At 45.2% G+C, this 72,089-nt stretch overlaps 1 protein-coding gene and 1 long non-coding RNA gene across 2 annotated transcripts; one reads left to right on the top strand and one right to left on the bottom strand.

Moving 5' to 3' along the window:
• Positions 1-22,758: 22,758 nt before the first annotated feature.
• Positions 22,759-28,499, top strand: LOC129711427 (uncharacterized). Its single transcript, XR_008725840.1, has 2 exons — positions 22,759-22,973; positions 28,177-28,499. It is a non-coding gene; the product is annotated as an uncharacterized LOC129711427 (long non-coding RNA).
• Positions 28,500-60,292: 31,793 nt separating this feature from the next.
• c30h1orf159 (chromosome 30 C1orf159 homolog) lies at positions 60,293-70,407 on the bottom strand. Its single transcript, XM_055659581.1, has 9 exons — positions 70,239-70,407; positions 70,009-70,092; positions 66,818-66,902; positions 65,308-65,409; positions 64,426-64,491; positions 64,200-64,334; positions 63,189-63,214; positions 61,733-61,763; positions 60,293-61,096 (listed from the first exon to the last, which is right to left on the bottom strand). Exons 1-9 carry the CDS (start codon positions 70,266-70,268, stop codon positions 61,014-61,016), a joined length of 642 nt encoding a protein of 213 aa, XP_055515556.1. The 5' UTR covers positions 70,269-70,407; the 3' UTR covers positions 60,293-61,013.
• Between the last annotated feature and the right edge of the window lie 1,682 nt (positions 70,408-72,089).

The following is a 72,089-nucleotide window of genomic DNA, read 5'->3' as shown; positions in this document are numbered from 1 at the left end:
CCCAGGTTCATATCTTTTACCCCTTCAGCAACCCTGTGATCCCACCACCAGTCACATCTTCCTAACTCCACCTGCTTCCACCTTCTGCGGAGACCACCACCTTTCGCATCTTCTTGGTTTATTCATCCATTGTTATCCAAACCACCCCCTTCCCAGGTACCTTCCCCTGTAGCCGCTGGAGCTGTAACACCTGTCCCTATACCTCCTCACGCACCTCCATCCAGGAGCCTCCTCCCCCTCTCCCCTCCCCTCCTCATCCTCCTCTCCTCCTCACCCTCCTCTCCTCCTCCTTCTCCCCACCCTCCTCCTCCTGCTCTCCCCCTCCTCTCCACCCTCCTCCTCCATCCTCCCCCTCCCACCCCCCCCCCTCCCCTCCTCCCCCCTCCTCTTCCCCCCCTCTCCCCACCTCCTCTCCCCCCCTCCCCCCCTTCCTATCCCCTTCTCTCTCCCCCCCCTCTCCCCTTCCCTCTCTCTCCCCTTCTCCCTCTCCCCCTCTCTCCCCCCTCCCCTCCCCTCCCCTCCCCTTCCCCCCTCCTCTCTCCCACCCTCTCTTCCCCCCCCCCCCCCCCTCCCCCTCCTCTCTCCCTTAATGAAAGAACTTGGTCATCAACTTCAGGATTTACACAAAGTGCTGGGGTAACTCAACGGACCGGGCTGCATCCCTGGAGACAAAGGATGGGAAAGGATCAGGCCATTTGGCTCACAAAATCTAAGGTGAATGTGAAGCCACGTTAAACTAACTTCCTCTGCCTGCACGTGATGCATTTCCCTCCGTGTCCATGTGCCTGTCCAAAGGCCTGTTAAATGCCCCTGTAGTATTTGCCTACAACTCCACCCCTGGCAGCCACCACATATATGTGTAAAAATACTTGCCCCACATATCTCCTTTAAACTTTGCCCCTCTCACCTTAAGCTATACCCTTTAGTCTTTGACATTTCTAACCAGGGAAAATGGTGCTGACCCTACCCTGAAAGCATCTTAAATACCCAGATTGCATCTAACTGCCCCTGTTGTTAAAATATGTTGAGTACCCAATGACACTGCTCTGCAAATTGCCTTTACAATGAATAAAGAAATGTCAGAAAAAAAAATATTGGTTTATTGGCAAGTTGGAATCTGACATCAATAAGCCTGGACCACCTTGCACTGGTTATTCATGACCCATTTGATCTACAGGGTATAACGAAACCTGTCCCGGATTGATTGCAACTATAATGGCATTTCCAGTTTGAACAGATTAGGAGCAAGTTTCCATCTGATAACAATCTCCGTCAACTCTTTGGCAATTGCACATCAGAACAGGATTGGAACTGGCTTGGGACAGCTCCCTCTTTTTGTTTACCATCTTGACCTCCTCTAGGTTAGCGTCATGTACCCATTACTGTGAGAAGATTTTACATTGAAAAAAGTTTACTTTAAACGTTTGGCATAATGCTTTCTGGATTAGAAGGTAATGGCTACAAGGAGAAGCTGAACTAACTAGGATTGTTTTCTCACTAATGCCAGGCATTGCAGGAAGACCTAATCAAAGATAGGCACAGATAGAGTGGACAGTCAGAACAATTTTCCCTTTAAACTTTACCCCATCACCTCCCAATGTTCGCGTCACATTTTAACAATAGCGGCAATTAGATATGACCCATTATTTCATGTTTCATGCATTTTGTGATTTATGGCTGTCGGCAGATCAATTTCCCTCCTGTGATCAATAAAGTTCTATCGAATCGAATCGTATCATATACTTTTGATTTTAGACTTTAGAGCTACAGCATGGAAACAGGCCCTTTGGCCCACCGAGTCCGTGCCAACCAGTGATCACCTGTACACTAGCACTATCCTACACACTAGGGACAATTTACTATTTTACTTAAGCCACTTAACCTACAAACCGGAGAACCCGGAGAAAACCCACCCAGTCACAGGAAGAACATATAAACTCCATACAGACTGCACCTATTGTCTGGATTGAACCAGGTCTCCGGTGCTGGAAGGCAGCAACTCTACCACTGAATCAGAGAATTCAATGTTCAATGTTCATACCACTGGGTTGTAAGATACTCAAGCAAACAATGAGGGGCTGTTCCTCCAATTTGCGTGTAGCCTCGCTCTGGCAATGGAGGAGGCCCAGGACAGAAAGGTCAGCGTGGGATTGGGAAGGGGAGTGGAAATGGTTTGCAACCGCGAGATTCCGTAGGCCGAGGCGGACCGAGTGTAATTGTTCAACGTAACTTCAGGAGCTGGGGTGGAGTACATGCCCCAGGCTGTAACAATGGTGCTGAAGTGGACATGGTCGACAGCTTCAAGTTCCAAAGCTTATATATCACCAATTGGTCCCTGATGCAACCTCATTGACGCCACAGCCCAGAAAGTACACCAGCGCCTCTTTTTCCTCAGATGATTAAGGAAATCTGGCATGTGTCCAATAACTCTTACCAATTTCTACGGATGCATCATGGAAAGTATGCTATCAGGATGCAGCTCAATTTGTTTTGGCAACTGCTCTGCCCAAGACTGCAAACAAGATTGCAGAGAGCTGTGAATGCAGCTTACACTTGTAACTGACTCAGGAAAGCGACCAACACACTCAAGGACCACTCACCCACTCATATTTTCTCGTCTCCCATCTCCCGTCGGGCAGAAGATACATTGTGAGCATGCACCATCAGTTTCAAGGAAAGCTTCTTCCCTGCTGTTGTCAAACTCTTGATCTCTCTTGTGCTAAAACTGAATTCCTGGTCTTCCCATGTACCTCATTGCAGCCCATGCACTTTTCTGAATCTGCACTTTCTGTGCAGCTGTAACATTATATTATAACATTTTGTTTTTTTATTTCTCTCTTCTTTCTACCTTGGTGAACTCATGTAGAATTTGACTGGATAACACACAAGAACAATTTTACACTGCATCTGGGTAGACACGATAATGATAAATCTAAACCAATTTGCCCATGTATGGATACGAGTTATTAAACATTGAAGCCCCACGCTGAAGACCTTCTGGCATCGGTGATACTTGCTGCACTGGGCACTATTGAGATTAGAGCCCCTCAAACCACTGACGAACTACCAAGAAATACCCTGTAAAATTCGCTGGAAGGATAAACAGACTAATGTCCTTGTCTTTCTCAGAACAACATCCCTGTGTTTGCAAGACAGATCTCAGTGTTTTCTTCACCAGGCACCAAACACATTAGTTTTAAATGAGTCCAAATAACATTTAAAAGTTATTGGACGTAAATGGATAGGAAAGGTTTGGAGGGATATGGACCAAATGCAGGCTAACGGGGCTAGCGTACATGGGGATTTTGGGCCAGTTGGGCCAAAGGGCCTGTTTCTGTGCTGTCCAACTCTTATGACTGTCCTGCCACTGTCACACGCTTGATCTATGGGAAAGACCAGAGGCAGCAGAATATTTTGGGTGATGCTTATAACCCAAGGCTGAACCAGTTTGGGCATGTTTGCTTTGGCATCCCTCCCTGCTCACTTCAATCCACCCTCATTCATTGTAACACTCCATTAAACATCACATACTTAAATGTTCCAGATTGCCCGCTGAGATTCTCATCTTCAGCGAAAGTCTCATTGAAATGTGTGGCTGCTCGCCTTGGTTTACATTCCTGAGAACAAGTCTCTCCCTGATCTAAACAGCTATACATAGCACAGCGCCTGAAACCGAATTGAGACGACCTTTTCAATGAATGTGGGTTTGCGTCATCCTGCCTTTGAACGAGTTTGGCACAGAGAGACAGCTTTCCCTCCAGTTTCATTTCACTTCAGCCGCTGCCTGGCAATGATGCTTGCGAATGCCTTTGTCAGTCTCAATCTGCAGTCATTAACTTACAACCTGAGCAAAATCATTCTCACCTGACTGTGCAATATATTTTAAAACTGCATGAGAATAAAGGCTTCGGAACGAGAAAATTCTGACCCTTTTATTGAGGATAGCGCTGACAGGCAAGACTGGGATGCATTTACCTTGTTGCCTATGTACTGGTTAGACATCACCTGCATTGGTTAGCATGGTGCCGCTGAGAATGAAGGGAGTCCTGGGGGGGGGGGGGGGGGGGGGGGTTTGCAGCCATGTGCGGCGGCAGACAGTAGATAGAACTGTTGTGGTCATAAGGTTATAAGTGATAGGAGTAGAATTAGGCCATTCGGCCCATCAAGCCTATTCCGCCATTCAATCACGGCTGATCTATCTCTCCCTCCCAACCCCATTCTTCTGCCTTCTCCCCGTAACCTCTGACACGTGTTCGGTGAGCAAAGCATGGCGGGACTCGTGTACTGCCTCGGTGAGGTCTGCTGTATGATGTAAGCAAAACAAAGCATTTTGTTGTACCCCGGTACATGTGATTTTTACTTGCAGTTCATCAGTGAACCAAGTGGGTTTATAAACTCCAAAACAAGACACAAAGTACTGGAGTAACTCAATGAGTCAAGTAGCATCTCTGGAGAGCATGGCTAAGTGACGATTCGGGTCGGGACCCTTCCTCAGACATTGCTTCTTCTTCTTCTTCTTGCGTATGGTGTGCTCAGCCTAAAGTTGTAGGACATCCCCCAGCCTTCGGGCTCCTCCTCCTCATTTTTCCTTTCTTCTCCACCCCCCCCCCCCCCCCCCCCCCCCCCCCCCCCACCCCCCATCAGTCTGAAGAAGGGTTTCGGCCCGAAACGTTGCCTATTTCCTTCGCTCCATAGATGCTGCTGCACCCGCTGAGTTTCTCCAGCTTTTTTGTGTACCTTGTAGGACAACTTGTTCTATTTGATCTTATTTGATTGTGCATTTGTCAAAACAGGGCGGACCACGTGAAGGTTGCAATCTCCCACCCCAAGACATTGCTGGAAAGCTGGAAGAGAGGTGGGGGGAGGGGGGGGGGGGCCCACAGGCAGAATCTCTGGAGAGAATGAATGAGTGACGCTTCGGGTCGAGACCCTTGTTAAGTGACTGTTGGTTGAATAAAGACCAAAGATGGTTGATGCAACCAGGCTGTTAAGGGCCTGTCCCAGTTACGCGATTTTGTTCGGTGACTTGTCGGCACCCATCATAGTCGCAGCAGGTCACCGATAATGTTCAACATGTTGAAAATCCAACGGCAACCAGAAACAGGCACAACTCTTTGGGCAACTACTCATGACCATACAGGCGTCACCCCATGACATGTCTGCATAGACCAGCGATCACCCATACACTAGTTCTATCCAACACAGTAGGGACGATTTACAGAAGCCAACTAATCTACAAGCCTGCACGTCTTTGCAATGTGGGAGGAAACTAGCGCACCCAGAGAAAACTCATGTGGTCACAGGGAGAAGGTACAAACTCACTGAACTCTTTCCCACAAACCTCCAAATGCTGTGGGTTGAGCAGCATCCGTGGGGGGGGGAGGAATTGTCGATGTTTTGGTCGAGACCCTGTATCGGGATGGAGAGTGGTGAGGGAAGAAAGTCTGTTTGGGGAAGGGAGAAGGGGGAAGAGAGGGGGCTGTAGGGGACAGGTGGACAGAGGAGGAGTCTGTCTCCAGAGATGGAGTCAGGGGAGGGGAGGGGAGGGTGAAGGTGGCGGCTGTGTCTGGAGGAGAAGGGAAGTGAAAATACACTGATGGGAATTAGCATGTTAACCGCTGCATGAAACAGAAACTAGAAAGGAGATGCATTTAGTTGAAATTGTCACATTATCCTGACCTGGATTCACAGAAGCATATCTCACTTTAGAAAGGGAATTGGCATTGGTGAAAAAGCCAAGGTTAGTGATTGAGCATGCACCGACACGATGGAATGAATGGCCTTCTGCTGTGCTGTATTAAAATGCTCCATTTTGGACTGATAAGGGGATACATTGGTGCCAACACCCCACCATCTCAGCGGTCAAGGGCAGCACAGTGGCACAGCTGGTAGAGCCACTGCCTCACAGCACCAGAGAGCCGGGTTCGATCCTGGCTATGGGTGCTGTCTGTGTGGAGTTTGCACGTTCTCCCTCTGACTGTGTGGGTTTTCTCCAGTTGCTCCAATTTCCTCCCACATCCCAGTGGGGGTGTTGGTTTGTAGTTTAAATGGCCTCTGTAAATTGACCCTAGTGTGAAAAGAGTGGGTGTGAAAGTGGGAGAAAGGGTAATCGATGGTGGGTATGTACTCGGTGGGTCAAAGGCCCTATTTCCATGCGGTATCTCTAAACTAAATCAATCTTTTACACCAACTCAAACCCCTAATCAGTTTTATTTTTCCCCATAATCAACTCCCCCCATATACCACTGCTCACACACACACTAGGACCAATTCATCAACCAGCCCTCCCAATATGGGGATGTGGGAGGAAAAATGGAGCACCTAGTCTCCCTGCAGGGGCAGGGAGAACTAAGAAATCCACCCACAGTCAAGATTACACGGGGCTAATTTCTACCATTAACTCCAAAGAGAGGTGGTGAACAAAATACACCACTCAGTAGCTCTTTTTAATTGCAGGGACAACATTTCATGTCAAGAATCAGGACTTGTTATATGTAGTGACAACAGAACAATTAAATTCTGTGCAGGAAGGAACTGCAGATGCTGGTACTTCATCTCAGTCTTTAGTCTTAGAGATACATCATCGAAACAGGCCCTTCGGCTCATTGACCACTCTGCCCACTAGTTCCATGATATCCCACTTTTTCACCCACCAATTCACTAAAGGCCAAATAACTGACAAACTCGCACGCCTTTGGGATGTGGAAGGAGACCAGTGGACCCAGAGGAAACCCACAGGGAGAACGTGCAAACTCCACACCAACAGCAGCCGTGGTCAGGATCGAACCCGGGGTCACTGGCGCTGTGAGGCGGCCGCTGTACCAGCCGCGTCGCCGTGCCGCTTTCTTGCAGCAGCATAACAGGCCTGTAAACACAGCCGTAATGTTGAGCTGTGGTATTGTACGAAAATGTTTCATTGCAGGATGTTGGAACTCATCATCCACTCGGTCCGAATCTGAGCCGAGGGAAAAAAAACATGGGTGATAAGAATGAAATGGGGAAATGGGAGAGCAACTGCAGTGTAACTCAGATATCAATTAAAACACAATTAACAACAGGACAGTGGAACAGTTTACAACATTTAAATCCCCAGATACGGTGGCGGGATTATCAACTCAGGTCCACTGTTCAATGATTCAGAACACAGGCTCCTGCTCCAGTGACTTAACCACTAAACCACCAGATTCTTTCATACTTTGTGACACTGAAGGGGTGTTGCTTTAAAAGCAACTTTCTCTTCAAAAGTTTAACATGCAGAGTTTTGAAAGGCGTAAGATCCTGAAGGAAAGTGATCGGGTAGATGTTGAGATCTGTCCACAAGTGGGAGAATCTGGAGGGGGGGGGGGGGGGGGGGGGGGGGGGGGGGGGGCGGGGGCAGACACAGTTACAAGTTAAGGAGGCAGTTATATAAAGTTGAGGTATGGAATAAATTATTTGGGCAGTAGGTGGTGAATCTCTGGTATTTTCTGCCTTGCAAGATTAACGTAGCACATACTGTAGAAGATGGGGGGCAGTGGCACAGCGGTAAAGTTGCTGCCTCACAGCGCCAGAGACCCGGGTTTGATCCTGACTACGGGTGCTGTCTGTTTGTACATTCTCCTTGTGACTGCCTGGGCTTTCTCCGGGTGCTCCAGTTTCCTCCCACATCCCAAAGACGCACACGTTCGTAGGTTAATTGGTTTTGGTAAGTGGTAAAATTGTCCCTAGTGAGTGTGGGTCAGTGCACGGGGTGATCGCTGGTCGCTATGGACTCGGTGGGCTGAAGGGCCTGTCCCAGCACTGTACCTCTAATGTCTAAACTCTCAAGTCTAAAGATAGAAAAGTACAGCACGGGATCAGGCCATTTGGCTCACAAAATCTAAGGTGAATGTGAAGCCACGTTAAACTAACTTCCTCTGCCTGCTCGTGATGCATTTCCCTCCGTGTCCATGTGCCTGTCCAAAGGCCTGTTAAATGCTCCTGTAGTATTTGCCTACAACTCCACCCCTGGCAGCCACCACATATATGTGTAAAAATACTTGCCCCACATATCTCCTTTAAACTTTGCCCCTCTCACCTTAAGCTATACCCTTTAGTCTTTGACATTTCTAACCAGGGAAAATGGTGCTGACCCTACCCTGAAAGCATCTTAAATACCCAGATTGCATCTAACTGCCCCTGTTGTTAAAATATGTTGAGTACCCAATGACACTGCTCTGCAAATCGCCTTTACAATGAATAAAGAAATATCAGAAAAAAAAATATTGGTTTATTGGCAAGTTGGAATCTGACATCAATAAGCCTAGACCACCTTGCACTGGTTATTCACGACCCATTTGATCTACAGGGGTATAACGAAACCTGTCCCGGATTGATTGCAACTATAATGGCATTTCCAGTTTGAACAGATTAGCAGCAGGTTTCCATCTGATAACAATCTCCGTCAACTCTTTGGCAATTGCACATCAGAACAGGATTGGAACTGGTTTGGGACAGCTCCCTCTTTTTGTTTACCATGTTGACCTCCTCTAGGTTAGCGTCATGTACCCATTACTGTGAGAAGATTTTACATTGAAAAAAGTTTACTTTAAACATTTGGCATAATGCTTTCTGGATTAGAAGGTAATGGCTGCAAGGAGAAGCTGAACTAACTAGGATTGTTTTCTCACGAATGCTGGGCGTTGCAGGAAGACCTAATCAAAGATAGGCACAGATAGAGTGGACAGTCAGAACAATTTTCCCTTTAAACTTTACCCCATCACCTCCCAATGTTCGCGTCACATTTTAACAATAGCGGCAATTAGATATGACCCATTATTTCATGTTTCATGCATTTTGTGATTTATGGCTGTCGACAGATCAATTTCCCTCCTGTGATCAATAAAGTTCTATCGAATCGTATCATATCATATCATATACTTTTGATTTTAGACTTTAGAGCTACAGCATGGAAACAGGCCCTTTGGCCCACCGAGTCCGTGCCAACCAGCGATCACCTGTACACTAGCACTATCCTACACACTAGGGACAATTTACTATTTTACTTAAGCCACTTAACCTACAAACCGGAGAACCCGGAGAAAATCCACCCAGTCACAGGACGAACGTATAAACTCCATAAAGACTGCACCTATTGTCTGGATTGAACCCAGGTCTCTGGTGCTGGAAGGCAGCAACTCTACCACTGTGCCACAGCGCTGTGCCCCATACAACGGGGACATTTAAGATGCTTCTAGAGTAGACTGTCGAAGCCTTTCTCCCAGGGTGGAATGCCAAAGATTGGACGGCATTGCTTCAAGGAGAGAGGGTCAACGTTTAAAGGAGATGTGAGGGGCAAGGTCTTTTACTCAGAGAGTGGTGGGTGCCTGGTGCCAGTGGTGGTGGTGGAGACAAATAAAATAGTGATATTTAAGAGGCTTTTGGATTGGTACGTGGATATGTAGGGATTGGAGGCGTATGGATCACGTGCTGGCAGAGGAAATTATTTTAACATGGCATCATGTTCGGCATAGCCTGGGGCCAAAGAATGTTCTCCTGAGCTGCACCGTTCTATGGTAGAGTAGGGGGTAGAAAGCTAGAAGCCAGAAGTGGATTTCCAACAAAACACGGCAAGTGTTAGGTGGGTGCAGGCGAGGGAGGTTTGATTGACACATGGGTGGAGTTGAAAATGAGACTATATCCCCACCATCAAGGAATGAGAAAAGGAAAGAAAACAAGGAGTGACATGTAAAGTCATAGGGAGTGATACGGTTGGAAGGGGACAGGGGGGAAGGGGAGAGAGGAGAGATGAAGGGGACGAGGGGGACTAGGAGATAGGAAAGGTGGGAGATGAATGTGCAGAAGAGGGGAAAGGAATTGGGTGCCTGAGAAGGTGGGAGAAACGTGTGCACATCGGGGTGGGGGGTTGGGAGGGGAACAGAGAGGTGGGAGAGGAGGAGTACAATCATGTATTGTCTTTCAGCTGACGGGTTAGCACACAACAAAAGCTTTTCACCGTACCTCGGCACACGTGGCAATAAGCTAAACTGAACTGAGTTGGCAATATCACATGAAATGAGAGAGTTCAAGGCTTATAGCGTTGGTTTGCAAGCTCCAAAGCGGAATATGAGCTGCTGTTCCCTCCACATTGCATGTGGCCTCAATCTGGCAATTAGGCAGCTGGGAGTAGAGAGGGAGAATAGATAAAATCGCGCAAGTTCCATGGAACACTAATTAGGCCATGCTAGACTACTGATCCAGCCTTGTTTACTATTTCCACCCACACCCACCCCTCCACATCTCTACCTCCCCTGACTCATCTACCAACCAACCCCTCCTCACCTAAATCCACCTGGCACTTGCCAGCCTCAGGTTTAGGGCTCTACACAGTAGTGAGCAAAGATCCTATAGCAGAGCTCAGAGCTCAGAGCTCTGCTATAGGATCTTTGGTAGTGAGAACGTGACCTCACCCGAGAATGAGCAATGCATATTAACAAAGATGTTTGCAGAGCTGGAGAGAGATTAGATCAGTGGGTTGATTTCTTTGGAACTGAAGGGAATATTAATTGACATGTGAGGCAGATAGTTGCTCAGGACCACTCTAGTTGTTGATAGGATGGTTCAGTTGCCCGATAACAACTGGGAATAAACTGATAGGGTTTTTTTGATGAAATAGCAGCAGAAGTGATGTTGGTTTGTACAATCTCCTGGTTTCCAAACATTTTAACTCCCCTTCCCTTTCCAATATTTTCTGTCCTGGGCCTCCTCCACTGTCAGAGTGAGGCCACATGCAAATTGGAGGAACAGCACCTCATATTACACCCCTGCAGTATGAACATTGATTTTTATAATTTTAAGTAACCCCTGCATTCGTCTCGTCGACAGATTAACGAGTGTGAACGAGAAAATGTGAACAAAGGAACTGAAAATCTGCATCGGCCTACGCTAATGGGCAGTGAAAAATAGGTACTGAGCAGAATTTAGTCATGTGCAGTTTTGAACCAAAGCAGAACATTTTTAGTTTAGGAGGTATATAGTGCTGAAACACAATGGAGAGAGGGATTTGGCCCTTCGGTGAGGTCAGAGTTACCCACTGGGTCCATTAACCGGTGAAAACCCGAAAATCTGCATATTAATACTATCCTACTAACACAGTATAGAGACAATTTATACATTTATCAATCCCCCAATAATGACCTACAAACCTACCAAGTACGTCTTTGGACGTCTTGTGGTGTGGGAGGAAACCAAAGATCTCGGAAAAACCCACGCAGTCATGGGGTGAATGTACAAACTCCGTACAGACAGCACCCATAGTCAGGATTGAACCCGGGTCTCCGGCGCTGCAAGCGCTGTTAAGCAGCAACTCTACCACTGTGCCACCGTGCCGCCCTAATATTGCAGGTGGATGAACTGCAGCAGAAATGTTGCACGCTGAACATCCTGTGGGGAATAAAACAAACTGCTGGTGGAAATGGTGGATGATATTGTAGAAGGCATGATTAGTAAGTCTGCAGATGGCAACAAAACGGGTGGTATCGTGGATTGCGGAGATGGTTATCAAAAATGAAATCAGGATCCTGATCTGTTGGCAAATGGGATGAGGAATGGTTCATGGAGTATATAATGCAGTTCTGTAAGGTGCTGGATTTTTGGGAGATAAACTACAGTAGAACCTACACAGTGAATGGCAGGGGCCTGACGAGTGTTGTAGAGCTGAGGGATCTAGGAGAGCAGGTACATAGTTACTTGAACGTCGTATACAGGTACAAGGCGTTATCACGAAGGCTTGTGTTACATTGGCCTTCATCAGTCAGGGTATTGGGTATATTAGTTGGAATGTTATGTTACAGTTGAACAAGTCAATGGTGAGGCCGCATGTGGAGTATTGTATTTCCATTTCCGTCACCCTGCTATGGGAAGGATGTTGTTAAGCTGGAAAGAGTGCAGAGAGGATTTATGAAGATGTTGCCCGGACTTGAGGGCCTGAGTTATAGGGAGAAGTCTGGCTGGCGAGGAGATTATTCCTTGGAGTGCAGGAGGATGTGGGTGATCTAATAGAGGTCATTAATGGAACAGAGAAGGTAAATGCACAGTGTTGTACCCAGAGATGACACATCAAGAACCTGAGGACATTGGTTTAAGGTGAGAGAGGAAAGATTTAATAGGATAGAATAGAATGTTTTTACACTGAGGGAGGTGGGTATATGGAACGAGCTGCCAGAGACAATGTGACAACATTTAAAAGACATTTGGACAGGTACCTGGATTGGAGTTTAGAGGGACATGGTCCACACGCGGGCAGACAGGACTCGTGTATATGGGGTATCTTGGTCGGAATGGGCAATTTGGGCCGAAGGGCCTGTTGCCATTCTGTATGACTCTATGACTCCATAACTCAATGGATCAGGCAGTATCACGTCCTCTAGCTTTTGATTCCCTTACACTGGGTAAACGATTTGGTGCATTCAGTCTATCTATTTCCCACATTATTTTATACACATCTGTAAGATCACCCCTCAGCCTCCTGAACTCCATCTTAACCTGCCCGACCTCTCCCTGTAGCCCAGCACCTCAAATCCCAGCAACGTCCTCATAATTCTTCAATATACTCTGTCCAGCCTAATCATGCCAATTGTGAATTAAGGGCAGAATGACAAGCAAAAATATTTAACAGAAGAAAATCTCCCTGCTGATTTACGCACAGAACCAGCAAAGATGACGCCGATAATACGACACTCTCAAGATTTTTGGTAATGTTACATTGGCAGATTTTCATGGGGATTGCAGAACCTGGAGCAACAAGCAATCTGCTGGAGGAACTTATCACGTCAGGCAGCTTATAGTCCTAGAGTCATGGAAACAGGCCCTTCGGCCCAACTTGCCCAAACTGGCCAATGTGGCCCAGCTACACCAGTCCATCTGCTCACATTTGGCCCTTTTCCCTCCAAACTTGTCCTATCCATGAACCTGTCTAACTCTTTCTTAAACGTTGGGATAGTCCCTGCCTCAGCCATCTCCTCTGGCAACTTGGTCCATACACCCACCACCCTTTGTGTGAAAAGCTTCTCGGGGAACGGAATGTTTGACGTTTCTAGGCGAGACCCTGTATTATGTCGACCACGGATGTTGCTTGCGCTGCAGAGCTCTTCATCATCACCCATTCCTTCTCTCCAAAGATGCTGCCTGTCCCGCTGAGTTACTCCAGCATTTTGTGTCTATCCTCAGTTTAAACCAGCATCTGCAGTTCCTTCCCTACACACACACACACACACACACACGTTCTTTACCAGTTTGCTTGTTGCTGGCTGGTTTGCCTAATTACATATTTTCTACTTCATTGCATTAATAATTCACTGTTTTTAATAGTTATTACACACACAGTAGATTAATAATTTTCTATTGAAACTGTTCAAGTTCCCTGGTGAGTTTAAAGCGAACTGGAGTTCCACTGAGGTTAAAGGGACCAGCTTCTCATTAAATATAAAGAGGATGAAGGAGCCAGGCCCCTGATGGATTATGAAATTCCAACAGCAGATTATTAACTTTCTACTGTACATCACATTTGAAAAGATCACTGTTAGATTAGTATGTGTATCAATCAAACTGAGAGCATGAAACTCAGGACTGATTTAGTTTGCATGCTGCTTTTCCATTTATTTATAAACATTTACTTTCAATTTGCTTCAGTTTTCTCCAGTGCACTACACAAAATGCACCCTTCAGGAAAAACCCTTCTGCTGAATGCTTGTCCCACTTCGAAAGAGGCTCTGTTTCGTAGCTAGACCATCACTAAACGGAATAAAACGCCATGTAGAAAGGGCACGGAAAATACAGCAACTACTGTAGGATTCAGGTTAGAACCTGCTCAGACTAACACAGGTCCCAGGTCGAATGTAAGTTTGTGATAAGATCTTTCATTATATGGGATGCTTCACTCAGATGTGTAAACATTCTGTGAGTGTCAATGACATCCTTACCTGCAAAAATATTATTTACTATATCAGCTTGCTTCAGAGTTGTGTTCTCCCAAATTACTCACAGATTTTTCCGGGATGTATAAGTTTCTAATTTTCTGCATTCAAGGAATTGCTTTGAGTCCATTCTCCACTTCAATCCTGTCAAAGGCTTAGACTGAGCTCAAGCCGTTGTAATGGGATGTAATGCTGAGGCTCTATAAGGTATTAGTCAGGCCGCATTTGGAATATTGTGAAAAATATTGGCCACTTTATCTGAGGAAGAATGTGTTGGTTCTGGAGAGGGTCCAGAGATGTTTACAAGAATGATCCCAGGCATGAGTAGGTTAACATATGATGAGCATTTGACAGTCCTGGGCCTGTACTCGCTGGCGTTTAGAAGAATGAGGGGGGACCTCATTGAAACGTACAGAATAGTGAATGGCTTGGATAGAGTGGGCGTGGAGAGGATGTTTCCATTAGTGGGAGAGTCTAGGGCTAGAGGTCACAGTCAGAATTAAAGAACGTTCTTTTAATGGAGAGATGAGGAGGTATTTCTTTAGTCAGAGGGTGGTGAATCTGTGGAATACTTTGCCACAGAAGGCTGTGGAAGCTGTCAGTGGATACCTTTAAGGCAGAAATAGATAGATTTTTGATTAGGACGGGTGTCAGAGGTTATGGGGAGAAGGCAGGAGAATGGGGTTAGGAGGGAGAGATAGATCAGCCATGATTGAATGGCGGAGTAGACTTGATATATCAAATGGCCTAATTCTGCTCCTATCACTTATGATCTTATGAAGCCTTGGACAGGTGCATTGTATTGTACTTGTTTTTAATCTGTTAAGACTTAATTCAGCTCGTGTCAAGACTTTGGTGTGGGTGCACCGTGTCTGATGGTTCTTCAGGTTTCTGGTGACTATCCTGCAGTAGGCTTGTGGCTGCTCTGGTGTATGTACAAAGGAAGGGGGGAAAGGTGGGGTGGAGACTGGGAATGAGGAGAGACCATCTGAACCATGTCTCAATAGCAGCATAGCAGCATAGCAGAGAGTGTGTCAAGAGTCAAAAGTCAAGAGTAAATTTCATATGAGCCGACAAGAGAACAATTAAATTCTTAAGTGCAGCAGCACAACAGGCAGGTAAACATAAAACACACAGAGGTTTGGCGGGAGGTTAAGGGGAGACCTACAATAAAATTACGAGAGGCGTAGATGTGGTAGACAGTAAGAACAAAATGAAAATGTTCAATACTCCGTGAAGTCACCTTGTCGTGGTGGAGGAGCTTGTGCGGACCTGAGATCCTGAGAGCGATGCCGTCTGGAGCTATGCTCCTGGTAGGGCCACCCATGGCGGTAAGGTCAAGGGGGAGGTCGCCGATCAAGAGCAATCCAACCAAGACCTCAACAGTGGAACAGACGGAGGACGATGGCTGACCTTAGTGGAGCGTCACAACGGCTGGGAAGGCGGATGAAGGCTGCAGCAGAAAAGGGTGTCCGGTCGTCTTGGACTCCATGACACTGGATCCCGACCCAGATCTGTCAAGGACCGTGAGGTGGCTGTCTGTGCACCAATCTCCCCAAGTTAAACAAAGTCACGCACAGGCGTCCTCCACCCTGGAGACACCCATGGTCAGCCACGACCGAAGGGGGCCTAAGAAGAGGGCAAGGCAGCAGGCAAAGGAATAGGGTGACTGGGTTTGTGGTGGTGGTGGGAGCAATGTGTGCACATTGATCTAGAAGGGAAGGTGGGAGATTAAAGGATATTAATTGAAATCGGAGAATTCAATTTTCACATTGTTGGTAGCAAACTTGAAGTTCTGTATTTTGATTTTGCAAACAGAAGTAGTCAACAGAAACCGGAAGAACCATCAGATCACTTGTGCAAAGGATGTGGCCAAGGCAGCAAGGTCCATATGGGAACAGGAAGTAGAGATAAAATAGTGAGCAACCGGTAGATCCAGCAGGTTTGCAAGTATTGCTGCAAATGGAAATTTAAAAATTGGAATAGATATGGTGAAATGCACAGTCTTTTACCCAGAGTAGGGGAATCGAGCATCAAATAGTTTAAGGTGAGAGGGGAAAGATTTAACAAGGAACCTGAGGGGAAACATTATCACTCAGAAGGTGATAAGTATATGAAACAAAATGCCAGAAGAGATAGTTGGGGCAGGTACAATAACAACCATTAAACGACATTTGGATGTACATGGATAGGAAAGATTTAGAGAGGAATGGACCAAACATGGGCAGATGGGGCTAGCGTAGATGGGACATCTTGGTCAGCATGGGAAAGTTGGGCTGAAGGGCCTCTTTTAATGCTGTTTGCCTTTAAGACTGAATAAGGAGGTGGCTGTAAGATAGGGAGATAAGAAGGCAAAATTCCATAGGAGCCTTTGAATACTAAGGTCACATTAGACTATTGTTCCAGCATTGGTTACTATCTACTCCCATCTCTTCCCCTTCATATTCCCGCCTTTATCATCTGCCTCCACCTGGCACTTGCCAGCCGCAATGTGACAACACAGAGTGAGGGAAATCTGCATGTGCCCATGCTGATGGGGAGTGAAATACTGAGCTAATATTGCAGACGGATGAACTGCAGCAGAACTGGTGAATGGTGAACGGAAGAACTCAGTGGGTCGGGCAGCATCTGCGGAGGGAAATAGTCAGAGGACATTTCAGATCACAATCCTTCTTCAGTCTGATGGAGTAGAGGGGAGATGGCTGGCAGAGAGCGATGAGGAGAAAGGATGTGGGCAAAGCCTGGTGAGTGATGGGTGGATTCAGGAGAGGAGGGTTTCAGCCAGAAGAAGGGTTCTGACCTGAACCATCATCTGTCTAAACTCTCCACAAATGGGCAGATTATGCTGGGGGCTGCAGATGCTCAATCCTGGAACATCAAGCAATCTGCCCGAGGAACTCATCAGGTTGGGAGAGTGGGGGGGTGGGGGGGGGAAGTAATGTTTGACGTTTTGGTTCGAGACCCTGTATCATGACATCCATACCTTTCCCCCTCGAATGCTGCTCGACCCGCAAAGTTCTTCACCAGATTGTTTGCCGCTGGCAGATTTTCGTAATTATTCAATCTTATTCCACTTCAATGCATTAATAATTGACTTTTTAAATAGTGGTTTAATAAGTTTCTATTGAAACTGGGGAGTTTCTAGGGAGCAGAACCATGTGCGTTCCATGGAAGTGTGGAATCTGTGGCTCCAGCGTGGTCGAAGGATTCGCAGTGACATCAGTCTCAGTGCATTCACGTGTGTGGGAGGACGGTCAAAGTGAGTACTGCGGTCCCACAGTGCTCACTGGGAACTGGGGACTTGGGGAGTTGAAAGAGAACTGGGGTCCAAGTGAGTTTGAAGGGAATTGGGCTGGAAGGTATTGCAGATGCAGGTTTACTCCGAAGATAGACACAAAACGCTGGAGTAACTCAGCGGGTCAGACAGCATCTCTGGAGAGAAGGAATGGGTGATGTTTTGGGTTGAGACCCTTCTTCAGACTTCTTCAGGTCTGAAGAAAGGTCTCGACCTGGAACGTCACCTTTTCCTTCTCTCCAAAGAGATGCTGCTGAGATACTCCAGCATTTTATGTCAATCTAAAGGGAATTGGGGTCTGAATGGCTCTAAAGGGAACTGGGTCCCAGTCAATTTAAAGGGAGTGAAGAACTCAGAGAAGTTTGAAGGGCGGAGAGAACCAGGCCATTGGTGTGTTGGACAATAATTGAGATGATCAAATGTTCAGACAGCAGTTTATTAAGGTTTCTCTGTACACCACGTTTGAAACGATCGCTGTTTAATTAGTATGTGCATCACTGAAATTGGCAGCATGAATCTCGACTGAGTTTGTTTGCTTGATGCTGTTCCATTCACTTATGAACATTTACTTTCAATTTGCTTTAGTTTTCTCCAGTGTACTGCACTAGGTACTTCCTTGAGGATAAACCCTTCTGGAGAATGCTTGTTTCAAAGCCAGACTTCTACATTAAAACTGAGTAAATCACCGTGTGGAAAGGGCACGGAAAATACAGCCAGCTATGTAGGATTCAGGTTAGAACCTGCTCAGACTAACTCACAGAACCCAGGTCGATCTGTGGGACTTGAATGTTTGTGATAAGATCTTTCATTATATGGAACGCTTCAGAATCAGATTTGTAAACATTCCGTGTGCCAATGACATGCCAATTACCTGCAAAAACATTGCTGACTATATCAGCTTGCTTCAGAGTTGTGTTATAGACAATAGACAATAGACAATAGGTGTAGGAGCAGACCATTCGGCCCTTCGAGCCAGCACCGCCATTCAATGTGATCATGGCTGATCATCCCCAATCAGTACCCCGTTCCTGCCTTCTCCCCAGACTCCACTATTTTTATCCTATCCTATCCCAAATTACAGAATTTTCGGGGATCTAAAAAGTTTTGACGTTTTCTGTGTTCTAGACAGTCTGAAGAAGGGTCTCGACCCGAAACGTCACCCATTCCTTCTCTCCAGAGATGCTGCCTGTCCCGCTGAGTTACTCCAGCTTTTTGTGTTTATCTTCGGTTTAAACCAGCATCTGCTGTTCCTTCCTTCACCATAACCCTATGTCATCTGGTCCTCAATTAACCTACTCCGGGCAAGAGACTTTGTGCATCTACCCAATCTATTCCTCTCATAATTTTATACACATCTATAAGATCACCCCTCATCCCTCTGCGTTCCAAGGAATGGAGACCCAGTTTACTCAACCTCTCCCTATAGCTCAGACCCTCTATTCCTGGCAATATCCAGGTCGTAAATCTTCTCTGAACCCTTTCCTATAAAATGGTGCTCTGAACTGAACACAATACTCCAAATGCAGCCTCACCAACATCTTATACAACTGCAACAAGACCTCCCAACTTCTATACTCAATACTCTGACTGATGAAGGCCAATGTGCCAATCATTGGGATTTTCAAACAATCTGACAGCAGATTATCAAGGTTTTACTGTACATCACATTTGAGTGGTATGTGCATCATTTAAACTGAGAGCATGAAACTCCGGACAGAGTTTGTTTGCATGCTGGTATTCCAATCCTTTATAAACATTTACTTTCGATTTGCATCAGTTTTCTCCAGTGTATTGCACTAGCTGCGCCCTTGAGGATAAACCCCTTCTGTAGAATGCTTGGCCCATTTCAAAAGAGGCTCAGTTTCAAAGCCAGACCAACATTAAACAGAGTAAAATACCATGTTGAAAGGGCATGGAAAATACAGCCAGCTATGTAGGATTCAGGTTAGAACCTGCTCGGACTAACTCACAGAACCCAGGTTGATGCGTGGGACTTGAATGTTTGTGATAAGATCTTTCATTATATGGAACTGTTCAGAATCAGATGTGTAAACATTCTGTGTGCCAATGACATCCTTACCTGCAAAAATATTGCTGACTATATCAGCTTGCTTCAGAGTTGTGTTATCCCAAATTACTCACAACATTTTTGGGATGTATAAGTTTTCAAGTTTTCTGAATTCAAAGAATTGATTTGAGTCCATGCTCCACCAATGCTGTCAAAGGCTCAGACCTAGTTCAAGCCTTGGACAAGTGTGCTGAATTGTACTTGTTTTTAAGGATTCCCTTCAGCTCCAGTGAAGACTTTGGTGTAGGTGCACCGTGTCTGATGGTTCTTCAGGTTTCTGGTGACTATCCTGCAGGAGGCTTGTGGCAGCTGTGGTGTATGTACAAAGGAAGGGGAGACAGGTGGGATGGAGACTGGGAATGAGGAGAGATCACCTGATCCATGTCTTATCAGCAGCACAGCAGACATATCACTGAGAGTGTGTCTCGAGTTAATTGGCATATTTATCGACAAGAGAACAATGAAATTCTTACATGCAACAGCATAACAGGCCGGTAAACATAATACACATAGCGGGAATAATGGATAGAGACTGGAGATGAAGAGGAGACAAAATGGTGTCAGACAAGGAAAGACAAGGAGGAGTGATATCATAAGATCATGAGATCAGGTGATAGGAACAGAGTTAGGCCATTCGGCCCATCAGGTCTACTCAGTCATTCAATCATGGCTGATCTATCTCTCCCTCCTAACCCCATTCTCTGCCTCCTCCCCATAACCTCTGACACCCGTACTATGTAAAGTATCTTTACTATGTAAAGATATGTAAGGTTGGAGAGTGAGATTATGGACAGAAGGGGACAGGGGTAAGTGGAAAGAGGGGCGATAACAGGGACAAAATAGACTGAGTTGGGAGGTATAGAAGATGAACGTACTGAGGAGGGGGAAGCAATAGGGTGACTGGGCTGACGGACATGGTGCGTGAAATCTGTGCATGCTGGTATGGAAGGTGAGTTGGGGAAAGAAGAGGGGGTTGGGGATAGTGCTTGAAATTGGAGAATATAATGTTTGTATTGTTGTTTTGTAAGCTACCCAAGCAAAATATAAGGTGCTGAACGTTCCCCCAGTTTGTGCTTGGCATACTCTAGCAATGGAGGAGGCCAAGGACATCTGCAGTTATTTGGTATGGGAATGGGAAGGAAAGTGATAATGAATAGCAAACCGGAGATCCAGTAGGTCCACAAATATTACAGCAAATATTAGTAAAATTGTAAAAATGTTCCTAGTGTGTAGGATAGCGTTAGTGTATGGGGTGATCAGTGGGCCAAAGGGCTTGTTTCCATTCTGTATTTCTAAAGCCTCTATAATGACATAGGTTTAAGTTGATAGGTTTAATTATTTACCAGGAATCTGAGGTAAAAGGGCGGTATACGGGATGAGCTGCCACAGGAGGTAGTTGCTGCAGGCACTATAACATCGTTTAAAAGACATTTGGACAAGAACATGGACAGAAAAGGTTTAGAAGGATATAGGTCAAACGAGAGGCGTTGTCAAAAATAAAGAAGAAACAAGTTGGTTGCGTTGGAGAGAGAGATCTGGGAGAGATGGCTACAAAGAGGGAGAGTCTTGGATTGGGTGAGACCCTGATCAGGGTACCCCCTGATCCCCTTAGCCACAAGGGCCACATCTAACTCCCTCTTAAATATAGCCAATGAACTGGCCTCAACTACCCTCTGTGGCAGAGAGTTCCAGAGATTCACCACTCTCTGCGTGAATTCACCACTCTCTGCGTGAAGTCTTGGATTGGGTGAGGTCAGGGTTGCCAGGAAAAGCTGGGCATGACGTTGTCTCATTGACAGATTAATAAGGGTAATTAGAAAGAGCAACGAGATCAAAAGAACCGAAAATCGGCATCACCCCTGCTAATGGCGAGGGAAATACTGAGCTAAAATTGTAACAAAACAAATTACTGGAAGAACTCAGCATGTGAGGCTGTGACGGGAAAAAGGGAGAAGTCAGTTCAGGTCACGTGGTTGATCATCATCATCATCATTGAAAACATCAGCGGGCACGGTGCCGTACAATGCCGTGTATGCCAGTGATCGCAAGTTGGTCGAGCATTTTACATTTTGATTGTGGGAAGATATTTCCCCCACGGATGGTGCTCGATTTGCAGAGTTCTTCACCAGATTGTCTGTCGCTGGAAGATATTCCTGATTATTCAATTTTCATCTGGCAGCTTGTTCCATACACCCACCGTCCTTTGTGTGAAAAAGTTACCCCTCAGACTCCTATTAAATCTTTTCCCCTTTTAGACAGTCTGAAGAAAGGTCTCGACCCGAAAGGTCACCCATTCCTCTCCAGGGATGCTGAGTTACTCCAGATTTATGTGGCCTATCTTTGGTTTAAACCAGCATCTGCAGTTCTTCCTTCACCTCAAACCTATGTCCTCTGGTCCTCAATTCACCTACTCCGGGCAAAAGACTCTGTGCATCTGCCCGATCTATTACTCTCATGATTTTATACACCTCTATAAGGTCACCCTTCATCCTCCAGCGCTCTAAGTAATAGAGGCCCAGTCTACTCAACCTCTCCCTCTAGCTCAGACCTTCTAGTCCTGGCAACATCCAGGTCGTAAATCTTCTCTGTACCCTTTCCAGCTTGACTAGATCTTTCCTATAAGATGGTGCCCTGAACTGAACACAACACTCCAAATGCTGCCTCACCAACGTCTTATACTACTGCAACAAGACCTCCCAACTTCTATACTCAACACTCTGACTGATGAAGGCCAATATGCCAAAAAAATTTCAGCTTCAATGCATTAATAATTCACTTTTTTAATAGTCATTACACACACAGTGGTTTAATAATTTTCTATTGTGACTGGTAAGTTTCAAGGGAGCAGAACCAGGTGAGTTCCATGGAAGTGTGGGATTTGTGGCTCCGACGACTTTGAAGGGCTTGTGGCTCCTCAGTGAGTTTAAAAGTGAGTGAGAGAATTGGGGTCCCAGTTAGTTGAAAGGGAACAGGTGCCTTGGTGAATAACTAGTCACCAGACTAGGGTCCCTGTGAGTTTAAAGGGAACTGGGCCCCCAGAGAGTTTAAATGGGACTGGGGTCCCAGTAAGTTTTTAGGGAACGGGAACCCACGTGGGTTTGAAGGGAATGAGGGAACTGGGTGCTCACGAGTTAAAAGGGAGCAAAGTAACTGGAGCCCCAGTGAGTTCAAGGGGAGTGAGGGGATCAGGGCTGTGTTGGAGAATCATTGGGATTTTCAAACAATCTGGCAGTAGATTATCAAGGTTTTACTGTACATCACATTTGAGTGGAATGTGCATCAATTAAACTGAGAGTTTATAAAGGATTGGAATAGCATGAAACTCTGGGACAGAGTTTGTTTGCATGATGCTATTCCAATCCTTTATAAACATTTACTTTCAATTTGCTGCAGCTTTCTCCAGTGTACTGCACTAGCTGCGCCCTTGAGGATAAGCCCTTCTGGAGAATGCTTATCCACTTCAAAAGAGGCTCCTTATCAAAGCCAGTCTCCTACATTAAACTGAGTAAAATACTGTGTTGAAAGGGCACGGAAAATACAGCCAGCTATGTAGGATTCAGGTTAGAACCTGCTCAGACTAACTCACACGACCCAGGTTGATCTGTGGGACTTGAATGTGAGTTTGTGATAAGATCTTTCATTATATGGGACGCTTCGGACTCAGATGTCTAAACATTCTGTGAGTGCTAACAACATTCTTAGCTGCAATAATATCGCTTACTGTATCAGTTTTCTTCAGATCAGTGCTATTTGAAAACTATTCAGATATACTTTTCTAAGATGCACAAGTTTCTAAGTTTACTGCATTCAAGGAAATGCTTTGAGTCTGTATCACACTATAATCAGTTCAAAGGCTTGGTAGAGTTGCTCAATTTATTTCCGCCAAAATTCATTTTCTTTCTTCGTAAGTGTTTCCTGCTGTCACCCACCAACATCTGTCCCTAAACCTCCACTCTCCCCCCCCACCCCTCCCCCTCCCACCCCTGCTTCTCCCCCACCTGGCTCCATCTGCTCATCATCTCCCACCTGTAAACTGTCCCTAGTGTGGAGGATATTGCTAATGTATGGGGTGATCGGTGGAAGCGGCTGTGGGCCGGCAGGCCATTGCCGCGCAGAATTTTTGAACACGGTCAGTTTTTCGGAGCCCCACGCGATGTCGGGACCAGCTCCGCACAACTCCATACGGCTCCGCCGATCGAAGTGGGGCCGGCCCCGCGAGGCCGTACGGCTGAAGCGACCACGTTAGGTCGCGCTTGCCGCATGAAATTGCATGCTCGTGGAACAGGCCCTTTACTGTACCAGGGACTTGGCTTCGATCCTGACCAAAATCATATATTGTCGCACAGTATAGAAACAGGCCCCTTCGGCCCAACTTATCCATGACTACGTAGAAACAAGTAACTGCAGATGCTGGTTTAGCAAGGAAAGATACAAAATGCTGGAGTAACTCTGTGAGTCAGGCAGCATCCCTGGAGAACATGGATAGTTGCTGTTTTGGATTGGGACTGTGAGGTCGTTTCAGTCTGAAGAATGGTCCCAACCCGGAACGTCACCGTATTCATTCTCTCCAGAGATGCTGCCTGATCTGCTGTGTTACTCCAGCATTTTGGTCTGTCTTATCTATGACTATCTAAATTAGTCCCATTTACCAGCATTTGACCCAAGTCCCTCTAAACATGTAGAAACAAAGAACTGCACATGCTGGTTAATACACAAAAGGACAGAGAGTGCTGGAGAAACTCAGCAGATCAGGCAGCATCTCTGGAGAACATGGATAGGAGATGTTTTGGGTTGAGAACCTTCTTCAGACTTCAGATCAATGTACCTGTCCAAATGTCTTTTAAATGTTTGTTAACCCAACATCTTGTGCTACTCTGGTAGAATTGGGCAAGAGGTCATGGACATTAACAAAGGTTATGAATAATTAGCTGGTTTTGTAGCTGAAACTTGCATGTTTGTACGGTAAGTTACGGTAAGTGCCTCCTCCCATTTTTACTTCCAGTAAATGAAAATTTCAGCTTGGCTTGACGTGAGATGCGGTAATTGTTATTTTCAGAATCCTGGAGTAATGTGGGCGGAAGATTTCATTGTCAGTGATCTGAAAGCAATAAGCAAATAATCCTGTCAAACCAATTTGCTCCCATCACAGTTAATTTATTTTTCAAGAAGTACATTTTATTTGTAAGGAAAAAAAATGGGTACAAAATACATCAACTGGGCAAAACTCATAATTAATTCTTAGCGTCTTTACATTCAATATTACAAATGGTACATTGTCTATAATGTGTTAGCATCTCCCTTTTTCATTACAGGTCTCACTATTGCTACTCATGCGGTGATATCCCTTCCTTTGTACGAGGGAAATCCCCACCAGACACTGCCCCTCAATGTCCAGCAGTGGAAGGATCCGAGACTGTGGTCCTTCCCCACAGAGCCTTGGCGTTGGCTGCACCCACCTATAATTGGGTTAAATAAACACTGGATTAGATCCTTGCATTCAGCAGAACAACTAACGATCCCCAGAGGCAACAAGAGTCAAGGTGCTTTTCGGTTGAGTGAATAATTTAAACTTTTTAAAGAAGTGACTTCACCCCCTCTTAGAGTCATAGAGTCGTAGAGTGATACAGTGTGGAAACAGGCCCTTCGGCCCAACTTGCCCACACCGGCCAACAATGTCCCAGCTACACTTGTCCCACTTGCCTGCTCTTGGTCCATATCCCTCCAAACCTGTTCTATCCATATACCTGTCTAAACAATGGGATAGTCCCAGCTTCAACTACCTCTTCTGGCAACTTGGTCCATACACCCACCACCCTTTGTGTGAAAATGTTACCCCTCGGATTTCCATTAAATCTTTTCCCCTTCACCTTGAACCCATGTCCTCTGGTCCTCGATTCCCCAACTCTGGGCAAGAGACTCTGTGCATCTACTCGATCTATTCCTCCCATGATTTTGTACACCTCTATAAGATCACCACTCATCCGCCTACGCTCCATGGAATAGAGAGACCCAGCCTACTCAACCTCTCCCTATACACTCTAGTCCTGGCAACATCCTCGTAAATATTTTCTGAACCCTTTCAAGCTTGACATTATCTTTCCTATAACATGGTGCCCAGAACTGAACACAATATTCTAAATGCGGTCTCACCAACATCTTATACAATTGCAACATGACCTCGCAACCTCTATCCTCAATACTCTGACTGACCAAAGTGCCAAAAGCCTTTTTGACCACCTTATCTACCTGCGACTCAACCTTCAAGGAACCAGGCACCTGGTTCCCTGTACTCTTAGATCCATCTGTTCTACAACACTACCCATGTACTGTGTAGGTCCTGCCCTTTGACATCCCAAAATGCAACACCTCATACTTTTCTGTATTATATTCCATTAACCATTCCTCCACCCACCTGGCCAATCAATACAGATCCTACTGCAATCTTTTACAACCATCTTCACTATCTGCAAAACCACTCACTTTTGTATCAGCTTACTTGCTAATCTTGCCCTGCATGTTCTCATCCAAATCATTGATGTAGATGACAAACAGTAATGGACCCAGCACTGAATCCTGAGACACATCACACGTTCCGAGAAGCAAACTTCCACCATCACTCTTTGCTTCCTTCCATGGAGCAATTTGCTATCCATTCAGTTATCTCTCCTTGAATCCCATGCGATCTAACCTTCCAGAGAAGCCTACCATGCGGAACCTTGTCGAATGCCTTACTGAAATCCACATACACAACATCTACAGCTCTACCCTCATCGACCTTTTTGGTCATATCTTCAAAAAAATCAATCCGATTTGTGAGACACGACTTTCCACGTACAAAAGCATGTTGACTATCCCACATCAGCCCTTGCCCATCCAAATGCCTGTATGATCTATCCCTCAGAATACTCAAGTAACTTTCCAACTATAAGCTGTTGACTGGCCTATAGTTCCCAGCATTTTCCCTGCAGCCCTTCTTGAAAAGAGGCACAACATTTTCCCACCCTCCAGTTTGCGGCACCTCTCCTGTATTTAAGGACAACCCGTAAATTTCAACCAGGGCTCCGGCAATTTCCTCTCTAGTTTCTCGCAATGTTCTCGGATATATCTGATCAGGCCCTGGAGATTTGTCCAGCAACTTATTGTTTCAAATAGCTACCGTGTGTTCATTTAACAATCTACCTCTGAGTTTATGTCTCAAGTTGTTCTGTTGCTTGTGTCAACGATGATGGAGCTGGCCAGTTAGACGTAACCAACTGAGTAAACTTGAAGGCGGTTTATTATCCTCACTTATCACACCGATAAACCAATTGTGCAGCATTAACCTTATCCAGGTTTCATGTGACCTACTGCACGTTTGTGGAGCATTTGCCTTTCACTTGGAACACAGTGCCTGGTGCAATGAGTCACAAGACGTTTCCCTTCCCAAGCTGACACTACCCACTGTCATTGACGTAACTGTGTTATCGCCGAATCAAGGTGCTTTTACAAGGGGACATAAAGTCAGAGAAGTTTAATCTTACACTTGTCGCACCTTCAGTTGTTCTTTATGCAAGTAACAGATTGACCTTGAATATTCAGGTCAAGAGTCAAGAGTGTATCATTGTCATCTGTACTGGCAACAGAACAATGAGATACTTGCGGCAGCTTTTCCAGGCTCACTATCGCAATTACACACAAATAAATATATAATATTTCTCTAATGATCGTCAGTGTGGACTTGATGGGCCAAGGAGCCTGTTTCCATGCTGTGTTTCTAAACTAAACTAAACTAAACTCAACTCAACTAAATTAAATTGAACCAAACTAAACTAAACTGAACTTTATTGATTGATCTATTGAGAAAATCTAGGGAGAAAGGGAGTAGGTGATGTTTCGGGTCGAGGCCCTTCATCAAACATTTGGACAGATATATGGATAGGAAGAGTTAGAAGGCTGTGGCTCAAAGGCATGCAAATGGGACCAGCGCAGTAAGACAAGGTGGGCCAAAGGGCCCGTTTCCATGCTGTACAGCTCTATGATGCTATACCTGATAACCAGTGATAAACTGGGACTCCTCATTCATTTTTTAGATAAATAATTCTTCATTAACCACACTCATAGAAAACTTGTTTTGTTCAACTTGATTTTAGTTTCGTGATTTCTCCTTTACATTTCTAGTACAACAACAACATCAATACAGAAGAAAGTATTTCTTTGGAAAGTAAAAACTCTTTGGAATGTTTGAGAGATAAGATCAGATGCTGTTTCATGCAAATTCCCTGCTGTGTTTTGTCCGTTGCCAATATGCTTCGCAGGGTCAAGGGTTGGTAAACATCTATGGAGAACATTATCATCGCTGCATGGGAACAGGCCCTTTACCCACAATAATCCATATGTTCCCCTCTATGTTTCTACCATCATGACCAGCTTCATGTCCAGGCATCTGTGGAGAAACTCAATGGGTCAGGCAGCATCTGTGGAGGGAATGTACGGACAATGTATCGGGTCGGGACCCTCCTTGAACCTGATAGGACCCTTCATCAGACTGAGGAATGGACCCAACCTGAAACGGCATCTCTCCATTCCCTCCGCAGATGCTGCCTGGCCTGCTGTGTTCCTCCAGCACTTAGCATCTCGCTCAATCTCCCCAGTCTGCGAGAACGACACACTTTATCAAGTAGATTTTCTCTCCTCTCTTCTTCAGCCACAAGACAATATCTGTTTTGGTAGTTTGGTGTTGGGCGCATAAATAACAACGCCTGCCCATCTACGGCAACAAAGATCAGGGCCTCAGTGCTGGGAAGCATCAAACAAATTGCAAAATGTAATGTGGTACAGTATTAATGTGATAACCAGGGCTTCAGAACTTGCATTGATTTACATTGTTGTCATCTAATTTGCAGGACATGAACTCAGAATGTCACCAGAATGTGCACCCAAGATAGCAACGACACGGCAACCTGACGGAACGAGGAAAAGAGGCCGACCAAAACTCACATGGTGTCGAACATTCCAGGAGGATTTGGAAGCCCGGGACACGAGCCTATCGAGGGTGGAAGATGTCGCACATGACTGAACAGAATGGCGAAAGCTTGCTGCCCAATGCACTCAACAGTGCGGGAGGAACTAAGTCTAAGTAAGACATCTAATTGTGTGTTACTTCCAATTCACCCAGTGAAAATCAGGTTCCAAAATGAATATAATTAATAAATATGCTTAATGTACTGCACTACCCTAGTCTCTCTTATGAAGTTAGTCACAAAATGCTGGAGTAACTCAGCGGGTCAGGCAGCATCTCTGGATAGAAGGAATGGGTGATGTTTCGGGTCGAGACTCTTCTTCAGACTGAGATAAGGTCTCAACCCAAAATGTCACCCATTCCTTCTATCCAGAGATGCTGCCTGTCCCGCTCAGTTACTCCAGCATTTTGTGTCTATCTATGGTTTTGTGTCTATCTGCAGTTTTGTGTCTATCTGCAGTTCCTTCCTAAACAGTCTCTCTTATAAGGCTACACAAAAAAGCTGGAGAAACTCAGCGGGTGCAGCAGCATCTATGGAGCGAAGGAAATAGGCTCTCTTATAACATTGGTCTCTCTTATAAGTCTCTCTTATAAGTCTCTCTTATAACATTGGCTGCACTGTGCCTTCATATATAGGCATAAATATTCTAAAAATGTCATACTGATATGCAGTATTTTGCTGGAAAATCCCATCTGGTTCATAGATTTTTTTAAGGAAAGAAGGCCTGGTTCCCAAATCCTGTTCATGTCCACATGAGACTCCAGACCCACAAACGTAACTGGTCCAGCAATTCTCAGCTGGCAATTTGGGGCAGACAATAAATCATAAGGCCATAAGTGATAGGAGTAGAATTTGGCCATTCGGCCCATCAAGTCTACATCACCATTCAATCATGGCTGACATCACTCCCTCCTAACCCCATTCTCCTGCCTTTTCCCCATAATCTCTGACACCTGTACTAATCAAGAATCTATCTGTCTCTGCCTTAAAAATATCCAATGACTTGGCCTCCATGGCCTTCTGTGGCAAAGAATTCCACAGATTCACCATCCTCTGACTAAAGAGATTTCTCCTTCATCTCCTTCCTAAAAAAACATAGTTTAAGCCTGAGGCCATGACCTCTAGTCCTAGACTCTCCCACTAGTAGAAACATCCCCTCCACATCCACTCTATCCCAGCCTTTCACGTAATGAGGAGAAGGGAACGGCGCGATTGCTCTGTGAGGTGGCCTAGATTTGATCACGTGGAAACACGAGAGAATACATGTGAATACAGAATCGAGAGTTAAGTATTAAACCAGCTATTTATAATCTAATTGTACAGCCCAACACATTATGTAGACAAAGCATAATAACATGCTTGTAACTGCACCCATTAAGCCAAGAGGTTTCTCCCTAACACAGATATTCCCTTTGTTCTACCCATCCCATACTTTCATTTTCTCTTACTGAAACCTAGTCAAGAGGAAGTTTATTGTCGTGTGTCCCAGATAGGACAATGAAATTCTTTCTTGCTACAGCACAACAGAATATTGTAGGTATAAATACCGATCAGATCCGTGTGTCCACATACCATGGACTATATATATACACATAAATAAACAGTTAAAGTGCATAGGCTGTTATAGTTCAGAGTTTGTTTGAAGTTGTGTTTAATAGTCTGATGGCTGTGGGGAAGTAGCTATTCCTGAACCTGGATGTTGCAGATTTCAGGCTCCTGTACCTTCTACCTGATGGCAGTGGAGAGATGAGTGTGTGGCCAGGATGGTGTGGGTCCTTGATGATGCTGGCAGCCTTTTTGAGGCAGCGACTGCGATAGATCCCCTCGATGGTAGGGAGGTCAGAGTCGATAATGGACTGGGCAGTGTTTACAACTTTTGCAGCCTTTTCCGCTCCTTTCTCTCCAACTCTAACACATCTTTCTCTCCATTCCCAGTTCTAATGAAGGGTCCCCCAACCTGAAACATTAAATATTGAACTTTCCCCGGATGCTACCTGTTCTGCTGTGTGTTTCCAGCACATTCTGTCTTTTTTTAAATTTCAGCTCCACAGTATCTGCAGCTTTTTTTCGGTTAAATTCTAATGCACCTCCATAGTTTTGAACACGTGTAACATTCCAGAACAAACAACAAAAGAGCAACTCAACAAGTCAGGTAGCATTCCATCCACAGATGCTGCCCGGCTTGTTAAGCTCCTCCAGCAGGTACACAAAAATGCTGGAGGAACTCAGTGGGTGCAGCAGCATCTATGGAGCGAAGGAAATAGAAAATAACCTATTCCCTTCGCTCCATAGATGCTGCTGCACCCGCTGAGTTCCTCCAGCATTTTTGTGTACCTTCGATTTTTCCAGGATCTGCAGTTCCTTCTGAACACTTTGTCTCCTCCAGCAATTGTTTTTTGCTCAAGATTCCAGCTCCTGACAAAGATCCTATAGCAGATCCTATAGCAGACCAAGATAGACCACTCCTTCTAAATGCAATGGGCTGACGTGTAGTACGCAACGGAACGGAACGTGGGCCATTTTTTCATCCATTTCCGTAATCTGACCCGACCCGACCCGACTCGCAGTGTTATCAACTTTGCGGGGGAGCAGTTTGCGTTAATAAATGAAAATTCTGAATGAGAAGATTTTTATCAAATAACTTTTATTTTTACGAGGATGTTTCTTTCCGTAACCTGCTTCCGTCCCCGCACTAGTATCTTTGCTCCGCTACGGGATCTTTGGTGCAGAGACGGAAGCCGGTTACGGAAATGGGGCCTAAAATTACCCATGCCCATACTATGTGTTTTTCGTTGAGTGGTCTATCTTACTCGCTATAGGATCTTTGGTTTCTGGTGTGTCTCCAGGAATGCAGCAGAAATCTGTGTGGGACTCGGGTGGAGGCATTGGTTGGCGCGAGGTCTCAGTGGGCTGAAGGTCTAGTGGTATGACTCAATGATCAGAACATAATCAATGCTGCATTGTGACAAAACAGAAAATGATGGGAAGATTAACAAGGCAGATGTTACATGTATCCAAGTTAAAAGTAAGTCAGTCCAGGCTGATGAAGGGTACTGACAAGAGTGATCTTCTTGCAATTAATATCCTTAACAATATTGGCGACATACACTATGATGTCTCTTTTATCCCTGTACTGAATCCCATTAATTGTAGGTAGACAAAAATGCTGGAGAAACTCAGCGGGTGAGACAGCATCTATGGAATAAAGGAAATAGGCAATGTTTCGGGCCGAAACCCACATTTTACTGTATGGCTGTATGCAAAAACAAATTTCACACCTCGGCCTGACGATAAAGTTCTATCGTATCGTATCGTATTAAATCCATCCAGCGATTTGTCCTCCACTGCTCTCTGTGACAGGGAATTGCACAAATTCACAATTCTCTGGGTGAAATTGTTTTTTTCCCACCTCAGTCTTAAATGGCCTCCCCTTTATTCTAAGACTGTGGCCTTTGGTTCTGGACTCGCCCAACGTTGGGAACATTTTTCTTGCATCGAGCTTGTCCAGTCCTTTTATAATTTTATATGTTTTGTATAAGATCCCCCCTCATCGTTCTAAACTCTAGTGAATACGCCTAGTCTTTTCAATCTTTCCTCATATGACAGTCCTGCCATCCCAGGGATCAATCTCGTGAACCTACGTTGATGGATGTCTGCTACGTGCTGTTAGGGGTGGTGGTCGAAACAGATACAAGTGAGGCATTTAAGAGCAATGATCCTAGAGGAGCAAGATAGACCACTCCTCCGAAATCCAATGGACTGGCGTGTAGTACGTGACGGAACGTCACGGCCGCCATTTTTCAATGCGACACGCGACTTCCGGTATGCCACCCGCTGTGATCCAAAGCAAAGATTATAGAGCTCCGCTATAATCTTTGATCCAAAGCAAAGATCCTCGAGTATCTTGTAGCGGGAACAGCCCCCTCCTTTGCGTAGTTTCCCTTGCATTGTATTGCTTTAACACACACTGCACAAAATTAAATTTAACGTATACATATTTTATATATTTATATGAATGTGTGTCTGTGTGTGAGAGGCAAGTTAGAGATAATTAAGTTTATTCTCATGGATCAGAAGCAACTTTGATTTAAATAATCACTATTAATTTATTTGTCTTGTAAGATGATATACATAAACCATAAAGGCAATTATATATATAATTATATAGTAATAATATATATATGCATATATATATATTTATACACACATATATATACATACACATACATATATACACACATACATATATACACATACATACATACGTATACACATACATATGCACACATACAAATACACGCATACATATGGATACATTTATATGCATATACACACATATAAACATATATATACACACATATACATATACATGCATATATACACATACATGCATATATACACATACATATATATTTATACATATGATTAACATGTAGAGGAACCAACGAGAGAGCAGGCTATTTTAGACTGGGTATTGAGTAATGAGGAAGGGTTAGTTAGCAATCTTGTTGTACGTGCCCCCTTGGGCAAGAGTGACCATAATATGGTTGAGTTCTTCATTAGGCAGGCAGTGACTAGTGGGGTACCGCAAGGCTCAGTGCTGGGACCCCAGCTATTTACAATATATATTAATGATCTGGATGAGGGAATTGAAGGCAATATCTCCAAGTTTGCGGATGACACTAAGCTGGGGGGCAGTGTTAGCTGTGAGGAGGATGCTAGGAGACTGCAAGGTGACTTGGATAGGCTGGGTGAGTGGGCAAATGTTTGGCAGATGCAGTATAATGTGGATAAATGTGAGGTTATCCATTTTGGTGGCAAAAACAGGAAAGCAGACTATTATCTAAATGGCGGCCGACTAGGAAAAGGGGAGATGCAGCGAGACCTGGGTGTCATGGTACACCAGTCATTGAAAGTAGGCATGCAGGTGCAGCAGGCAGTGAAGAAAGTGAATGGTATGTTAGCTTTCATAGCGAAAGGATTTGAGTATAGGAGCAGGGAGGTTGTATTGTAGTTGTACAGGGTCTTGGTGAGACCACACCTGGAGTATTGCGTACAGTTTTGGTCTCCAAATCTGAGGAAGGGCATTATTGCCATAGAGGGAGTGCAGAGAAGGTTCACCAGACTGATTCCTGGGATGTCAGGACTGTCTTATGAAGAAAGACTGGATAGACTTGGCTTATACTCTCTAGAATTTAGGAGATTGCGAGGGGATCTTATAGAAACTTACAAAATTCTTAAGGGGTTGGACAGGCTAGATGCAGGAAGATTGCTCCCGATGTTGGGGAAGTCCAGGACAAGGGGTCACAGCTTAAGGATAAGGGGGAAATCCTTTAAAACCGAGATGAGAAGAACCTTTTTCACACAGAGAGTGGTGAATCTCTGGAACTCTCTGCCGCAGAGGGTAGTTGAGGCCAGTTCATTGGCTATATTTAAGAGGGAGTTAGATGTGGCCCTTGTGGCTAAGGGGATCAGAGGGTATGGAGAGAAGGCAGGTACGGGATACTGAGTCGGATGATCAGCCATGATCATATTGAATGGCGGTGCAGGCTCGAAGGGCCGAATGGCCTACTCCTGCACCTAATTTCTATGTTTCTATTATTTTCCAACGGTCAATAGATTTACGATCAGTTCCTGTGGATTGGAGGATAGCTAATGCAATCCCACTTTTCAAGAAAGGAGCGAGAGAGAAAACAGGGAATTACAGACCAGTTAGCCTGACTTTGGTGGTGTGAAAGATGCTGGAGTCAATTATTAAAGATGTAATAATGGGGCATTTGGATAGCAGTAAAATGATTAGTCCAAGTCAACATGGATTTATGATTTTACAATGCATTTAAGCCTCTCCCATTTTTATGAGATGCATTCCTGGAATATGTAGGAAGTTTATTGTAACCTAGTGCTACTTGCCTGAACAATGGATGATATATCACTTAAATGCAATTGTTTTCAGTTGTGTGGAGAGACCTGTATATTGAAAATGCGTTTTGCCTCTAATATGTCAATTTACCTTAAATGTAGAAGAGCTTATTAAAATCTTCTTACAAAGACCATTAAGTATTTTCTTTCTATCCTCTTTTGGACCCAAGGCATAGCAGAGCTGCCAACTCTCACGAAGAGGTAAGGGAGGGAGAGATGGAAGGGAGGGAGAGAGGGAAGGGAGGGAGATCGCGAAGAGAGGGGGGGAGAGAGAGAGAGAGAGAGATCGAGAGAAGAGAGGGGAGCGAGAGATCGAGAGGAGGGGAGAGAGAGATCGAGAGAAGAGAGGGAGAAGGGGGGAGAGGGAGAAGGGGGAGAGGGAGAAGGGGGAGAGGGAGGAGGGAGAGAGGAGAGAAGGGGGGAGGGAGAAGGGGGACAGGGAGAAGGGGGAGAGGGAGAGTGGAACGATAGCACATTATAACGCGCAGCCGTCCCATTCCGACCAAAGATTATAGAGCAGAGCTCCACTAGTATCTTTGATTGCGGCCGCCGCCACCGAACCCCCCGACCCACCATTGCACCCAAAGATGATAGAGCAGAGTTATATAATATTTGATTGCACCCTTCTTCACGGCGGGCTTGTGATCTTTGCTTGTGATGTCTTGACAATTCGAGGAATATAATGGGTAACAGCCGCCCATTCTCGGACTTGAATCTGAGCTCGAAAAATCTCCTGGTCACTGGACCTGATGTGTCCGCGGGCCATATTGTGGAGACCAATCCCTTACAAGAACAAGACCAAAAACGTACAGAAGTGTTAAAATTGTCTTTATTATTATGGTAAGTAAAGAACTATTAAAAATAAGTCTAATAACTTTCTAATGTACCGACAAACCCAGTTTCCCAATGGCCGTTGATGGGAGAACAGAAAATAACATTTTCACGACAGAATATCGACTGAAAATAATAAAAATATTTTCTCACCTTTCTTTTTTATTGGGGAACCTAAAGAATGACAGGTCGGGTCGTTTAGATTTACGATTAGAATACTTGATAGCAGAGCAGTGAGATGAAATTTAGATAAGGACGCCATGACAGTGTGGGGGAAGCCCAATAAATGCCTCGAAAAATGGCGTCGACGATCACACACGTGATACTACGCGTTTTTCGAGATGTGGTCTATCTTGCTCCTCTAGGATCTTTGTTTAAGAGGGTTTTAGACAGGAACAAATATGCATGGAATGGAGGGAAATGGATCGGCAGGCAGATGGTATTGGCACAGTTATTGTAGGCCAAAATTATCGTGCACACAGTTACAAAGTACAATTTGCAAGACTTGAGATTAGTTTAGCTTGGCATTATATATGGCATGGACATCGTGGTCTGAAGGGCCTGTTCCTGTGCAGTATTCTACGTTCTATATTCAACTACAATCCAAATGCAAGCCTGTTGAATTTGTTTATGAATCACTTGATCTTTATCCTGAGCACGTTATTGCCCCAATTGATCATTTTGATCTGTGGCATACAATCCAGTTCTCATTATTTCTCCACCCTTCGTTTAATGAGCAGATATTGTGAAAGAAAGAATTGCGACCAATTAGAAATTGGCAAATCATCAAATTTGAGATAAAGATTGAAGTTGTAGCGGCACCATATGAGGTGAATAAAGGTGCGATGTCAGGCCGGTTCAAAGAGTAATTTATTCAGTGGTGACACGTTTGGTGGTGCGCTAACTATAATACAATGTTGCTGTAGCTGAGCGAGGTTGTTATCTCGGGCTCAGCTACCGGTTGACTCCTCAAGGTCTCGGGGTGAGAGATCAGGACACTCCCTCTAGCCCATGACGTCACGTACCCGCCCTCGTATCTCCTGACGAGGGTTCGAGCACGAGTGGCTCGTGTTTAGGCTGACGCCACAAAGTTATAAGTTATGGGGGGGGGGGGGGGGGGGGGGAGGGGCGATAGTGGGAGAATTGGATATGGACCAAGGTGGAGGTTAGGTGCTTAGACCCTGAGGCTCTCGGCTAATGGCTGACCTGACCTACTGAAATCTGGCACCACACAAATCCTCCCACAATTTTGATGGGCATTTTCGAAGTTTGCAATAACACATGTTTTGTGGTATTTATTAATGGCTGTTGTTGGTAGATTATGGTAGATCAGAGGCCAATTTTGTGCCACAGGGGTAGGTTTTGGGTCAATTGGTGTTTGCTATTTTTATAAACAATTGGGATGACAATATAGGTGACATAGTTAGTAAAGGGCCTGTCCCACTTGGACAACCTAATCCACAAGTTTAGAAGACCCTAGATGAGTTGAAAAAAATGTCAAAGTCGGGCTGGCTCGCCGAAGTAAAAGACCTCCTACGACCTCCTACGGCTACGTCTACGACCTCCTATGACTATGTCTACGACCTCCTACAACAATGTCTATGACCTCCTACGTACCCCCTCGACCTCAGTCTTCTGTCTCTTCAGTCATTTTTTTTCTCGGACCATTTGCCGATCTACAACTATCTAGGACTATCTACGACTACCATCACGACCTACTGCGACCTACCTACGAGTAAAAAGTATCAATTTATTCCATGCCGACTTTTTTTTTAAACTCGTGGACATTTTTTATCAGACTGGAAAAACCGCCGCGACCTACGTGAGGCCACGAGTACGCGGAGACCACTCACGAGCATGAGGAAGAGTTACAAAGACGTCCTTCGACCTCCTACCTCGACCTCGTGGCGACCTTACTGCGAGTATGAGTCAAGGGCAAACACGGCAGAGGTCGCCAATTAGGTCGTGAAAGTGGGACAGGGCCTTAAATTGGCAGATGACACCAAAATTGGTCATGTGGTGAACATTTATGAAGGTTATCTGAGAATATATGGGGATCTTGACCAGTTGGGTCAATGGGCCAAAGAATGGCAGATGGAGTTTAATTAAGATAAATGCATGGTGTTGTATTTTGAGAAGACATAGAATGACAAGATTACACTGTAATTGATAGAGCCCTGCGGAAATAGGGAGACCCAGGGCTGCAGGGAGAATAGTCCTGACCCAAAATGTCATGTATCCATGTGCTCCAGAAGTGCTGCCTGACCCGCTTTGTGTATATTTTCTGTTGCAGGTAGACAGGATGGTGAGAAAGACGTTCAGCATGTTTCTCTTCATGTGTCAGGGTCTTGAGTGCAGGAGTTGGGACATAGAAACGTAGAAAATAGGTGCAGGAGTAGGCCATTTGCCCCTTCGAGCCAGCACCAACATTCAATGTCGTCATGGCTGATCAGTCAAGGGACAAACCAGCCAGCTATACTCTCCTTCAGCACAATGTGGATCCCAGGAGCACAGTTGTACCAATGTGTAGATAAGGATCAATGTAAGCCTGAGTCACTCATGTTTACCCACTGGCCTATTTATTGTGCAGTTCATAGTCTCATGGCTGATGTGAATTTGGCCTAATTCAGTGCTTTTTAGTTTTAGTCTTTAGTTTTAGAGACACAATATGGAAATAGGTCTTTCGACCAACCGAGTCCACCTTGACCATCGATAACCTGTACACTAGCTCTATCCTGCACACTATGGACCTGGATCTGGGCGCCGCTCCATAGGACATAGCTCCTGGACCGGACTTTAGATCTTTGAAAATGGCGCCAAGTCTCGCAACTCGTAAAATAATTTCACCGTGTTTTGCGCATGTGACAATGAAGCAGCATTGAGGTGGACTTGCTAAAGCCTGATTGTAACATAACTTCCCTCTTCAGGTGCTAAGGTGCTCCATAAAGTTTAACATTGGAGCCAAGGTCCCCTAGTGGAGATACCAGGGTAGATCTTGGTGACAAACTGCCTGTGAAAGATCTTGAGATGTTCCCTTGTTAACGATTGTGACTGGAGTCACGTTGATGTATAAGAATTTGGGCAGAACTACACATGAGGAAGATCGGATACCTGACAGATATCAGGTCGGTGTGAATCTAAGTTGCAGCAGTCACTCCTTTGCCTGGGGCATGCATTTTATTCTGGGTGTAATAGCGATAGGTTTTTTGATTGATTGAAAGATACAGCATGGAAACAGGCCCTAAGGGTCACCGAGTCCACGTTGATCACCGATCACCTGTTCACACTAGTTCTATGTTATCCCACTTTCTCATCCACTCCCTACAAACTTGGGACAATTTACAGAAATCAATTAACCTACAAATCTACGCTTCTTTGGGGTGTGGGAGGAGACTGGAGCACCTGCAGGAAACTTATATGGTCACAGGGAAAACATGCAAACTGCACACTGACAGCATCTGAGGTCAGGATCGAACGCGGGTCTCTGGCACTGTGATGCTGCACTTCTACCAGCTTCCCCCCCATGCCCCCTCTATTATCAGAATGAAAAGGGACCCCTACCCAAAATGTTGTCTGTTCATTCCCTCCACAAATGATGTTGAGTTACTCCAACACTTTGTGTTTTGCTCAAAATTCCAGCATCTGCAGTTTCTCGTGTCTCCATCTCCGAGATGCCATTTCCCTATCACCCTCAGTTGCTCGAGCTTTTGGAAATGTATCTATAAGTTAAATAGCAAGCGGGAGATTGGAGGAACACACACGTGGACAGATTACTGAAAGACGCCAGAGCAAGAGGGCTGTCTAAATCGTGACTTATCTTCCCCAATATTGGCTGGCCTTGCTCCGTGGCTTGGATGGGGCAGAATGTATACAAAAGGGTTTCTAGAAACAGAATGTGGATAGTCCAACCTAAAATGGGAATATACTGGATCTTGTGTTGGGAAATGAGCCTGGCATTTTAGGGATAGTGATCACAACTCCATATGTTTTGAGTATAGAAGCTGGGATGTAATGTTAAAATTGTACAAGGCATTGGTGACCAAATCTGGAATATGGTGTACAATTTTGGTCGCCCAATTATAGGAAGGATGTCAACAAAATTGAGAGAGTACAGAGGAGATTTACTAGAATGTTGCCTGGGTTTCAACAACTAAGTTACAGAGATAGGTTGAATAAGTTAGGTCTTTATTCTCTGGAGCACAGAAGGTTAAGGGGTTACTTGATAGAGGTCTTTAAAATGATGAGAGGGGGACCGAGTTATTTGGACAAGCTTTTCCCTTTGAGAATTGATTCAAACAAGAGGACATGACTTCAGAATTAAGGGACAAAGGGGTAAAGAGGGGGACAACTTCTTTACTCAGACATTGTGGAATGAGCTTCAGTGGAAGTGGTGGAGGCAGGTTCATTGGTATCATTTAAAAATAAATTGGATAGGATAAGAGAAGGGAATGGAGGGTTATGGTAAGAGTGCAGGCAGGTGGGACGAAGGGGAAAAAAATGTTTGGCATGGGCTTGTAGGACCGAGATGGCCTGTTTCCGTGCTGTAATTGTTAAATGGTTATATGATTAATGGTTTTAAATAGTGAGAAGGTTGGACCTGGTGGGTAGGCACTCATTTGGAGTAAGGCAAATTACAATGTTATTTGGCAGGAGCTCGGAGGCGTACACTGGGATAAGTTGTTATTGGATAAATGTGGGAGTTATTTAAGAATCAGTTGATCAAAGTTCGGAACAAAGGATAAAGGGCAAAGGACATTTATTGTCGCATAGTGAAGTAGTAAGAAGAAGGGATAAGGATGGCAGAGTAAAAGAACCTTGGATGACCAAACAGTTTTAAATTTAGTCAAAAAGAAAAATAAATTAACGCAAGGTTTAAGAAGATGTGCGAAATATGAGGTGCTGATCCTCCAAATTGCATTTGGCCTCACTCTGAAGAGGCCCAGACAGAACGATAAATATGGGAATGGGAAGGGGAGATAAAGATTTTGGTAACTGAGAGATCTCATAGGCCAAGGCGGACTGAGCGAAGGTGTCCATTCCCCTCCACAGATGCTGCTTGACCTGCTGAGTCCGAGCAGCAAATTTGTTTTTTTGCAGTAGCCATGGAGTCATACAGGGTGGAAATGGGCCCTTCGGCCTAACTTGCCTATGCCAACCAACATGCCCATCGGCGCTAATCCCACCTGCCTGCATTTGGTCCATATCCCTCTAAACCTCTCAAACCCATGTACCTGTTCGTGTTGCGTTAAATGTTGCATAAATGCTCCATGGCTACTGCCTCAACTACCTCCTCCGGCAGCTCGCTCCAGCCTATTGAAGGTAGGTGTCCGTGCAGTGTGAAGATGGAAATTTGCCATTGAAATTGCCTGAATCGCTGATCCAATTGTGCATCTGCACCGTGGCTTTGACACAATTGATGGGGAATGTTATTAGGTTTTTATTTACAAACTAAGTAAGTGAAGAGAAAATCAGCAATGGGGAATTGTCTTATTGGAGTACACATGCATTCATCAAATTGTGTTGTATTCTCCTGCTAGCTATTTTTAACAGTATTTCCATTTAAAATCAACAACTAATTCCTGGAAATTAACATACATATAAGCATTTTATACCACAAACTACAACAGTTTTGATCATTCGCCCATCTGTCAACTACAGTGGGTTAGTTAGAGCGAGCTGTTGGGAGTGGTTGGGCAGGCTAGGACTTTATTCCTTTGAGCACAGGAGTCTTGAGGAGAGATCTTATAGAGGTGTATAAAGTCATAGAGGAGAATAGGTCCCTTTTCCTGAGGTGGGGGGGGGGGGGGGGGGGGGGGGGGGGTGGGGGGGTGGGGGGGGATCAAGAACCGGGCATAAGTTCAAAGTGAGAGGATAAAGATTTAATAGGACCCTGAGGGGCAATGTTTTCACACAGAGGGTGGTGGGTATATGAAACGAACTGCAGGGAGGAAGTATGTAGGAAGGAACTGCAGATGCTGGTTTATACCAAAGATAGACACGTAAATGCTGGAGTAATCCAGCGGGTCAGACCACGTCTCTGGAGAAAAGGAATAGGCGACGTTTCAGGTCGAGACCCTTCTTCAGAACTGCCAGAGGAAGTATGCAGGAAGGAACTGCAGATGCTGGTTTATATCGAAGATAGACATAAAAAAGCTGGAGTAATGCAGTGGGTCAGACAGCATCTCTGGAGGAAGGGAGTAGGTGATGTTTTGGGTCGAGACCTTTCTCCAGAGATGCTGTCTGACCTGCTAAGTTACTCCGGCATTTTGTGCCAGAGGAAGTAGTTGAGCCAGGTACAATAACAGCATTTAAAAATACATTTGGACAGCCACAGGGATAGGAAAGGTTTAGAGAAATATTGGTTGAATGTGGGCAAAGGGGCTAGCTTAGATGGAGCATCCAGGTGGGCATGGATGAGTTGGGCCGAAGGGCCTGTTTCAATACTATGTGAGTCTAAGACTCTACGACACCCACAATCATCGTTGGGATCTATAGTAATTGCATTATTCACAGGCAATTAAATTATGTGCTTATTAACCAGAATGGAAAAAGTAGGATAATAAGTGTGGAGAAGGATATATGAGTAGATGGGAGTATACATGCAAACTATACAGGGAAGTAAACATTATTAATAAACATGGATTGCTTTCTCTGGAACATCAAAGGTTGAGGGGAGACCCCTTAAAAATATAATGAGAGGCATAGATAGATGGGGTAGATAGTCAGGATCTTCCTCCCAGGGTGGAAATGTCATAGACCAGAGGGCCTAGCTTTTAAGATGAGAGGGGCAAAGTTTAAAGGAGATGTGCAGGGAAAGTTTTTTTTTTACACAGAGAGTGGTCGATGCCTGGAACACTCTGCCTGGGGTGGAGGCAGATACAATAATGGCCGGGGCAGTCACGGTGGCGCAGCGGTAGAGTTGCTGCCTTACAGTGCTTGCAGCACTGGAGACACGGGTTCAATCCCGACTATGGGTGCTGTCTGTATGGAGTTTGTACGTTCCCCCCGTAACTGCGACGGTTTTCTCCGAGATCTCTTTGGAGTGAGGGTTTCCTTCCTCACTCCAAAGATGTACAGGTGTGTAGGTTAATTGGCTTGGTGTATGTGTAAAATTGTCCCTTGTGTATGTAGGATCGTGTTAATGTGCGGGGATCGCTGGTCAATGCGGACCCAGTGGGCCAAAGAGACTATTTCCGCGCTGTATCTCTAAACTAAACAAAAACAATTAAGAAGCTTTTAGATTGGGCACATGGAATGGAGCAACGTGTTGGCAGAATAGATTGGTTTAACTTGGCATCGTGTGTGGCACAGACATGGTGGGCCAAGGGCCCTAGACTTGTGCTGTACTGTTCTTATTATAGGAAAGAACTGGAGATGCTGGTTTAAATCGAAAGAAGACACAAAATGCTCGAGTAACTCAGCGGGACAGGCAGCATCTCTGGAGAGAAGGAATGGGTGACGTTTCATGTCGAGACACTTTTTCATTCCAGGATTTTGTTGCTTCAGGTGTGATAGAATTGGAGGGGCAAGAGGTGGACGTGTTGCATTACTAGTCAGGGAAGATATTACAGCAGTGCTTTGGCAGGATAGATTGGAGGGCTCATCTAGGGAGGCTATTTGGGTGGAACTGAGAAGTGGGAAAGGGGTAGCAACACTTATAGGGGTGTATTATAGACCGCCAAATGGGGATCGAGAATTGGAAGAGCAAATATGTAAGGAGATAGCAGATATTAGTAGTAAGCAAAAAGTAGTGATTGTGGGAGATTTCAACTTTCCACAGATAGACTGGGAAACACATTCGGTAAATGGGCTGGATGGTTTGGAGTTTGTAAAATGTGTGCGGGATAGTTTTTTGCAGCAATACATAGAGGTACCTACTAGAAGAGGGTCAGTGTTGGACCTCCTGTTAGGAAATGAGACAGGACAGATGGCGGAGGTATGCGTTGGGGAGCACTTCGGGTCCAGTGATCACAATACCATTAGTTTCAATATAATTATGGAGAGGGTCAGAACTGGACCTAGGGTTGAGATTTTTGATTGGAGAAAGGCTAACTTTGATGAGATGCGAAATGATTTAAAAGGAGTAAACTGGGACATTTTGTTTTATGGGAAGGATGTAGAAGAGAAATGGAGGACATTTAAAGGGGAAATTTTAAGAGTACAGAATCTTTATGTTCCTGTTCGGTTGAAAGGAAACAGTAAAAATTGTAAAGAGCCCTGGTTTTCAAGGGAAATTGGACATCTTGTTCGGAAAAAGAGGGAGATCTACAATAATTATAGGCAGCATGAAGTAAATGAGGTGCTTGAGGAGTATAAGGAATGTAAAAAGAATCTTAAGAAATAAATTAGAAAAGCTAAAAGAAGACATGAGGTTGCTTTGGCAAGTAAGGGGAAAGTAAATCCAAAGGGTTTCTACAGCTATATTAATAGCAAAAGGATAACGAGGGATAAAATTGGTCCATTGGAGAGACAGAGTGGACAGCTATCTGCAGAGCCAAAAGAGATGGGGGAGATATTGAACAATTTCTTTTCTTCGGTATTCACCAAGGATATTGAATTATGTGAGGTAAGGGAAACTAGTAGAGTAGCTATAGGTACTATGAGTTGCAAAATAAAAGAAGTACTGACATTTTTGAAAAATATAAAAGTGGATAAGTCTCCAGGTCCTGATAGGATATTCCCTAGGACATTGAGGGAAGTTAGTGTAGAAATAGCCGGGGCTATGACAAAAATATTTAAAATGTCATTAGAAACGGGAATAGTCCTCGAGGATTGGCGTACTGCGCATGTTGTTCCATTGTTTAAAAAGGATTCTAAGAATAAACCTAGCAATTATAGGCCTGTTAGTTTGACTTCAGTGGTGGGCAAATTAATGGAAAAGATACTTAGAGATAATATATATAAGCATCTGGATAAACAGGGTCTGATTAGGAACAGTCAGCATGGATTTGTGCCTGGAAGGTCATGTTTGACTTATCTTCTTGAATTTTTTGAAGAGGTTACTAGGGAAATTGACGAGGGTAAAGCACTGGATGTTGTCTATATGGACTTTAGTAAGGCCTTTGACAAGGTTCCTCATGGAAGGTTGGTTAAGAAGGTTCAACTGTTGGGTATAAATGCAGGAGTAGCAAGATGGATTCAACAGTGGCTGAATGGGAGAAGCCAGAGGGTAATGGTGGATGGCTGTTTGTCGGGTTGGAGGCAGGTGACTAGTGGGGTGCCTCAGGGATCGGTGTTGGATCCTTTGTTGTTTGTCATGTACATCAATGATCTGGATGAAGGTGTGGTAAATTGGATTACTAAGTATGCAGATGATACCAAGATAGGGGTGTTGTGGATAATGAAGAGGATTTCCAAAGTCTACAGAGTGATTTAGGCCATTTGGAAGAATGGGCTGAAAGATGGCAGATGGAGTTTAATGCTGATAAATGTGAGGTGCTACACCTTGGCAGGACAAATCAAAATAGGACATACATGGTAAATGGTAGGGAATTGAAAAATACAGTTGAACAGAGGGATCTGGGAATAACCGTGCATAGTTCCTTGAAGGTGGAATCTCATATAGATAGGGTGATAAAGAAAGCTTTTGGTATGCTAGCCTTTATAAATCAGAGCATTGAGTACAGAAGCTGGGATGTAATGTTAAAATTGTACAAGGCATTGGTGAGACCAAATCTGGAGTATGGTGTACAATTTTGGTCGCCCAATTATAAGAAGGATGTCAACAAAATAGAGAGAGTACAGAGGAGATTTACTAGAATGTTGCCTGGGTTTCAACAACTAAGTTACAGAGAAAGGTTGAATAAGTTAGGTATTTATTCTCTGGAGCGCAGAAGGTTAAGGGGGGGACTTGATAGAGGTCTTTAAAATGATGAGAGGGATAGACAGAGTTGATGTGGATCAGCTTTTCCCTTTGAGAATAGGGAAGATTCAAACAAGAGAACATGACTTCAGAATTAAGGGACAGAAGTTTAGGGGTAACATGAGGGGGAACTTCTTTACTCAGAGAGTGGTAGCGGTGTGGAATGAGCTTCCAGTGGAAGTGGTGGAGGCAGGTTCGTTGGTATCATTTAAAAATAAATTGGATAAGCATATGGATTAGAAGGGAATGGAGGGTTATGGTATGAGTGCAGGCAGGTGGGACTAAGGGAAAAAAGTTGTTCGGCACGGACTTGTAGGACCGAGATGGCCTGTTTCCGTGCTGTAATTGTTATATGGTTATATGGTTTCAGTGAGATCAGGGCAGTGGGCGGGACAGAGATAGAATGCAGTCGGAGACAGTAAGACTGGTGGGAGAACTGGGAAGGGGAGAGGATGGAGAGTGAGGGAAAGAGAGGGAAAGGGAAGGAAAGAAAGGGAAAGCAAGGGCTATTTGAAGTTAGAGTTATTTGAAGTCTAACATAAATAGCCCTTGCTTTCCCTCTCTCACCATCCCCTCCCCCTTCCCAGTTCTCCCACCAGCCTTACTGTCTCCGACTACATTCTATCTCCGTCCCGCCCATTCCCCTGACATCAGTCTGAAGAAGGGTATGAACCTGAAAGATCACCAGAGATGTGCCTGTCCGCTGAATTACTCCAGGATTTTGTGTCCACTTGTACTGTTCTATGTTTTAATTAAAAACTGTCTGCCTATTTCCGGTGTTAGACCAATGAGTACAGGTGAGGAGGATGTCATTGGAACTGTAACCTTCTTTGAGAAGTCCTGGGACTGAGAAAGGTTCAGTAGAAATGCAAAGGTTTTTTATCAAATTAGGTAAAAATGATTTTATTCTTGAGACTGGCATTGCTGATGAGGTACGTGCGTGAATGTGTAGATCATAAATCCTAGCGTGTCTTATTCTCCATCGTGCTTGATGACTTAATGTAATGAGTTTGGACTGAATTGCCAAATGTTGTTTTATTGACCTCCTTGTGATAAGAGACATTGCCTCATTGAAATGAAATTTCTGCTCACACACTGTTTGCTTTAATTAAATCATCCACTTCCTGTGCGTCATCATTTATTGAGGCTTGTTTTGTTTTTTTAAAAACACTGTCTCCTTTCACCTTCATGATCCGGGATTTCCCCCCTTCCTCAAAGACCATCCAACAGGAAGCAGCTGGCTCCACCTGATGCAAATATGTCTGCAATAAGTCAGTTATTCTTCTGGCTGTGCAGTGTTCCTGACCAAGGGCTTCCTGCTCCACAGCTCAGAGTGTACGAAGGTTGTGATTTCAAGACCTGCTCTGTGACTTTAGTACAGAATTCTTGGCTGATGCCCATTATGTTGGGCTGAGGGAGAGATGAAAGATCTTTTGATGAAAGATACAGCATGGAAACAGCCCATAAGCCCAGTGTCCAGCACAGCCAGCAGTAGAGTTGCTACCTACAGTGCAGGTTTATAGATTAAACGGCCTCTGCAAATTGCCCCTAGCGTGTGTGGAATGCGAAAGTGAGATAATATAGAATGAGTGGACAGGTGATGTGGACTCGGTGAGCCCAAGGGCTTGTTTCCACGCAGGGCTGCCACAGTGGCACAGCAGCAGAGTTGCTGCTTTACAGCGCCAGAGACCTGGATTCGATCCTGAGTATGAGTGCTGTCTGTGCAGAGTTTTTACATTCTCCCTTTGACTGCGTGGGTTTCCTCTGGGTGCTCCGGTTTCCTCCCACATGTAGTCTCTTGCCCAGTGTAAATGAATGGAGGACCAGAGGACATGGGTTTAAGGTCGCCAGCCGAACTCTTAGCCATTGTGCTATCTGTCGCCCTGGGTTTAAGGTGAAGGGAAAAATATTTAATAGGAATCTGAGGGGTAACCTTTTCACACAAAGGGTGGTGTGGTCTTTAACAAGCTGCCAGAGGAGGTAATGGGCTGGGATTTTGCTAAGTGGACAGTTGGACAGGTTGGATAGGACAGATTTTGGAGGGATATGGACCAAACTTGCAGGTGACTAGTGTGCTGATTTGTGCCAATAACACACTAGTTCTACCTACAGAAGGCACGTCTTTTTGGAGGGATGCAACTGGAGAAAAACCCACGCGGTCACAGGGAGAACGTACAAACTAGAGGCATAGGTTTAAGGGAAGGGGAAAGGTTTAATAGGAATGTGGGGGTGTTTTCACCCAAAGGGTGGTGGGTTTGGCATGAGCTGCCAGTGGAGGTAGTTGAAGGGACTATTGCAATTTGAGACACCAGATAGGTACATGTATAGGACAAGTTTGGACTCCATACAGACAGCACCCAGTGTAGATGGGATCGAACCCGGTTGGGCAGGTTCTCTGGCTTGCTGTGAGGCAGCAACTCCTACTGCTGCACCCATTGCGCCTCAACAACAATTGCTTCCTGTCGCTGACCTTGGAACCTTTAGAGTGCGTTTCTGAGTGTGGGAGCGGTGAGCTGACACCCCACTCACCTCCCCCTTCACCACCCACCACCGCCATCGTGAAAATGTGACATCCCAACCGCCCTTCTGTTCAGACAGATCCCCTCCATCAAATACGTATATTTCATTCCCTTCATAAAACTTACTGCCTCATTTTCTCCCATCACCTTCTGAGGCCGAGCATTCAAGATCGCCATAACTCACTTCATTTCAATCCCATTCTGTTCTTCTACTTAACACCAAAGGTTCTAAATCAACAGTTTTACGATCATCCCATGATCATAAGATCATGTGATAGGAGCAGAATTAGGCCATTCAGCCCATCAAGTCCTCTCCGCTATTCAATCATGGCTGATCTATCTCCTTCCTAACCCTATTCTCCTACTTTCTCCCAATAACCTCTGACACTCTTACTAATCAATTATTCATAATACGTTCATGATATTTTAGATCAGCGTTAATTATTCTAAAACTAGAAGGCTTGCGGTGAGAGGGGAGAGATATCAGCGGGACCTCAGGGGCAAATTTTTCAAGAGTAGCCCATATCAGTCAGAGGAAGCTATGGAACCAGCTACAAAATATGACTCAATGTATTTGGATAGGAAGGGGGTTAGCAGGCTATGAGCCAAACGCAGGCAAATTGGACTGGCCCAGTATGCCAACTTGGTCAGTATGGACAAGGTGGGCTGAAGGGCCTGTTTCTGTCCCATATTGTTCTATGACTCTATTCTGTCAAAATGTAGCCCTTATTTCCTCCAGAGATAAGCTGACACTACACATTCACGGGATTGCAGTATAATACACTAAAAGCCTTGTGTTCAGTTCAGTTATTTATTCCTTGCTGAGTCTCCTCAGCCGTGGCTTTTGATTTAAGACATGTCACAGTGAGCAAGCTGTTTGGGATTTTTTTTTTTTTTTTTTGCTCTTCCTGTGTGTGACTGGCGTCTGTCTTTTATGATAAGCAGACAGGAGTGTGGCAAGTCTCTGACTGGCAGGAACAATCAGAATGAACTGTGGAGCATGTCATGGTGTTGCAATAAAGGTGAGGATAAGCATGTCGTTGTGCATTCCCCACCAAACAAGGAGCAGTGTGTGAGTGTAAATCGGGGAGTGTACCGCTCCATATCTTTCGTGAGACACTTTGCAGATTTCAGCAATCACCCCTCCTGTCATCTGACCATTTCATCCAATGCACATGTTGCCAGGACTTTTAGGCAGATGTAGCCATGATTTTTATGAGTATACTAGACTAAGTGGGACCCGTTGGGTCCCATGTTCACACAGGAGGGCTGGTCCCCCGACGCAATATTTCACCTCTCCACCAATTCCAATATTGGTGGCCAGTGGGGGGGCTTTCTGGAGTGCTGGTATGGGTTCTTGGGGTGGCAGCTCATTCCTTCAAGCCTGATCTGCTGGCAGCTCACTCACGGCTGGTGGGCTGGCAGTTGACATGACTATTCCTTGAAATTCCATTTCAAGCAGGGTGCAAGACCACCAAATTCAAATCCATGTTCCTACCATTTCAAGCAGGGTGCAAGGCCACCAAATTCAAATGCAGCTTCATACCATTTCATGCAGAGTGAAACCACCATAAACCCACACAAAACACCAAACCCACAGTTCAGTAGACATTCAGTGTGTTCAGTTGATTCACAGGTCAGACAGAGTCAAGACCTTTTCCTCCCCCATCATGCAGAGACTGAGCCACACCCACACTTCCGGGTGTTATAACCCCCCCCCCCCCCCCCCCACCACCGGAAAAGATGTGGCTTTCAGGGCGTGATTGACAGGATAGAGATTTCCATTTCAACATTGCAAGACCACTAATTCACTTTAAATCCATGTTCTGCACCATTTCTCAGCAGAAGGGGGCCACTGAGTCAAGTGCAGTTCCAAACCACTACAGCAGGGTAAGTGGTCAAGTGCGTTTCCAACCATAGAAGCATAGAAACATAGAAATTAGGTGCAGGAGTAGGCCATTCGGCCCTTCGAGCCTGCACCGCCATTCAATATGATCATGGGTGATCATCCAACTCAGTATCCCGTACCTGCCTTCTCTCCATACCCTCTGATCCCCTTAGCCACAAGGACCACATCTAACTCCCTCTTAAATATAGCCAATGAACTGGCCTCGACTACCCTCTGCGGCAGAGCGTTCCAGAGATTCACCACTCTCTGTGTGAAAAAAGTTCTTCTCATCTCGGTTTTAAAGGATTTCCCCCTTATCCTTAAGCCCCTTGTTCTGGACTTCCCCAACATCGGGAGCAATCTTCCTGCATCTAGCCTGTCCAACCCCTTAAGAATTTTTATTGATTTTATCTAAAATCAATATACAGTGCAAACAGGAAGAAAGTGCATTTGCAGTAGTGCCTTTTAACTTCAAGTCAAAGCACCCATTAAGGGTACTCAGAGTTGTGTAGACATTTGTTCAGTATTATTCAGAGCTCAGAGAGACGTGACCCTTGGCTTCATCCATCTTGCAGAGACTGAGTGAGGCACACCACATCCTGGTTTTATAGTCCCTCCCCCTCCCTCCAGCAGGTGCAGCAGAGAGAATGGTAATTTTTTTAAACTTCAAGCCAAAGCTCCCAAGCCACCATTTGCAGTAAGTAGTGCCTTTCAACTTTAAACCAAAGCTCCCAAGCCACCATTTGCAGTAAATAGTGCATTTCAACCAAGCCAAAGCACCCAAGCCGCTATTTGCAGTAAGTAGTGCCTTTCAACTTCATGCCACCATTTGCAGTAAGTAGTGCCTTTCAACGTCAAGCCAAAGCACCCAAGCCACCATTTACAATAAGTAGTGACTTTCAACTTCAATCAAAGCACCCAAGCCACAGTTTGCAGTAAGTAGTGCCTTTCAACTTCAAGCCAAATCACCCAAGCCACCATTTGCAATAAGTAGTGCCTTTCAACTTCAAGCAAAACACCCAAGCCACCATTTGCAGTAAGTAGTGCCTTTCAACTTCAAGTCAAAGCTCCCAAGCACCATTTGCAGTTAGTAGTGCCTTTCAACTTCAAGCCAAAGCATCCAATCAACCATTTGCAGGCAGTGCTTTTTTACTTCAAACAAACCATATTTTCATTTTCAAACCACATTAAGGGTGTATACATTTGTTCAGTGTTATTCAGAGCTCAGAGAGACGTGACCCTTGGCTTCATTCATCTGGCAGACACTGAGTGAGGCACACCACTTCCTGGTTTTATAGTCCCTCCCCCTCCCTCCAGCAGGGGCAGCAGAGACAATTAAAAAAAAACATTAATATCTCTTTGATTTGTCATCAATGGGAAAAATCCTCCGCACCCGTAATGCAGAGGGGGGCTTTGAGCGAGGTGGCCAAAAATGACGGCCATAGATGGCGGCATTCTGTCGGAAATCACAGCACAGTGGGCCAAAAGCGGTCAAGATCAGAGATTTAGTAATATAGATATTGCCAGGGCTTTAGAGCTCGAGCTGTAGGGAGAGGTTCGGCAGGCTTTATTCCTTTATTCTTTACGACTTTATTCCTTAGCGCGTAGGAGGATGAGGGTGATCTTACAGAGGTGTAGAACATCATGTGTGGAATTGATTGGGTAAATGCAACAGATGCACATTTGCAGATGCGCCATAGATAGCCTCTTATCAGGATGCATCACAACAATGGTTTTGAAACAGCTCCATCCAAGGTCGCAAGAAATTGCAGAGAGTTGTGGACCTAAACCAGACCATCACACAAACCAATCTTCATTCCATTGACTCCATCTACAATTCACACTGCTTTGGCAAGGCCACCAGCATAATCGAGGGCTAGTCTCAATCACTCTTCCATCAGGCAAGATGTACAGGCAGTTGAATGGTCCTCTCATCAATGATTGTTAAGGGCTTGGACACGCTAGAAGCAGGAAACATGTTCCCGATGTTGGGGGAGTCCAGAACCAGGGGCCACAGTTTAAGAATAAGGAGTAAGCCATTTAGAACGGAGACGAGGAAACACTTTTTCTCACAGAGAGTGGTGAGTCTGTGGAATTCTCTGCCTCAGATGGCATTGGAGGCAGGTTCTCTGTATGCTTTCAAGAGAGAGCTAGATAAGAGAGGCTCTTAAAAAGAGTCAAGGGATATGGGGAGAAGGCAGGAACAGGGGGTACTGATTGGATATGATCAGCCATGATCACATTGAATAGCGATGCTGGCTCGAAGGGCCGAATGGCCTACTCCTGCACCTATTGTTTATTGTCTATCAGCGAGAGTGCAGGCCTGACCTCCCATCTACCTGAATGGTGACCTTTGAACTATCTTTGATTGGACTTTATCGACATTTTACTTTTTCTGAATTACCTCACCAGTTGCCTTTGACCTGAGGCTTGTTGTGGTGAGCATCATTTACATGGATTGAGCCCATTGCCATCATATTGCTGGTCCCTCTATCACTCTGTGACAGGACTTACCCTCAAACTTGTTTACAGAGACTGCATCTGTTCATGTGGACAAAAGATTTGCACTCAGGAACAAGGAACAAGAAAGGGATGATCACCTTGTTGGGGGTGTACCACAGACCCCCAAATAGTGAACGGGAATTAGAACAACAAATATGCAGGGAGTATAGCTGGGACATGTTGGCCGGTTTGGGCAAGTTGGGCCAAAGGTCCTGTTTCCACACTGTATCACTCTATACCGCCCCTCACTACAGGGCAGGAAGAGGATAAACCGGGGTCTTACCTTCCGTGCCATCAAGGTCGGCTGTGGGAGGTGCCCCGGGGTACAAAGGCTGAAGGTGGCCGGGTGAGGGGAGGGGCGACAGTTCACTGGACGATCTAGATGAAGGGGACCACTGGAGGCCCTGCAACAGCCTGGGACTCGCCTAGGACTCAGTGGACTATGTCTGTGCTCTTTGTGCTTAGATATGGCAATACTTTACTGTATGCAAAAAAGAATTTCACTGCAGGTCTGTACACATGGGAATAAATACCGATTGAGATCAACGTCCCCTTTCGTAGTTGGGATATTTACCCACACTACACTCAAATGTAGGAGGAGACTGGAACACCCATCGGAAACCCACACACTCACAGGCAGAACATGCAAACTCCCAGCCAATGCCCGAGGTTTGAACCCAAGTCACTAAAGTATGAGGTCACAGCACTATCTGATGCATCACCTTGCTGAAGTTTCAGAATCCCACTGGTGGATACATCGAGACTTTATAGATAGTACATCTAATAATAATAATACATTTTATTTGTATAGTGCTTTTCAAGATCTATCACTGTGGCCAATATTGGTATGTTATTGAGTCCATATCATTATAAGTTACCATAGCTGATAGCATTGTAGAGCTACAGAGTATAGAAACAGCCGTTCGGCCCACCTTGTCAATACTGACCAAGTTGGCAATCTGGGCTAGTCCCATCTGCCTGCATTTGGTCCATACCCCTCTAGACTTTTCCCATTCATATATATGTCTAAAGGTAACCTGAAAGTAATTTCTATTGGGGAGAAGGCAGGCATGGGTTATTGATTGGGGACGATCAGCCATGATCACAATGAATGGCGGTGCTGGCTCGAAGGGCCGAATGGCCTCCTCCTGCATCTACGTTTTCTACGTTTCTATAGATTTATTTCCGTGAAATTGATGAGTTTTACAACAATTCTACAGTTTTATGGTTGCCTGTCTTGAGGCTCTTTTTATATTCCAGATTTATTTAATTACAAGGTTTAAATTCCCATTAATTAAATGATGGTAGCTCCTTTTGATTAAGTGATGGAAGCTCGGATCGCGGGTCAACAGTTCAAAGGTCAGGCTGCTGGTCTGGTAAACCCTTTGCTGTCCTTCCCTGAACGGTCTCAAGAGCAACTAAACTCAGAACGCTGAACTACAAGCTACCTGAAACAAAACTATAAAACCCTGTCCCACGGTACGAGTTCATTCAAAGAATTCTCCCGAGTTTACCCTGATTCGAACTCGAAGATTTACAGTAATGGCTGCTCGTCGGTACTCGGGGCTCTCGTGGACATTTTTCACCATGTTGAAAAATCTTCACGAGTCTTCCCGAGCTTACCTGCTGTTAGCGATTCTTCCCGAGTACCTGCCGTTAGCGTTACGATCCGCTAAGCGACGTCCCCGAGCTCCGACGTAACCGCTACGTTCATGCTCCGTGCTTACCACGAGTTTGATTTTTTTTTAAAACTCTGGAGAGCTCTTGAATGAACTCACATCGTGAGACAGGGCCACAAGGGACACAAAGTGCTGGAGTAAGTAACTCAGAGGGTCAGGCAGCATCTCTGGTGAACAGAGATTTGACATTTCAGGTCGGGATATTTCTTCAGACTAAACAAAAAGGGTCTGGATCATGACACATGGACCTTTCAATAGATGCCGCCTGACCTGCTGAATCTTTCCACAATCCCCTGATTTTATTTCAGATTTCCAGCATCTGCTGGTGTTTGAATTTTCACTCACTGAAGGCTCAATCTGGTGCACCCTCATGTGGTGACTCGTGGAACAGCAGATGCAAATTCCACAATGCCATAGTATGCAACATTGACAAAACAAATATAAAGGTGTAGGAAGGAACTGCTGATGCTGGTTTAAACCGAAGATAGACACAAAATGGTGGAGTAATTCAGTGGGACAGGCAACATCTCTGGAGAGAAGGAATGGGTGATGTTTCAGGTCTCGACGTCACCCATCCTTCTCTCCAGAGATGTTGCCTGTCCAGCTGAATTACCCCAGAATTTTGTGTCTATCTTCAAAAAATATATAATAATCCATGAATCATACATCATATCACAATTACGAAGTGGCGCTCTAAAATGAGTGCAAAACACAGACACCTTACAGGAAAGACATCTTGCAGAATCAGCAGAATCAGCATAAAACCCTGCATAAGCTGATACATTGAATTGATTACAATTCAATTGATAACTCAAGTTTCAGATTTAGAACTTGGCATGAATCATATCCTGCTGTGTTCCTTCATTCTTCCAAAACAACTGACCAACTTTATTGCTAATTTTGGCATATTACTACCATAAAAATAAGATAAGAGACAGCACAGTGGTGCCATGGTAGTTGCTGCCTTACAGCACAAGAGAAATGTGAAGGAACTGCTGATGCTGGATTAAACCATAGATAGATACAAAATGCTGCAGTAACTCAGCGGGACATCAATGCTCTCCAGAGATGCTACCTGACCTGTTGAGTTACTCCAGCAAACTGTGTCCTATTGTTAAGGCCGTGTTTAGTTCGGGAATAGTGTCCACAACTCTGGTTGTCCTGCTGTAGGAAAGATGTCATTAAACTGGAAAGGATGCAAAAAAAGGTTTATAAGGGTGTTACCAGAACTGGAGGGTTTGAGTTATAAGGAGAGGCTGGGAGCGTGGATAAGATGGGACTGTTCTCGCTGGAACATAGGAGGCTTTGGTATATTTAAAATAATGAGGGGCACAGGTGAGATAAACAGTCACATTCTTTGTCCCAGGGTAGGGAAGTTTACAACTAGAGACCATAGGTTTAAGGTGAGAGGGGAAAGATTTAAAAGAGAGTTGAGGGACAACTTCTTCACACAGAGGGTGGTGTTACATGGAACCAGTTGGTGGAGCAAGTGGTAGAGGTGGGCACAATTATAACTTCCCTCTTCATATCTAAGGTGCTCCATAAAGTTTAACATTGGAGCCAAGGTCCCCTAGTGGAGATACCAGGGTAGATCTTGGGCAGCATCTTGAGATGTTCCCTTGTTAACGATTGTGACTGAAGTCACGTTGATGTATAAGAATTTGGGCAGAACTACACATGAGGAAGATCGGATACCTGACAGAAATCAGGTCGGTGTGAATCTAAGTTGCAGCAGTCACTCCTTTGCCTGGGGCATGCATTTTATTCTGGGTGTAATAGCGATAGGTTTTTTGATTGATTGAAAGATACAGCATGGAAACAGGCCCAAAGGGTCACCGAGTCCACGTTGATCACCGATCACCTGTTCACACTAGTTCTATGTTATCCCACTTTCCCATCCACTTCCTACGAACTTGGGGCAATTTACAGAAATCAATTAACCTACAAATCTACACTTCTTTGGGGTGTGGGAGGAGACTGGAGCACCTACAGGAAACTTATATGGTCACAGGGAAAACATGCAAACTGCACACTGACAGCACCCGAGGTCAGGATCGAACGCAGGTCTCTGGCACTGTGATGCTGCACTTCTACCAGCTGTGCCGTTGTGCCACCCTGTAATGGTATAATGAAATGGGACACAGTCATATAACAGAGAAGTTGGCCCATGGGCCCAACTCGTACATGCTGACCCATGATGTCCCATCGAAGCTGGTCCCAGTTGTGTTTGGCCCATAAGCCTTCCTATCCAAGTGTGGGCCAAGTGTCTTTTAAATAATTTAAAATCAGTTGAATTATTAAGAATAGAAATAGAGAGAATCCTGGGAATTATAGGCTGGTGAGCTTCACGTCAGTGGTAGTAAAGCTATTAGAGAGGATTCCTCAGGATAGTATTTACTCCAATTTGGAAGGGAATGGGTTAATTTGGGATAGTCAGCATGCCTTACTAACATGATTGAGTTTTTGAGGCGATGACAAAGGTGTCAGGAAAAAGTCAAGAATTCATGATGTTGTTTTATTGGAAATAGACACAAATTGCAGGAGTAACTCAGCAGGACAGGCAGCATCTCTGGATAGAAAGAAAAGGAATGGGTGACGTTTCGGGTCGAGACCCTTCTTCAGACTCAGGGGTGAGGGAGTTACAGAGATAAGGAAGTGTAAGAGATCAAAATAGATGCAGATCAAGCAAAAATGTAGAATAGACCATTGTTAGCCAGGAGAAAGTGACAACAACACAAACAGAGATACAATGTAAGAGGGGTAGTCAGCCTGGTCGGAGAACTAGGAAGGGGGAGTGATGGAGAGAGAGGGGAAGCAAGGGTTACTTGAAGTTAGAGAAATCAATATTCATAGCGCTGGGTTACAAGCTTCCCAAGCAAAATGTGAGATGCAGTTCCTCGTTTGCGCTGGGCCTCACTCTGACAATGAAGGAGGCCCAGGACAGAAAGGTCAGTGTGTGAATGCGAGGGGGAGTTAAAGTGTTTAGCAACCGGGAGATCAGGTAGGTTTAAGCAAACCATTCACACTAGTATCACACTTCCTCATCCACTCCCTACAGAGACCAATTAACCTTCAAACCTGCACGTTTTTGGGATGTGAGAGGAAACCAGAGCACCCAGAGGAAACGCTCGCAGTAATAGGGAGAACGTGCAAACTCCATACAGCCAGCACCCGAGGTTAGAATCGAACTTGCATCTCTGGCGCTGTAAGACATCAGCTCTACTCGCTGCAACACTGTGCCACCTCATCTATGTTTAGTTAAGATGTTAGACCCAATTAAGACGTTCCCCGTTTGTCTACATCAATCATTCCCTGTACATTTGCACTGACTTAATCCTAGAAGGATCAACCATTATCAAACAAATTAAGTGTCACTCCAGTGTCTGTACCCAGAGCCCGAGCAGGAAATTATTCAATCACTCCTCTACAAAATGTCAGTCATAGCACTTTTAAAATGGGCTTTCACTGATACATCGGCCAGCTCCTCTGCCCATCCCCAGAGCCACCAGTAGGGGCATCATGGTGGTTCCAGCGACAAGCAGAATGAGATACCAACTCTTGGCAAAGTGCACCACACTGTTTCAATACATACTCCCACAGAATAAAACTACCATTATCCCTCTGTGGAACTTGAGATAAATAAACAACGGTCTGACAGAGTGCAGCTCTGAATATTATTGGTCATGTCATAAGAGCAGAATCAGGCCATTCGGCCCATCGTGTCTACACTGCCATTTAATCATGGCTGATCTATCTTTTCTTCTCAACCTCATTCTCCTGCCTTCTACCAATAACCCCAGACACCCTTACTAATCGAGAATTTGTCAATGCCCAATTTATCAATGCCCAATGACTTGCCCTCCACAGCTGTCAGTGGCAATGAATTCCACAGATTCACCACCCTCTGATGAAAGAAATTCTTCCTCATCTCCTTTCTAAAGATACGTCCTTTTATTCTGAGACTGTGCTCTCTGGTCCCAGACTCTCCCACTAGTGGAAACATCCTCTCCACATCCACTCTACCCAGGCCTTTCACTGTGTGGTACATTTCAATTAGGTCCTCCCCTCATTGTTCTAAAACTCCAGCAAGTACAGGCCCAGCACCGTCAAACACTCATCGTATATTAACCCAATCATCCCCAGATCATGTTGAATAGGTTTGCCAGGTCTGGCCTTAAAATTAGGGAAGAGAGGCAGAGTTTGAGAGCATTTATAGTTCAACACATTGAGTGTTAAACACACGTCACCTGGTCACTTGTACCTTACATGAAATTATGTGGATTGAAATATTATGCACTGTACAGCACAGGAACAGGCCCTTCGGCCCACAGTGTCCATGCTGAGCACGATGTCAGGTTAAACTAATCTCCTTTGCCAGCATGCGATCCATTTTCACACAGAGAGTGGTGAATCTCTGGAATTCTCTGCCAGAGGGTAGTTGAGGCCAGTTCATTGGCTATATTTAAGAGGGAGTTAGATGTGGCCCTTGTGGCTAAGGGGATCAGGGGGTATGGAGAGAAGGCAGGTACGGGATACTGAGTTGGATGATCAGCCATGATCATATTGAATGGCGGTGCAGGCTCGAAGGGCCGAATGGCCTACTCCTGCACCTAATTTCTATGTTTCTACGTTTCTATAGCCCTTCATATCCATGTGCCTACCCAAAAGCCACCGTCCCTAATATGTCTTCAACAAAGTTCATAGAACAGTACAGCACAGGAACAGACCCTTCAGCCCACAATTTCTGTGCTGAGCATGATGCCAAAACCATTTAAAAGACACTTGGCCCGCATGAAAGCCTCTTGTAGGCCACTATCATATCACCATCGCCATGTGTTCCAGGCACCCACCACTGTGTAAAAAGAACTTTTACCCTCTTACCTTGAAGCCCCCCTAGTCTTAGGCATTTTAGCGCTGGGTAAACTATTCTGACTGCCCAGCCTATCTACGCCTCTCATAATTTTATACACTTTCAGGTCTCCTTCAACCTCAGACAGTTCATAGCAAATAATCCAAGTTTGCCCAACCTCTCCCTATAGCTAATACCTACTCTGTAATCCAGGCAGCATTCCGGCAAACTTCTTCTCTGCAGCCTCTCTGAAGCCTCCCACATTCTTCCTGTAACAGGGACGGCCAGAACTGCACGCAATATTCTGGAAAGGACTAGGTGTCAGAAAGGAAAACTCATACAGATATGGCGTTTTTCCACTGTATCTCTGAACACGTCAATAATATCGTTAATTAAACCCCTACAGGGAAAATAATCTAAAAAATGCATAAATGTTTTAGACTGCAAGACTGGAGCAGAATTAGACATTTAGCCCATTGAGTCTGCCCCGCCATTTGACCACGACTGTTCTATTTTTTTTCCTCACCTCCATTCTCCTGCCTTCTCCCCATATTCTTTGATCCCTTGCTAATCAAGAACATGTCAATCTCCGCTTTAAAAAATACCCAAGGTAGACTTGGCCTCCCCTGCCTTCTGTGGCAATGATTTCCACAGATTCACCACCCTCTGGCTAATGAAATTCCTCCTCATCTCCACTTTAGACGTGTGTCCTTTTATTCAGAGGCTGTGCCCTTTGGTCTTGGACTCTCCCACTCTTTGTTTTAACGAAGGTTGTTCGACCCGAGAAGTTAGCCATTGCTCTTTCCACAGATGCGGCCTGCCCTGCTGAGTTGCTCCAGCACATCTTGGTTTTGTTTTAGATTTCCAACACCTGCAGGTTCATCTTTTTGAGTTTCATGCCTTTCAAAGCTGCTGTTTAGATCTCTGTACCCTTTTTTTATGTCTGGGAGAATTGTGTCATTAACACAAGTTTAGTTTAGAGATACAGCGTGGAAATGGGTCCTAATATTAACCTACAAACCTGCACGTCTTTGGAGTGTGGGAGGAAACCCACATGGTTACAGGTAGAACGTACAAACTCCGCACAGACAGCACCCTTAGTCGGGATTGAACCCACGCCTCTGGCACTGTAAAACATAGAAACATAGAAATTAGGTGCAGGAGTAGGCCATTCGGCCCTTCGAGCCTGCACCGCCATTCAATATGATCATGGCTGATCATCCAACTCAGTATCCCGTACCTGCCTTCTCTCCATACCCCCTAATCCCCTTAGTCACAAGGGCCACATCTAACTCCCTCTTAAATATAGCCAATGAACTGGCCTCAACTACCCTCTGTGGCAGTCGTCTGGCTTTTGATTCCCCTACCATGGGTTAAGGACTCTGTGCATTCATCCCATCAATTCACCTCATGATTTTATTTACCTCTACAAGATCACCCCAGAGCCTCCTGTACTCAAAGGAATAAAGTGCTAGCTTGCCAAATTTCTCCCAGAGCTCAGGGCCTCGCGTTCTGGCAACATCCTTGCAAATTTGGAGTAATTCAGCTGGCAGGCAGCATCTCTGGAGAGAAGGAATGGGTGACGTTTCAGGACAAGGCCCTTCTTCAGTTTAAACCAGCATCTGCAGTTCCTTCCTACACATGATTGCAAAGGTGTACAGCTCCATTGTGCACTAGAACCACAAACGCCTCGTCACCACCCAAGGCTGACAACTTTCTGACTTCTCCATGCTGCCCGATTCGTTGAGTATCTCCAACCTTCTTTGCTTAAATCCAGCCAACACTTACACAAATGTTCATCCCAGCAGCCACTAACAAAATATACACAAGAGACTGCAGGTAAGGTAGCAGTTCTGCCGCTGCGCCACCATATCAGCCACTATTAAACAATGAGGTTCTCCAAAGTAAATTGCCATGTAGGAGTGAATTAGTAACAGAAAACCCATTAGGCGCAAGTCCAAAAGCAAATTATTTTATTTTTTATTTTATCTTTTTACACAGAATACTATCAATCAAGTACACCTAAATGTTAGGTAGAAGTGTGATCCAGGTATCCTCTCTACCCTCAGAACGATAACAAGCTAGGCTGGAAACTAAGTAAAGATCAGCCGTTAATATGGTGCTTCAGTTTGTGTTGCCTTCAGTGTGGCTGAGAAGAGCCTAGTAACACAGGCTGGGCTGAAGGGCCTGTTTCCACACTGTACGACTCGGTGACTGTGGTGACGTCAGGTCGAAGCCGGAGGCATGAACGGCCTACACACACACGCTGGCAAACGTCGGGGAGAGGGGGAAATGCTCAAAGCTCCTTTTAAACTTGGCAGTGCTTACAGACTGATGCGAATAAATATTCTTGAAGGTTAAAGCTGTCAGTAGAGAGTTGGAGAGGCATCCCTGGGAAGAAGCCGGTGCTTGCACTGTCACACCAATACCGTGAGTTACAGGACAGCCCAGATCACACCTGCACTGACTTCTGTTACACCACTAATCGTCACCCGAGTGGCCACAGAAGACTGGTGGCAGTTTTCATTGGCAGCAAGGAGTCAGGCAAATGTGCGGTGGGCCCGTGAATGGCAAGGGGCGTGGTAACAGCCCTCCGCGGCAGCTATTCCTCAAACACCCCGTACATTATTACACTGCATCTTGAGCGCATGCAGTTGGCACTGGTGGGACGTCAGACGTTGCTCATGGCTGTGGAGGCAGACGAGGCCACAGAGGCGGAGAGCCGCTCCCTTCTTGAATATCTCTGCTTTCGGACTGAAACACAAATGAGACACACAGGTGTGATATATACGTGCAGGAGGACAGAAAGCGGTGATGTGCCAGTCATTAACATTTTTAACAAGCTCCTTTAGTTTAGTTTGGAGATACAGCGTGAAAACTGGCCATTTGGCGCACCGGTTCCACGCTGACCAACGACCGCACGTACACTAATTCTTTCCCGCACATCAGGGACGATTTACAGAAGCCAATTAATCTACAAACCCGCATGTCTTTGGAATGCGGGATGAAACCAGAGCACCCGGAGAAAACCCACTTGGTCACGGGGATAACGTACAAACTCCATACAAACAGTATCTGTAGTCAGGATTGAACCCAGGTCTCTGGCTCTGTAAGGCAGCAACTCTACCGCTGCCTCATCACTAGATACCACTGTGTCGCCCACAGACATGGCTCCAGGACAGTAGACAGGAGAGTTTCAACCTGTACCAAACAGTTGTGTGTAGGATAGTGATAGTGTACAGGATGATCACTGGTCGGCGTGGACTCGATGGGCTGAAGGGACTGTTTCCACGCTGCATCTCTAAAGTCCAATGATTAAATTTAAAAATCCGTCAAAATCCAATTAGTAACCCCCATCGCCACCTCCATTAAGATGCCCATGGCCGTTACCTGATCCAACGGAGCTCCTCACCATTCCCACCTGTGAAAACATTTAAAGAGTTCAGTCACATCACTACCACCGGTTAAGATGATTGCAGAATCACATTACTACTAAATTAAAAAAAAGAGATTGCACAAATCACCAACAGAACACTGTACATTTGCACATAAATTGCTTGGAGCTGTCAGGCAGATCAAATAAAGGCAGTTGATTCTAATCCAATTTTAAATCTCATTATATTTAGTTTAATTGGCATTAAAGCCCAATCAGGGAGAATACCAAGTCACACTTCCCATTTACCTACATGCATAATGCCTACAACAGTCGGTACAACAGATGCCAGGTTTTGATGAAAGTCACAGCATGGAAACAGGCCCTTCGCCCCTCTAAGTCTATGCCGACCATTGATCACCCTTTCACACCAGTCCTAATCCTATCCCACTTTCCCATCCACTCCCTCTTCTGCTCAACACTAAAACATCCAATGTACAAACTGCCTTGGATGTACTATGGGACTTCAGGCTTTGTTTTGTTTTGCATTATATTGGATGACAATAAACACTCTAGACTCTCAGAAGGGACAATATTACTGGGCAGATTAATCTACAATCCTGCATGTCTTTGGGATGTGGGAGGAAACCGGAGCACCCGGAGAAAACCCACACGGTCACAAGAATGTGCAAACTCCTCACAGACAGCACCCGAGGTCAAGATCGAACTGGGGTCGCTGTTGCTACAGCGTTGCTACTTCCTATATTACAAAGTGACGTAGTCACATCTCGGTTCTACACAGAACCTGGACAAGAACAGTAGTGCGTGCTGCAATGTCAGATGTATCCTTGTTCACACAAGATACTGAACTGACAGTGAATGCCGAGACGTACCATGGCAGTGGTTCCAAGAACTGGGCAATTCTTCCTTGGTATTGTGACAATATTTGAACAAGCTTGCATTGTTTCCCCTGGAGCGGGGACCTTGGGGTGACCTGATGTAAATGTAAAATCAGGAGAGGAATGGATAGTGCAGATAGGCTGAATCATTCTCCCAGGGTGGGAATGTGAAAGACTAGAGGGCTAGATTTAAGGTGTGAGGGGAATGTTTAAAGGAGATGTGCAGGGAACAGGCCCTTCAGCCCACCGAGTCCATGCTAACCATCGATCATCTAGTTCCATGTGATTCCACTTTCCCATCCACTCCCACATGCCATGGGCAATTTATGGAGGCCAATTTTAACCTACAAACCCGCGCTACTTTGGGACATGGGAGGGAACCAGAGCATCGTGAGGAAACTCGTGTGGTCACAGTGAGAACGTGCAAACACCACACAGACAGCAATGCTGGAGATATTTAACAGGTTGAAATGAAAGGTAAAATTAAATCCAAGTACAACAACTTGCATTTACATGGTTCCCTTAAATAAAGAATCCCAAGATCACGAATGAAGAAATGCTAACGGCAGCTTACCATTTCACTTGGTTGCAGTATCGAATCTGAAAGGTAATAAAACCATTTTCAGTTAGAAAAGCTATTTTTGATGGGCGAGTCAACTCAATGGCTGTCCACACCCAATTCAAGGATCAGCACACTTACACACGAGTGTGGTGACACTATAGTGCCGTGGCCAAGAGTGAAAATGCAACTGACATTTGTACCATTCAACGAACACTTCCAGAGCGACGGCAAGGGAGTGGAAAAGATAAAATTATAAGAGGTATTGACAGTAGATAATCTTATTCCAAGGAAGGAAAAGTCATTTACTGCAGTGCGTGGATTTAAGGTGAGAGGAGGAAAGTTTAAAGGAAATGTGCAGGGCAAGGTTTTTGTTTTACATGCGCAGACACACGCACACAGACAGACACACGCGCACATACACACAGGCAGGCACACAGAGTGGTGGATGTCTGGGCTGTGCTGCCAACATTCTTCAGACAGTTGATGGACAGGAATCTCAGGGACAGGATTTACTCGCATTTGGAAGGGAATGTCTTATTTGAGGAGGTTCCCAAGTTTGAACGATGAGAGTAGAGCAGTGGATGTTGTCTACATGGACTTTAGCCAAAGTGCTTCTTCCGTGTGCTGGGTTGTTCCATGTTCTATGTTCCCTTTTTTGTTTGCAAAGGAATGGGGCCAGAAACAGGGGACGAAAAACCAAGAGAGGTAGGATTAAAAAAAATTGGTAAAGCACGATAGACATTAATGGACTATCTACACACATTCAACAAACCGAAATGGAAGATACACACAAAAAGCTGGAGTAACTCAGCAGGTCAGACAGCATCTCTGGAGAAAAGGAATGGGTGACGTTTTGGGTCAAGACCCTTCTTCAAGGATCCACCCAAAACGCCACCCATTCCTTTTCTCCAGAGATGCTGTCTGACCTGTTGAGTTACTCCCGCTTTTTTGGGTCTATCTTCAGTGTAAATCAGCATCTGCAGTTCCTTCCTACACAGAAATGGACACAAGCCAGCTGGTTACCTTTGCCTTGTCGGTAAAACAAACAGGAGAATTTATTCGACCGCTTGAGGTAGAAAAAAGCAGCTACGGAGAGAATGACGAGGGAGCCGGTGGCCAGAGTTCCCAGGCACACTGAGGCGGCGATCTCTGCTCCTCCTTTAAGAGAGAAGTGAATCATTTAGACCCGGTGTAAGTGAAAGTGTTTCTTAAGCAACAGCCGCATGGCATCGCCAGGCTTTCCTCTTACCAGTTTTAAGGGTGGTTGGGCCCACGGTGGTGCCATTTGTTCCTCTGCCTTCGCTGCTGGAACTCACTGTAACAGGAAAGCTAATCAGAACAAGATTCACACATGGCTGATGATATCGGAACAATGAGGCACATTTTACTAAGGAGCGGCAGCAGAGTTTAGAGCTCCCTCGGTCCGACCGCACTGTAAAAACTGTTTGGTTGTCAGGTTAAAATGTAGAAGGGAAAGAATTAATTCCAATGAGCATCAGAAGGAGAAGCTAAAACAGGAGAGGGGAAAAGAAGAAGGAAAAGTGGCTTGAATAATGGATATATTCATGGGAGCTGGGAGCGCAGAGCATGTGGTGGAATGATTGGATCAGGAGTCGGGGGTGTGTTTATTTGTGTGGGAAGGATTTGCAGATGCTGGTTTGCTCCGAAGATAGACACAAAATACTGGAGTAACTCAGCAGGTCAGGCAGCATCTCTGGAGAAAAGGAATAGGTGACGTTTTGGGGCGAGACCCTTCTTCAGACCGCGAGTCAGGAGGAAGGGAAACTAGAGATATGAAAGGTAGGCAAAAGGGGGAATCAAGGCCAGCAATGATGATCAAGGAAAGGTGGAGCCCACAACAGTCCATTGTTGGCTGAGTAGAAGGTGATAACAAGTGAAACTAACAAGTAGGATAGACACAAAATGCTGGAGTAACTCAGCAGGACAGGCAGCATCTGTGGAGAGGAATGGGTGATATTTCAGGTCTGAAGAAGCGTCTCAACCCGAAATGTCACCCATTCCTTCTCTTCAGAGATGCTGCCTGTCCTGCTGAGTTGCTCCAGCTTTTTGTATCTATCTTCAGTTTAAACCAGCATTCCTACACATGACAACTCAAAGTTTGATTACTCACAGTTAACACACCCAGTCTGATTGGTCGATGAATACGTTGAGGTCCCGTTAACACACCTGAGGCAGGTGGAGCTTCCATTCTTAAACCACTGCCTGTAACAGTCTGACAGCAAAAGCAGTGTCAGCATTTCAACTAAAGTGCTGCAGCATCGCGTTACTATTAATGTTACTCTCATCTTCCCCAGCTCTCCCATTCTCTGCACAGCAACCACCCCCCACCCACCCCTCACCTCCCCAGTTCCTCCCATACCCACAAATAATTACCACCCACATTCCTGCACCCTCTGGAACTGATTCAGCCATCTACAACCCAAGCAGTCAGAACACCTGAAGTCGACCATTAATTCACAGCGATTTACATGGTGATCACATCTACAGCAAGCATCTTGCTGACCAACTCACAGAGACCTACAGGGTGGCGCTGAAGTGTGCCGACTCTTTGCTTGCTCTTCCCAAAGAAGGATCTACTATCATCTGATACAATCACACTAGTTTAAATCTCTTCTCTAACGCTCAATCTAGCGCCTGGACTCTACCTATCGTACCCGAGTTTGACTTGATGTCTTTATGCACAGCATTATCCAATTTGATTGGATGGTATGCAAAGCAAAGCTTTTCACTGCACCTCAGTTCATGTGACAATAATAGACCTAAATCCTAAACGGGGACAAGTGTGGCCTCCGATAGGTGTGACACCTTGAGCAGTGTGGGGAAACCAGGGTGTCGTCAGAAGTCACAGACTGGAACAACTAGATTGAACAACCAAGTCTCCTTTCCACTTGGTCAGTCAGTAGTGTTGCACTGGCACTTCTTGTGAAAAGTGCAGGGCCTACTCTGGGATCTGGGAATTAATCTTCCAATGACGGACGTTGAGGGGAGCCCTGATAGAAGCAGATGAACAAAGGCAGAGACGGGATAGACAGCCAGAAACTCCCCCCCCCCCACCCCATGTTGGAAATGTCAAAGACTAGAAGACATAGCTTTAAGGTGAGTGGGGCAAAGTTTAAAGGTGTTTATTTATTTTTTTAGACAGAGGGTAATGGGTGCTAGGAACATGCTGCCAGGGTTGGTGGTGGAGATAAATACGATAGTGACATTTTAAAAGGCTTTTGGGTGGGCAAATGTATATGCAGGGAATGGCAGGATATGGATCACGTGCAGGCAGAGGAGATTTGTTTATTTTGGGGGATTATGTTCGGCAAAGATATTGTGGGCCGTAGGGGTTGTTCCTGTGCTGTACTGTTCCATGTTCTATGTGGGAATACTTAATACAAAAAGGGAACCGAGTGGTCCTTTCTTCAAATAGTCTCCTCACCTTGAATAAGGAACACAAGAATAAATATTTAAATTACTTTTGTTTTTATGAAATGTAACCAAACTAAAATATTGGCTTCATTTCTCTCTCCACAGATGCTGCCTGACCAGCTGAGTGTTTCCACCATTCTCAGTTATATTTGAGGTTATGTTCCTCGCTGGGCAAGATCATACATTTTACTGTTTCGAGAAGGTACCTGGATTACAAAAACTGCGTTGTGGACAGAAGCCAAACTCATCCACGAGATCCACACAACATCCACTGCGAACCGCTGGTGAGGTCTGAGGGAAAGACAAGGATTAGCAAGGACGGAGAGGAACTTGCACTTTCCCAGCACACTTCACACGCTGCTCTGTAGAAAGCATCCTATCACGATGTATCACAGGTTTAGGAATTGCTCTGACCAAGACTGTAAGAAATTGCAGAGTTGTGGATGTAGCCCAGTCCATCACACTGACCAGACATCCCACCATTGACTTCATCCACACCGTCTCAAAAAGCAGCCAACATAACCAATGACCACTCACACCCCGGTCATTCCCTCCTTACCTGTCGGGCTGAAGATACTAAAGCTTGAAAGGTGGGAAGGCAGACAAAAATGGAACTGTTTACAAGTACTGTTCCTAACTATCGAGTGACATGAGTCTCATCACCAAAGACAGGGGTCCAATGAGATGAAATGCTACAAGGAATAAAACTAAGGCTTGGTCCCTGACCAAAGCCCCAGTGAAACAATTAATGGGAAATATAGTTGGTAAACAGCATCATACAGTTGGAGCAGACATAATGAACACTACCAGACTCACGAACATCATCTTCCCCACTGTTATCGGACTATTGAACCATCCTCCCACAAGCTCAGGTCTAGTCCCGATCTTCCAACCTACCTCACTGCGGACAATGGACTTTGTAGCTATGACGCTATCACACTATATTCCGCACTCTGGCATTTTTCTCTTTGCACGACCCATCATACACTTGTGTAAGGGTTGATTGTACTGATACACACACACAATATGATCCAAATTGACCGGATAACCACGCAAACAAAAGCTTTCCATTGTATCTTGGATCATGAAACAACAATAAACTGATACCAGTCCAACAACTCAAATTCCTGGACAGCCAAAGGAGCTTTTTTTAAAAAAATGTAGCCAGTCTTGTAATGGAAATTATATGTACAAAGTTAATTTGCATATAGCAAGATTCCCCCAACAACACTGATCATCAGTTTCAGTGACACTGGTTGAGTGACATGGAATATATCTGCAGCCTACCAATACCCTAAAATTTCAGGAAGTAAGTGAATATTTGGCAGTTTTATTAACAGGGTAATCTGTTCAGCTGCAGATCAATCAGTTAATAATAATGAAAGCTGATAAATACTAACCCCAATCCCACAGGCTTTTGCTGTGTGGACAATGACCCTATAGATAGAAAGCCGAATGGTATACGAGGACGTAGATGAGGTTGCCTTGGTACCCTGCAGCTCTGATTGTGCTCCCCCATCAGCCATCGCATACAACATAAAACCCTCTGCCACATTTCCGCCACCTCCAACAGGATCCCACCACTAGCCACATCTCTCCATCTCCACCAAATGTTGGAGTATTGTTTTAAACTGAACTACGTTTTAAGACTCAGTAGTTCCAAGTCTCAGCTGTTAAAGAGACAATTGGCCGACGAAACAAGGTGGGTGCGACCTTTGTGATACAAAGAGCTACAGATGCTGGAATCTTGAGCAAAACGCAAACTGCTGGAGGAACTCAGCAGGTCTGGCAGCATCTGTGGCGGTATGGACACGATGTTTCGGATTAGGATCCTTCTTCAGATTTCAGATTGAATGGAATAGGTGGGTGCGGGACAAAGGTGAGTGATAGGGTATATAGGTGCGCGGGTCGGGGGGGGGGGATATTGATGAAGCAAGAGTGGGGGGAGGAAGCTGGGAAAAAGATAGGTGGGTGCGGGACAAAGCCTGTGGGGAGTGGGGGAGGATGTATATTGGGGGGCAGAGGTGCGGGGTCGGTAATTGGCAGGGGATGGATATTGATGAAGGCATCGTCAAGAGATGCAAAATGCAGAGCACAAAAGGGTATCAGTTCAGATAAGGGCCAAACGCGGGAGGTGGGACTCGTGTAAAGATGCGTGCGAATGTTATTTAAATGTGTTTCAGGGGGGGACTTGACGGATAGCCAGAGGGGGGGTGGGCACGGCGACGGGGGGATATGTGGGGAGGAAATCACGTGGGGGAAGGATAGGGGAGATATTTTGGGGGGGAGAATAATCTGGATGTTGTTTGGTGTGGGGGTGAGGTGTCAAATATGAGACTGGGAGAGGTGGTATCTATGAGAGTGAAACTTTCAGTCTGAAGAAACTTTCAGCCCGAAACGCCACCCGTTCCTTCTCTCCAGAGATGCTGCCTGTCCCGCTGGAGGAGCAACTGGTGTTTTTGGGGGCCTCTCTCTCTCTCTCTCTCTCTCTCTCCCCCTCCCTCTCTCTCACACAGGATGAATAATCCGCGGGCCAGGCAGGAGTCAAGATATGCCTTCTCACTGGTTCTATCTGGAATCTGACCAGAGCCTCTCTGCATCGTCACAGGTGGACTCCACGGGGGAGCATCAGCAGATGAACAGGACCCATCTTGCCTTAGTCTCTCCCCCCCCCCCCCCACCCCAACTCCCACCCACACAGAACAGACAGCGGACGGTCTATTTCCTTTTCATAGATGCTCAGAGCATTCGCGTGTGTGGGTGGGAGTTGGGGTAAGGCTTGGGCTCAGCGGGAAGGCGCGGGTAGCGTCGGGTCGGACTCTCACACAGGCATGTGGAGGAACGCGGCATTTACGTTCCTTCTCTCCAGAGATGCTGCCTGTCCCGCTGAGTTGCTCAAGAAGGTTATCTTTACTGCCTCGCTCTCTCTCCGTAAATGCTGTCTGGCGGAGATCCATTCAGCGGTTCACCGGTAGACACCCCCTCTTTCCAAGGAGACAGAATGACATTAATGAAATTCGGTAAATAGCAAACATTCACTCTATAGAGATAGGAAAGCTAGTTTGCGGAAGTTCAGCAGTTGCACAAAGACAAGTCCCCGTCATTAAATCACGCCGCCGTCAACAACTCACTCAGCACGCCGCCGTCAACAACTCACTCAGCAGTAAACACCAACCCAGGAAGGGATTGGAGAGGACGGGGTTGATTTGTTTGGCAGCGACCCGTAGAGCCAAGTTGAATGTAAATATGAAGTTTCCCCAACTAGTTTGTGAGCCGACGAGACGGGGGAAATAATTGTGTTGCAGACGTCTTTTAAAAAAAAAACCAGGCACTTCCTGCAATTGAAGGCGTCAACAGGGTAACGCAGTAGCTGGGACTCAGGGAAGTAAAAACCTACCAAAGACTGTGGCGTCTCAGCGAAGATTCCCAGTACAAACCGAACCAAGATCCAAGCAAAGGGCGGTCTCATGAGAAGCAGACCCTGAAACACACAATGAAACTTCACTGGAAACCAACAAACTCTGCAGTCAGTGAAATAACACTGGAGTGAATTAATTACCCTGCTGAAGTCTGCCCACAGCCTGGGACACTGTACGGTTAGACTGGAACAAAATGCAAACGTCTCACCTGATCAATGAAAGGATTAAGTTCAGGCATTCGGATTTACAGACTTTCCCCCGCCGGCTCTGCGCCCAGTAGCCGCCCTGCTGCCGGGAAGCGGACTCGCTTATCAAAAAAAAACACAGCGCCTTTCCACACCCACTTGACACAGACCTGTGCTCTGGCCGGCGTCGCTGACGCTGAGAAGCACTGGGTTTTACGGTAATATTTTCAATGGGGAGATAGAGAGAAAAATGAACATAATTGTTTCTGCTTTTCCAATTTACTTTCTGCCAGAAGATTATTATTATTACGGTTGACAGGGGTTATGGGGAGAAGGCAGGAGAATGGGACTGAGAGGGAAAGACAGGTCAGCAGCCATGGTTGAATGGTGGAGGAGACATGATGGGCTGAATGGCCTTTATTCTGCTCCGAGAACTTATGAAATTATGAAAAAAGATAGAGTAATTTAACCGGTCAATCAGCATTCCTCGAGACCATGGATAGGTGATGTTTCGGGAGGAGACCCTTCTTCAGACTGATCCACAAGTGATAGGAGTAGAATTAGGCCGTTCGGCCCATCAAGTCCACTCTGCCATTCAATCATGGCTGATCTATCTCTTCCTCCTATCCCCATTCTCCTGCCTTCTCTCCATAGCCTCTGACACTTGAACTAATCAAAAATCTATCTATCTCTGCCTTAAAAATATCCTTGGCCTCTACAGCCTTCTGAGCCAAAGAACTCCACAGATTTACCACCCACTGGAGTGTGTGGAGGGGGAAGAATGCTGGAAAAGGGGAGACCCAAGCGGGGTTGTCAGACAAATGATTGGAACAAAGGCCAGAGATAAGACCAATAGGTTTGAAGAGTTAAAAACTTGGATAGACACAAAAAGCTGGAGTAACTCAGCGGGTCAGGCAGCATCTCTAGATAAAAGGAATAGGTGATTTTTGGGTTGAGACCCTTCTTCAGACTGAAACGTCACCCATTCCTTCTCTCCAGAGATGCTGCCTGTCCCGCTGGGTTACTCCTGCATTTTGTGTCTACGCACGCACATATATGTTAGCGTATATTTATATATGTGAGCACACAAACATACAGTGCCCTCCATAATGATTGGGACAAAGACCCATCATATATTTATTTGTCTCTGTACTCCACAATTTGAGATTTGTAATTAACAAAATCACATGTGGTTAAAGTGCACATTGTCAGATATTATTAAAGGGTATTTTTATACATTTTGGTTTCACCATGTAGAAATTACAACAGTGTTTATACATAGTCCCCCCATTCCAGGGCACCATAATGTTTGGGACACAAGGCTTCACAGGTGTTTGTAATTGCTTAGGTGTGTTTAAATGCCTCCTTAATGCAGGTATACAAGAGCTCTCAGCACCTAATCGTTCCTCCAGTCTTTCCATCACCTTTGGAAACTTTTATTGCTGTTTATCAACATGAGGACCAAAGTTGTGCCAGTGGAAGTCAAAGAAGCCACTATGAGACTGAGAAACAAGAAGAAAACTGTTAGAGACTTCAGTCAAACCTTAGGCTTACCAGAATCAACTGTTTGGAACATCATTAAGAAGAAAGAGAGCACTGGTGAGCTTACTAATCGCAAAGAGACTGGCTGGCCAAGGAAGACCTCCACTGCTGATTTCTCTATAATAAAGGAAAACCCCCAAACACCTGTCCGACAGATCAGAAACACTCTTCAGGAGTGGATTTGTCAATGACCACTGTCTGCAGAAGACTTCATGAACAGAAATACAGAGTACATTGCAAGATGCAAACCACTGGTTAGCTGCAAAATTAGGATGGCCAGGTTACAGTTTACCAAGAAGTACTTAAAAGAGCAACCACAGTTCTGGAAAAAA

Source organism: Leucoraja erinacea, chromosome 30 (assembly GCF_028641065.1).
Source record: "Leucoraja erinacea ecotype New England chromosome 30, Leri_hhj_1, whole genome shotgun sequence".
Lineage (NCBI taxonomy): Eukaryota > Metazoa > Chordata > Chondrichthyes > Rajiformes > Rajidae > Leucoraja > Leucoraja erinaceus.
This window is presented reverse-complemented; position numbering and strand designations above follow the sequence as displayed.

Coding starts and splice junctions, on each gene's coding strand:
- c30h1orf159 (XM_055659581.1), bottom strand. CDS start 70,268: ATGCCTGAACTTAATCCTTTCATTGATCAG. Junction 65,410..66,817: donor ACGCAGTTTTTGTAATCCAG/GTACCTTCTCGA, acceptor TTTTGCTGTCAG/ACTGTTACAGGCAGTGGTTT. Junction 63,215..64,199: donor GTTTTACCGACAAGGCAAAG/GTAACCAGCTGG, acceptor ATTACCTTTCAG/ATTCGATACTGCAACCAAGT.